Source organism: Homalodisca vitripennis, chromosome 3 (assembly GCF_021130785.1).
Source record: "Homalodisca vitripennis isolate AUS2020 chromosome 3, UT_GWSS_2.1, whole genome shotgun sequence".
NCBI classification, from domain to species: domain Eukaryota; kingdom Metazoa; phylum Arthropoda; class Insecta; order Hemiptera; family Cicadellidae; genus Homalodisca; species Homalodisca vitripennis.
In genome coordinates, this window is record NC_060209.1 from 52362772 (window position 1) to 52434860 (window position 72089).

Genomic DNA, 72089 nt, shown 5'->3' on the forward strand with positions numbered 1-72089 from the left:
GAAGTAATCACTTCTTTTGGCGGGCTATGGATGTATGTTTGTTACGGAGAAAAAGCTTTCGTTTCGCGTCAAGGAACGTCATGTATGTTTATGTTATTCACTTGCCTTCAAAGTAGAATGACAGCGTAAACGTAAATAAACCGTTATATAAACATCTGATCTGAACTAACATGCCATTTAAAGCATGTTTTACTGAAACTATCAGTCAACAACTAGGCGATGAGGATGGTATCTGTAATCAGCAGTGACGGAGCGCATATGTTATTATTATTTGCATTGACAAGTAGTAAATATTTGTTTATTTCTTTTTCAGCTAATAACTGTAATAGATTTCATCCACAAAACCAAATTAAAAACACCGTAGTGAAAGTGATACTGACCAAATTATAGAAACTGATATAAAGATAATAATGAAAATGTATAAATAATTTATACTTTAATATTTACAAGTCAATGACTATTTTAACATATAAAATGTAAAACATATTACAAAATTATTTATAAAACTAACAGAAAATATAAAACCTTTTTATGTTTGTAGAATTTAGTGTATCATATTATTTTAAAATATTTAAAAAAACAACTGATGATTAGCAAACTTATAAGTTCACAGCCCTTTATAAGAATGAGACACTTTTGTCGGTCAGTATCACAAAAGCCTTTTTTAATATAAATATGATTTTCTTACATTTTCTAAAATATAAATAATAATTGTATTTTACTTCAAGAATTTAAACATAAATCTCAATAAAGATATTATAGTATAGTTAACAACAAGTTATACTAATGATGTAAAGCTGAACTAATTAAGTATTTTAATTCAAATCTCTTTGCATTACCTTTTTGTAGTTAGTTCTGAGACGAAAACAAGACATTAAACAATCAAAGAACTTAAAAAGAATTCTTGTTTAGAGTTAAACAAAGAATGTGGTGGATAGTTTGTCTTTGATAAAAAGGAAGGTAAACTTCGTACAAAGGCGTCAGATCAATTCAGTGAAAAGAAACTGCTTTTGTAACAGCTGTTGGTAACTTTTCTAATATCAAAAACTTCTTTTTAAAGAACGGTAACATTCTTTCTGTGAGTGTGTTTTCATTGTAACATCACATTTTAATCTTCCGTTTCGTAGAATATTCGTACATTTGTCTTCATGGATAGTTTTTCAAATGTCTTATTTCTTGAAACAGTCTTGTTTATATCTATTTTCAAGCTCGTCACAATATTTACTTGAATAGATATTTACGTCGTACATCTATATAATATTATAAGAAATAAATTAACAATTGGTCGATATTTAGTAAAGTCTGTCACTCAAGATGATGAACAAATTTAATTTATTTCAATATGTCTCTGTCTATATATATTTATTTATTTATTTATACACATATATATATATATATATATATATATATATATATATATATATATATATATACATATATACACACACACACACACACACATCCACTTTTGCAAATTACTTTGTTTCTGTAATATAGGCATTATATTTGACAACTGGTATATTATATATATTATATTACACAATGTCACAATTACTTTGAATTTGCATCAGCTGATGGTGTGTGATACATACAGTAATGACAAATAGTATTATCTAAATTTATTACAATTATATTGTAAAACATATTATAATATTATAACTACAATATTATTATCGCTGCACTGGCGAATTTGAAATAATTATTTTATTTTGTATTTCACTTCGATTTGGTTTCCTTATACATTGTGGGGCGGCATATTTACAGTAGTAGAATAAACAAAAAAGGAAGGACTGGACATTAACATGATTCAACCAACCATTCGCTCTGTTACTACAATGTTAGGAAGGAACCGGCCGTAATGTGTGTTTAATTATAACAAGGGGAATCATAAAGCGAAGCACCAGACACTAAATAAAATTTATCCATTATTAAATGGTAGGATATACTATAATCATTAGGTATGTAAATATTGATATCATTTTTAGACTGTACCAAGGAAATATAATGATTGGGAATCAAGAACATATATTGTAATGTATTTTATTTACAGATGTTCATTTATGGAATTAAACTAATCCTACAAATTATTAGCATATCGGGACAGTTTAAAAACTTCACAATTTTTGTATATTTTTGTATGTTCAAGTAAGTTTGTCCATACATTATCTTGAAAGCCATTTGACGTAATGCGCTTCTCAGTCCAAAGTATGTACCTATAAATTGGAACCTGTATTTTCGAAACATTATGTTTGAAAAATTAAATGAATAATTATAAGTAAGAATAATTAATCACAGATTTTATATTGTTCAAAAAACTTCTACGACACCATTATCTGCGCATTGAATTTAACATAACGAAATTCATTTCTAAATTGCATCAACCTACGATTTTTTAATTTTTAAACCTAATTTAAGTAATGATAAATAAATTTGAAAAATTATAAAATCATACATCAGCTATTTTAAAACTTTTTGTAATCAGAAGGTCCAATTAAAATAGTATATGTACTTTTCTTGTATACATTTTATTTTTTAATCAAAGTATTCTTCTTACAGCTGATGGCATATTTGATGTTAATATCATTCTTTCCACTTGACCACTGAAATATTTAAACAATTTATGAGAATCCATTGAATTATTAAAATGATAAAAATTGTCATAAAAAGTGTCGAAATGTGTTAGTATCATTGATTCATCATGATTTTAGTTTGGATTTGTATTTTTAATAACAAAAATATAGATTTATAAACTTATTTTGGCTCCAACCTAATGAAATGTCACTAAAAAAGCTAAGGACAACGACTTTGGGTTCTTGAACATTGACCTAAACTGGTACAAGCGCTATTAAAATCGTGGGAGCTATTAAATCAAATACACGGAATGTTTTGCAGAAATTGCAGGCAAATCCGCTGGTAAGCACAAGTATACAGGTATAAGCAAATTCTAAGTCAGTTATGGTGGATGTGAATCCATGGAATTCAGTTAGAACATTTTTCTATCGGTCTTATGTCTAGCCTTGAAGGTATCAAGAAAGTCGTAGAATAAATAAATTTGTAAACAGTTTTATTATAGTTAACAGCTATATTTTGCTATCATTGTTATAAATGAATAAAACATTTTCCAATATAACTTTTATTTTTGCGCAAGGCATTTTGGAATTAACGATTCCATTATCAGGCTGATGATTCCTGATTATGGATTCATTTATACCTGTAACATAAACCTTTTTTCCAATGCTCCAAGATTCTACATAGTTAAAAGGTTTTAAATAGTAACATACAGTATATACAGGTAGCCTAATGAAATAAGGTATAGAACTTATATTTTGTGTGCAACCTTAAGGAAGCCACTTACGCGTAACGTCTGGCGTACTAACGTGTAGCTTGTAATAACACTTCCAGAGCACAATTTAAGCCTGCTGAATAATGTATTGCCTTTATGAGCAAAAGGTTCTATGTCCCAATCCTGTAGGTGAAGAAATATATTAGCGTCTAGATAATTTGAAAGTCATGGGAAAGCGTAGGGTCTTCTTACATACAAAATATATGTTTGGGTTACGTTTCAAGAAACAATCTGTTTAGAAGAATAAATGGAAAGATATATCTTTTAAAATCTGTGTAACTTTTTCAATATGAGCCATTTTTTTTTTTTAAATTTTAATCACAAAGGTAGGTAAGGCTCTTACTCCCTTATGAAGTTGTCATGAGTTCGATTCTTCAGGATGTCAATACAAATTCGTAAATGTGTATACACAGTCTTTCCTGAAAGATGTTTAATATCAACAATTAAAATGCCCTTAGCTAAAAAGACCGCCTTAAACGTAATGTTCTACTGTGAATATGTGTGCGTTTACTTTACGGATATATGGCCTCCATGAAGTTTGAGGACTGCTCGCAGTGAAAATATAATTTTACAACGATGTCTTTCCTCATAGGAAGGCAACGAAGCAGCGTCGTTAGAATGTATAGTGTATTTTCTTGATAGCTGGTGTGGAAGTGTAAAATTAAGATATGGTAGATGACAACTCGGTCATTAATAAATGTTTCAGTCAAAACCTGTTGGATACGATGTTCTTTTGGTTCTGAATAGTTAAAATGTGAGATTTAACGATATAATTGTACTTTAAAATGTGTATTATTTATATTATGGGCATTTAAAACTAATTTACATGCAGACAGAATTCCATGTGATCACTAAAATAACCACGATACTTAATGAATGGTACGTACTGCATAATACATTATTGTAATCAACAGAGTTACTCCACATTGTATTGAAATGTAGTAATAAATTACCCTCTTAGGGCCCACACTACATTAAAAGACATATTTTCATTATATTGTCATTAAACGTGCCCATATAAGCTACGTAAAATTAAATATAAATGTTATACTTTCTCCTTGCAAACTTTATTGTACTTTTAAATTAAAATTCCTTATTTAATTACTCTAGACTGTTGAAGAACACAATGAAAAAAAGGTTTTAAGATAGAGGTGTGATAAAAGTGCTATGGTTTATTTATTTTTGTACAAACATTTATTTGCAAATTACCATTAATAGGCTCTTAACAAAATGGCTCTTTGCCCTTATTGGAAGACAAACTTTTAATTGCTATTTTATCTTTCCACTTGAGGACACTCAATTTCTGGTCTTACGTAACTTTAAAATCTCCTGTTGCTTCGCACCTCTTTCTTCATGTATATGACATTGAAAAGTGAACTCCAAGCGAATTCTATTAAAGCGAAATAGAGCTTACCTTTTTTCAACACATGAATTTATTAGATTTTTCCAAAATAAGCTAATAAATACTATCATCTAAATACTGATCCACATACATACTTGTATCCCATCCTAGGGATTCTATTGAAAGTAATTGGATTATAGAATTATTTATATTCTGCGTAGCTGCACCAACTTCTCTGTCTTCTTAAGTTATATAAAATTAAAATAAAGGTTTAGGCTACACGCGTTACAAAATCTGGAAGCAATCATTTTAAAACATTTAAATGCAAAATTTTCTTAATTTTGCTAGCTAAATTAAACAATTTTATAAGTCGTTAAATACTCTTATTTTTTATTTAATCCTTAAAACTTGGCAGGTTATTTAAGCACACATACAGATATTTTATGTAAATTAAGGTATCAGTATTATGCTTTTCATAATACTAGGAATATCAGTGATAATTGATGATATGTTGAATACTAGTATGCATTTTTACTAATTTTAGGTATTTACAGTATTTTCATATCTTTTTGTACTAAAAGGTCTAAATTTTTTTAGAATTGTGCTTTTATTATATAGATAGTATTTCATATATGTTTATTTATAGAAAACTTTTCATTTCTACAAAAAAAAACTTTTTAAAGACAATATTTTGACAAGACAATCTTATAAATGTGTAAATAAGTTCATTTATTTATTCAACATGATTCAAGAACATTTTTTAATGTATAAGATAGGGAAATTTGATACATGTGGTTCATAAAACTATCTTAATTAACTTTTAAATCACATTTACATCGTTGAAAATATTTGTAACATTAATACAAACGTGTAACATTGAGTGAAAAATTTTTTTTTTTAACTTTACAATTACTGAACTTACATTACTTAGTTGATTCAACGTCAAGAATAGCTTTGGCTTGTTCTGGAGATAATTTAGTTGAGAGAAGAGCCAAATCGTGTTCAGCTAGATTTCAGGGATTGGAGCTAAGTCTGTTTGCATAGATGGACTCAACCAGCTCGGATAAGACGGTTCAATAGTATTATTCCAATTTAACAGCAGATACTTATTATAAATCACATTCAAAGTGATTGATATAATACTATATACAAATGCATCATTGAAAGTAAATTGAAATATTTTTGTTTTAATTAAAATTAAAGCTAAACTGAGAATCTCTGTTATAATTGATTTAACCGTTTTTAGCATAGCGTTTGTGCTTTAGACGAAGTTGGGCTAAAGTTACATCTGATTGAAAAATTGAGGTAATGTTCATAGACTTTGGAACTGTTCACGTACTGGACATAAGGTTTTTTTGTGTTATTGATCCTTCAGATAACATATTTTTATTTCCTAATGACAATTTTGACAATGTAGTCATAAAGTGCTGACGATATCTCTGTTGCTATAATCTTTGAAAACAACGTTTATTGTAGCAGCATAGTAAATATTAAAGTCTTTTTATTCTAATACTTTTGAAATTGCATGTGGACATCAGTATTCCTTGGCTCAGTTAAATAAGCATGTTCTAATTAAGTACAAAATTTAGCAGTGTAATTGCAAATCAACTGTGTATACCTTTTTGATAAATATTTGTAACAATTTTAGGATTTAATAAAATGTTAATTAAGCAAGTTCTTACCTGAGGCAAGAGTAGACGTCAGACGGGTACCTTTTTCCCACGGACTGGTGAACGTTCAGGTATATATCAACATTTGCAATCACAGCTCTGATCGATGAATACAGTCGCACCCTCCTACTCATCTACTCCATCTAAAAGCGACGAAGAAACTTCTTTTATAGTTGCAAAAGAAGTCTCACGTTTGTTCGAGTTCTTTTGTCAATTTGTGAATGAAAACTGTCATTGTATTCTCCACCTCGAAACATAAGACAGTCTTTTCAATACCAAAGATGCACTCGTTTCTTGTTCTTAAATATTGGCAAAGCTGTTAATCCGAAAGACTTTTCTTTAGATCCCAAGTTGTTTCCACATTAAAAAGGCATTTTTACTCCTTAGATAATTCATAATATTCACATATTATATAGTTCCTAAATCACCTGATTGTCTATAAACTACCTATGTATACCTATACTCTCTCTCTCTCTCTCTCTCTCTCTCTCTCTCTCCTCTCTCTCTCTCTCTCTCCTCTCTCTCTCTCTCTCTCTCTCTCTCTCTCTCTCTCTCTCTCTCTCTCTCTCTCTCTCTCTCCTCTCTCTCTCTCTCTCTCTCTCTCCTCTCTCTCTCTCTCTCTCTCTCTCTCTCTCTCTCTCTCTCTCTCTCTCTCTCTCTCTCTCTCTCTCTCTCTCTCTCTCTCTCTCTCTCTCTCTCTCTCTCTCTCTCTCTCTCTCTCTCTCTCTCTCTCTCTCCTCTCTCTCTCTCTCTCTCTCTCTCTCTCTCTCTCTCTCTCTCTCTCTCTCTCTCTCTCTCTCCTCTCTCTCTCTCTCTCTCTCTCTCTCTCTCTCTCTCTCTCTCTCTCTCTCTCTCTCTCTCTCTCTCTCTCTCTCCTCTCTCTCTCTCTCTCTCTCTCTCTCTCTCTCTCTCTCTCTCTCTCTCTCTCTCTCTCTCTCTCTCTCTCTCTCTCTCTCTCTCTCCTCTCTCTCTCTCTCTCTCTCTCTCTCTCATCTCTCGTCTCTCTCTCTCTCTCTCTCTCTCTCCTCTCTCTCTCTCTCTCTCTCTCTCTCTCTCTCTCTCTCTCTCTCTCTCTCTCTCTCTCCTCTCTCTTCTTCTCTCTCTCTCTCTCTCTCTCTCTCTCTCTCTCTCTCTCTCTCTCTCTCTCTCTCTCTCTCTCTCTCTCTCTCTCTCCTCTCTCTCTCTCTCTCTCTCTCTCTCTCCTCTCTCTCTCTCTCTCTCTCTCTCTCCTCTCTCTCTCTCTCTCTCTCTCTCTCTCTCTCCTCTCTCTCTCTCTCTCTCTCTCTCTCTCTCTCCTCTCTCTCTCTCTCTCTCTCTCTCTCTCTCTTCTCTCCTCTCTCTCTCTCTCTCTCTCTCTCTCTCTCTCCTCTCTCTCTCTCTCTCTCTCTCTCTCTCTCTCTCTCTCTCTCTCCTCTCTCTCTCTCTTCTCTCTCTCTCCTCTCTCTCTCTCTCTCTCTCTCTCTCTCTCTCTCTCCTCTCTCTCTCTCTCTCTCTCTCTCTCTCTCTCTCTCTCTCTCTCTCTCTCCTCTCTCTCTCTCTCTCTCTCTCACACACACACACACACACACACACACACACAAACATCGTTATAAAAATTTAGAATATGTTGAATAATAATATAATATTATATTCTTATTATTTTAAACCCATATGAAATAGTGCTATGTGATGCTATGAATATATTACGTTCAAATAATAAAATACGTTTCCATGTATTCTTTGTTTATAATAGTTTCTGTTTATTGGTTGTTATAAGACGTAATAAGACAATTCTCTGCAGCAGTAGGTATTTCAATTGTTCTAGTTACTCCTTTGGTAAAGACAACTGTCCAACTTATAACGACGCTTTAATGAACAAGTTGCTCAAGAAGGTGCTTTTATGTAGGTCTGGCACAAAAGGATAATAACACAGTGTAGAACGAGTAACCCAAGACAAAGCTACGGTACAGTAGTGTCAGCCTCGGGCACTTGAGTAAACCGAAGCTCAACTGATGTTGTACTGTCCTTTGGAACATATTGTAGACCCTTCACTTCACCTTTGAGTCTGGTGTTATCAAAGTCTGCTTGATTATTTCAAACGTACAATTTAGCTACCTGAATTCTCTATTACATCTAAAACAAACCCTACAAATGTTGGTTTAAAATAATGATTTCAACTAAATAAAAGCTGCAGAGTGCAAAAGCAAAAACTTTTAAAAAACTTATAATTCATTTAATATGGTCGTACAATATTTTCCTACAAAATATTCCGTTTCCATATATTTTTAATTTTTTTAATCTAATAAAACAAGTTTTACGCAACAGTGTGATGTACTTAGGTTGTGCTTGGAGAGCCTTCTAAGCAGTTTGTAATCTACGGAGGTGGCCAAGTGTAAAGATATGAAGCTACTACTCCCAACACACACTAACTTTACATTTGAGAAAGTCACAATCTGGCAACGACCTACCATCTATGTTATCAGCGAAAATTTCTGTGTCTCATTCTCAGAGTGAATCGACAACTACAAGTGTACAGTTTTATAGCCAGTTCCATTGTCTTCTAGTCGTGAATAAACACTTGATCTGTCTTGACTGTCAGTCTGAATTATCATCAAGTAATTGTTATGATTAGTTATCATTCAGTCTCATGAAACGGCTACTTAGAAAAACCATTTCAGAAAACTTGCTGGATATCAGATTAAACGTAATCAGCTAAACTACCCTACTGAATCCAGCTGTACTAGTAAATATAGTTTGTTCCGCTCAGTAGTATATTTAAGTTGATCATAAGTTGTATATAAGTTGTGGTCGAACGTCCACAATATTTTCCAAATATATATTTTACCAGTTTTAGTTTCGTGTAAAAGTACATTTTACTCCAAAATGTTTTGAAATTGTTTTCAGATAGGTATTTCTTTTAAATTTCGAGTCTCCGGAATTTCACCTCTCAATGAGAGCTATATTAACCTCCCCCCTGATCCCTTAGAGTGACTCTTTCCCAATACTAATCTGTTATAAACGCTAAATCTGCCTCTGGTTTCACTTGCACACGGAAGTCAGTTTGGTTGAAAAGATTAGCTAACTATTAGAGCTCGTCCCGCAAATTGCATTATCTCATAGTCCTACTCTGTATTTCTACATCCATACATTTTAATGAATATTAAATTTACCTTAAATTATATCTTATGTTTAATTAAAGTGCTATACAATAAATACCTAGCGGCTCTATCCTGCAGGATCTTCACTACTCACGAGCCACCGCGCCATATGGCGTTTGCTGCAGTTAACCTGTGGAGCCGATTTTATTGCTAACATCATTGAGTTTTTTTATTTGTTAACAGTGTTATTAACACACAATTTCAATGTCATTATATTTTTGACATTTTGTAGCTATGATTCTTTTCCGTAAAACGTACAATTCTTTACCATAAAAACAAACTTAAATTAATTAAAAAACTAATTGTGAATAAATGATAATGATATACAACAAGCCAATTATTACTCATTTTTTAGATTATACAAGACTCTTTCTTCTACTACAAAAAACGTGGTTAACAAACTGTTTAACATTATCCTCAAGGGACTAAAATGAAGATGCTTGTAAAGGCGACTCTTGATGTATCCAATAAGGAAACAGTAAAGGCGGCTTGCGTAACTACATTACACCATACACTTGTGTACTACACTATCGCTTGTGACGTGTTTTTGTTGTAAACGTCATCTCCTTTGATGTTCTTGCTCTATCGGTAAACATTTGTACATGTGCTGGATATATTGTAATAGTAAGAATAAGTTTCTATAATCGGGTAAGTTGTGTCTATAATAAGTGGATTAGGCCAACTTCACTGAATGAAGTATCATGCTTCTATATATTTAAATCATAAACACTTATCAAATTAAAATTTCCTTCCTCCTAGAATAACTTTCCAGTTTGAGGAAATAAGGCCAAAAATTAAAACAACCAAGCAATGTAGATCATAAATGAATTTTTAAAATTTTTTTTGTTTGACGACAGTATGTTAGTTGTTTGACCCCTGCAACACTTAATGATCTCAAAACAGCAATTAATTCCTTAAATGTGGGTACTTTCCTCTGGTCTTGATGGAATTTACACGTTATTGGTGAAGAAAAATGTCTAGTGTTTTACTTTTTCTTATAAATTTAAACTGTGAAACGGGAGAATTTCCGGAAAGGTTACTAGCTATGGTTATACTAATACATAAAAAAGATTCGAAGTTTTTTAGTAACTATAGACCAATATCCTTTACGTCTTCTTTTACTAAGGTGCATGAGGAAATTATTTTTTTTAAACGTTGGGATTCCTAAAGAGTATAAGATTTTTAGGGGAAATCAATATGACTTCAGACAGCGAATTGGCACCGAAACAGCGTTGTTGCAGTTCGTGAAAATATTAGCTAATGGATTGAATAGGAAAAAGTTATTAGCACTATTTTTAGACATTAAAAGTTTTTTGATATTGTTGATCAAAAAATACTTTTAAAAAATCAGTATGATTACCGAGTAAGAGGATTGTTTATAAATTGTTTAAAAGTTATTTAACAGAAATGAAGAAATGTGTAAAAGTGAGTGGGTACGTAAGCGAATTTTGATTACTAAAATACTAAGAAACTCAGGGGTATATATAGTGTGCAACTTTATTTTTAACATACATAGATAATCTTTGCAATGGAAAATGTTATAGTTCAAATTTTTTTTACGATAATTGTTTATGCTATATAGAAAAAACAGGAGAAGAAATTGAAGATAAAATAAATATTGACTTACAGCTTTGATGTGTTGGTTTATAGAAAAAATAACATGGCATTAAGTCCTGAAGGAATTAAATATATATATATATATATATATATATATATATATATATATATATATATATATATATATATATATTCTTTTTTCTTTAAAATATGCACCTCAAAAGTAAAAGAAAAATTACAAATGCTGAGACTATTTAAGTATTTATGGAGAATATTATGAGGATTGCAGGTTGGTAGAAGGCAATGTCACTCAAATACTTATTGCTGGGCAAAGGGTTAAATTGAAAAAAGCATATATTGAAATTAAAGACAAAATTGAATAATGTATGTACCTCGTATGAATGATATATTGTTCTTTAGTTAAAATTATATTAGAATATGCGATATTACGTTGGAAGAGGACATATATAACAAATTTGAAGATAGTAATTTCTACTCAGACAAATTTTGAAAGTATTATTATGAGAACAAAGTAGATTAAATTATCGTTTTTATTATTATTGTACATGACAGTTTGCATATACCTCTTACGTATGCATGTATATAAAATATTAAAAAATATTCTTTTGAGAAATAAGAATTATAAGTCTTTAAATAAGTTATAAGTTGATTTACATTTTTAATTATTTAAAGTAAGTAAATCCTTCCTATTCGTCTGTCTCTTGTCCGCAATTACATAAGATTGTCTACGGCTAAACTAAATCATCGTAAACATTAAACTTTTTTGCTAATGTTTAATAGACAGAATGATCAAGGGTTAACCATGATCGACTGATACCTTGTCTTTTTCGATTTGGAAGTGACTTGAACCGATTCGCGGTGCACAGATTTATCATATTTTATTTTTATTTTACCTATAGTTCAAACATGTTTTTAGCATGCAAAGCAATTACAGAGTCTTATATAGCACATTAAGGTTTTTAAGAATGTACTAAATAGTTTTTTAGTAATTACAACCTATAATCTTTTTGTCCAATTAGAATCTCCAATCGAAATTATTCTGAAAGTTTGAAACTTTTAGTATTTTCAGATATTACTGTTATAAATAATAATTAAATAGCGCGGCATATTTTAATAAAGTATCTTAACTTTTTGACGTAACAAAAATACTGGTAATTTTAAATATTTACTAAACAAAGGTAATATATTATCTAGAGCAATGGCATTTAAAAAATTCTTATGTAATAAATATCAGTAAATATAATTTTTTGTTAAAAATAATGCCTGTAAAAGGAGACGAAATACCTACAGAATGTAGAGAAATATAAACTGTTTTTATGTATGTGTTTTTATATGCATAGAGGCGGAACAAAAATTATTTACCATGCCAATGGGGCTAATATTATTACATGTGCTTCCTACTTGTAAGTGAAATTAAAATATAACGAAAGCGTGGCATAGTACTTGGATAACGTGTTACAACCTATTACAGAATTACAAGAAGTCTTGAGTTCAAATTCCAGGTGTGTATAAAAAGTTAATGTGTGTTTAAAATTTTCTGCCAGATATGATAACAGCAAAAGATAAAATTGTCTTAAACTAAATAAATAATTAAATAAAAACACTTCGATGTAAATATTTATGTGCTTCGGATTCCGTTTTAAAAATGAAATTATGACAGTTTTCAACTGCATGTACAAAACAAAGCTCTTAATTACCAACTACTTTTAAACATATTTTCTTATTCAAGAGCAGCTTCTTTAAGACCTCAAAGCAATTATGTTGTTCTCAAGCTCTTCTTGAGGAAATTGGTTCAGCTTTAATTAAATATTCTCTTAGGATTTTAAAGACGTAATTTGTGAAATGTATTCCCAAGTGTTTAACGGTGAGCTTCTTTCAGCGCTTCGCTGCACACTTCGGCATAATTATGAAATATTATTACTGAGGAAAATTTTGTGTTTTTACTTCGCCTTCAGATATGAACGAGCTTTACGCTTGAGATCATATATCATTATAATTTCTATGACAAAAATGAAATACGAGTCATAGTTTCGACTCGTATATTGTTTCGATAAATCGTTTATGCGTTGATCGTAATACGACATTGCATACCTGACAGTATTACTTGGAATGCTTATATGTTCTGTTAATGTATGCGTTTGCATTGTGTGGGAACCAATCTCACTACAAAAGGTAATTTACAGTACTAGAACTATTTACAGCAAAATATATGAGTCAATTTATTTAAGTTTACTGTATATTCATAAAAAAGCCATGGTAACATTAAGTGTACATTTTATTAACTTTTAAATATTAAGTTATACTTAAATACATAACGTCTAGTCACTGTATTTGTTTGAAAGGATAAGAGGATTTCGGTCATTTTTCATCGCTTTATCTTACAGCAGTATACCTTTCGTAACGTATAACGATGGCAAATGTCCAAAATCCTGTTATAATTTCAAACTTTCCATGGCCTATAAGAAACTTAAAAACAATGTAATGGTTAGTGTTCAAAATTTAAATTTAAATTAAACTAAACATGAAGTGTGTTAAGCGAACAAATGTAAAATTAATAAACAAATGAAAGACTAGACAAAAATTGTTATACTCTGATGGGTTAGATGATAAAAGTAAAGGCCTGAACGTGGTCTATTTTCAGGGATACTGGGCTACTAAAAATGCTGATTATGTTTTTGTAATACTCATTGCAAATTGTTTTCCGCAAACCAAAACACAATTTTTCAGTTCTAGTTTTAGGTAACTGTCGATTTGGCACAGAAATAGAGGTGCTACACTAGTATTTCAAGGACCGTTTCATTTATGAAAACTAATCACTTAGTGTTTACATGTTAACTGACAAACTTAGAAAAAAGTTTGTTTTGATCGCTTCTTTGTTAACAATGTTAGTATCACTTTTGGTATTAGAAGCCTATATGTTTTTCTTAAGTACCCTGACGGTCGCGTCAATGACAAGATGGATACCCGTCATACCTTTGTCCTTGTTTGTCAGTGCATATTCCATAGGGTGAGGCCAATTCTTAAGTCGTGGGAGAAATATTTCTCACTCAATTAAAAGGTCTCTCGATCTCTTATCTAATGTTGGGGTTAGGCTTGACTTCTTTTATATTTGTAAAACTGTTTCCCATCATTAAGACGCTGTTACAGCCGTATGGCTTACAGCGTGTTCTGTCTATTGTTCTCAATGTTCTTTTACTCATATCTGCCAGATTCCAAAGTTAAGATACAGAGTGAAATTTTTAATGTACTTTATAATTAAATAATATAAGTATTAATGAAATAGGAGTTTAAAAATAAACGAAATAGAGAGTTCAGTTGTTTATTTATACTGAACCTCATCTGCAACACAATGTATAGGTATAATGGTTATTATTTATGAGTGGTAAGTTTAATTCTGAATAAATATTTTCAAACTTTCTATACTGAGACGGTTTTGAGGGTTCAGGAGTATAGAAAACTAAATTGGGGTTGTGTTACTGGTCGAGCAGCTTAATAGGACGAAGCTTTAGTACGCTATAATTATAGATTATAAACAAGTTAATACACACTTCCAGTTAGCCATAGTTCTTTATTATATTAGTTAGAGAAGTATCGAGTAATATTAAGTATTAGAAAAAATAGATATGATACATGTAACTAACGACTTACATCGTTATAGTGATCCCTAACAGTGTAATGGGATGAAGCTTCAGTACGCTATAATTATAGATTACAAACAAGTTAATACACACTTCCAGTTAGCCATAGTTCTTTATTATATTAGTTAGAGAAGTAACGAGTAATATTAAGTATTAGAAAAAATAAATATGATAAATGTAACTAACGACTTACATCGTTATAGTAATCTCTAACAGTGTAATAGGATGAAGCTTCAGTACGCTATAATTATAGATTATAAACAAGTTAATACACACTTCCAGTTAGCCATAGTTCTTTATTATATTAGTTAGAGAAGTATCGAGTAATATTAAGTATTAGAAAAAATAAATATGATAAATGTAACTAACGACTTACATCGTTATAGTAATCTCTAACAGTGTAATAGGATGAAGCTTCAGTACGCTATAATTATAGATTATAAACAAGTTAATACACACTTCCAGTTAGCCATAGTTCTTTATTATATTAGTTAGAGAAGTAACGAGTAATATTAAGTATTAGAAAAAATAAATATGATAAATGTAACTAACGACTTACATCGTTATAGTAATCTCTAACAGTGTAATAGGATGAAGCTTCAGTACGCTATAATTATAGATTATAAACAAGTTAATGCACACTTCCAGTTAGCCATAGTTCTTTATTATATTAGTTAGAGAAGTATCGAGTAATATTAAGTATTAGAAAAAATAAATATGATAAATGTAACTAACGACTTACATCGTTATAGTAATCTCTAACAGTGTAATAGGATGAAGCTTCAGTACGCTATAATTATAGATTATAAACAAGTTAATACACACTTCCAGTTAGCCATAGTTCTTTATTATATTAGTTAGAGAAGTAACGAGTAATATTAAGTATTAGAAAAAATAAATATGATAAATGTAACTAACGACTTACATCGTTATAGTAATCTCTAACAGTGTAATAGGATGAAGCTTCAGTACGCTATAATTATAGATTATAAACAAGTTAATGCACACATCCAGTTAGCTGTAGTTCTTTATTATATTAGTTAGAGAAGTAACGAGTAATATTAAGTATTAGAAAAAATAAATATGATAAATATAACTAACGACTTACATCGTTATAGTAATCTCTAACAGTGTAATAGGATGAAGCTTCAGTACGCTATAATTATAGATTATAAACAAGTTAATGCACACATCCAGTTAGCTGTAGTTCTTTATTATATTATTTAGAGAAGTATCGAGTAATATTAAGTATTAGAAAAAATAAGTATGATAAATGTAACTAACGACTTACATCGTTATAGTAATCTATAACAGTGTAATAACACAGTTTGATTTTTCCTAAATAGTCCGATTCATACACACACACGTGTCGCAAACTCGTGTTGTGAGTGTATTCATTCAGTAAAGAATTGAGCCATGAGATAAATATTAGCCGAATTGATCGATTTGTATTCCTAATATCGTATCACCGAGCTGAGATGCTGTACCTCTGCAGTCTGCAGTTCAAGACATGTTCACACACTTCCTAGCAGCTTGTGTAGGTAAAAGAAAATCTTATAAAACATAAAAAATATTGTTTAGTTTTATTTTTATTATACATAACTTAGGATATTTTAGTACAAATACCTCAATTCATTAGCTTTTATGAGAAGCCTGAAATATTCTATGTTAAATTTTTAAATATCTAATTATAATACTCTTGCGAATATGTAATGGAATGCCATTTGTAAGCCATAAATGAATGAAGGTTCGCGTTGTGTAATGGACTTGAAGAGACGAGAGTAATTATATTAAAAGTGATTGAACTGTCACTACTTAGCAATCAGCAAACATAAGTCAGCTTCTAGTTTAATCAAACATCAGCTAATAAAATATGTCCACTATTCTTTTCATTCAACGAACAACATTTTCACTAAGAGACATCAATTTACAAATTTTACAAAAATTAAGAATACTTAGTTTTAAGTATACAATAATCTATATTAATATTTTTAACGTGTTTTAGATTTTCCAGTTTTTAGACATAAATGATTAACCGATGTTTAATAGACTGGAAGATATAACAATAATGGTAGTTAATGAGAGTAAAATGTACTAAAATGTATGATGTTATTGTGCTGTATTTTTGGGATGTCCATAACATATATTTTTGCCTTAAAAAAACTTAGGAATGTTGAACACTACATCGGGTACTTTAGTGTTCATGCTAATAACTGATTAAGAAACAAACTTAAAGATGGCAATAGACATATTGAAAGAATTTCAAACGTTGGTGGTAGTGAAATATAGGGGTTTATCGGCCACTGTAGTGAGTAAAAATGCCATTTTTAAAATAAGTGTTATTTTCCAGAAATATTGAAAAGCACATATTGACACAGTAGCTAGGATATAAGCTGGTATTTATAGTGTTTTTTATCTTCTAAAGTACACATGCGAACAAGAATAAAAGTCTGTTTTGTACTAATTCCAACAATACTATTTTTTGTATCGATAGTATCATTAAATAGTAGTGTTAAATTAAAGTACAGGTTAGATTCTATATAGAATTACTATTGGAATCAAACCTTTAGGTAAATTTAATCAAATGAAAAATTACTTTATTAAAGAGGCGGAGTTAGTGATGTCAAGGCCATCTCACTATCTCTCCACCATCCAACCTCAATGTTTCGCTCAATAAATAGAGGAAGTAATTATGAAAAATTGACGCATTATTTCTCATAGCTCCAACAAATAAGTATTATCTCTTCTGTATATTAGTATTGTACTTAGTGTTATACTCAACCTTTGGTATAGTACTCAGTTCATACATTAGCAAATTATTACATTATATAATCATTTAGTTAGTACTATACTATAATGAAATAATCTTCGAATATATTTTCTATTTTTTGGGAAGCTACCAAATGTGACAGTGTAGTAAAACAACATGATACAGAACTATATCAATTCATGTAGCTAAGTTAATGTGAAAAATATCAAAGCATCATCATAATAAATTTTGAAATTTATGTAGAAATTAATAACAAAATTTCAAATAGACGAAAGTATTTTAGTAAAATTATCTGTCATTTAAGACAAATATGTGCTTGAGTGTTATCTTACTCGCAAGTAGAACGATAAGAACATGTAAAGTTGTTTATTCACAATTGCATTATACAACTACAATATGTCTTAATATTTCATAAATCATTTTACGCTATACGACACTCAATGTGAAATGTGCTGTTTAATACTTTTACAAATAGTATGTTCATATTCCTTTTCTACGATCTACGAAAATTTTGTTTTTCTAAGATTATAAACCATACATGACTGATCCTTTTATTTAATTAATGACAAAGAGCACTAACATTGAATTTAGAAATGACGAGTTAAAGGTTGTGTTTGAAAATGTTAGGAAATATAATTGAGAGTTAAATAGAAATATAATTCACTGTTACAAGTCCACTTCTTGGATTTAGTAATAAATGTTTTAAAATGAGTATTTTGTCGTCTTTAGAAATGAATAAATCTATAATTGCACTAAACAAGATAAGAGTGTATTTTTATGCCAATACATAAATAAAGTTAAATATAAAATGATATGTTTAGTAATCAACTGCAATAATGACTTTTGCGTCATTATTGAGATATGAGCTGTCCCCATTGTGATTGATAAAGAGTGAGTCTCGCTCAACCAACACAATCAGAGCGCCAAGAGGCCTGCGGCTCTTCCACTAACTGTCCTTAGCTGCTCTGTCAATTCATCCTCCTCCCTTTTGTTGCCATTGCGAGTGATGGAGGGTGTCTCGTTTGATCAGCGCAACAGAACGCCACGAGGCCTGCGGCTCTTCAACTAACTGTCCTTAGCTGCTCCGTCAATTCATCCTCCTCCCCTTTGTTGCCATTGTGAGTGATGGTGGGTGTCTCGTTTGACCAACACAATCAGAGCGCCAAGAGGCCTGCGGCTCTTCCACTAACTGTCCTTAGCTGCTCCGTCAAATCATCCTCCTCCCCTCTGTTGCCATTGCGAGTGATGGAGGGTGTCTAGTTTGACCAACACAATCAGAGCGACAAGAGGCCTGCGGCTCTTCCACTAACTGTCCTTAGCTGCTCCGTCAATTCATCCTCCTCCCCTTTGTTGCCATTGCGAGTGATGGTGGGTGTCTCGTTTGACCAACACAATAAGAGCGCCAAGAGGCCTGCGGCTCTTCCACTATCTGTCCTTAGCTGCTCCGTCAATTCATCCTCCTCCCCTCTGTTGCCATTGCGAGTGATGGAGGGTGTCTAGTTTGACCAACACAATCAGAGCGCCAAGAGGCCTGCGGCTCTTCCACTAACTGTCCTTAGCTGCTCCGTCAAATCATCCTCCTCCCCTCTGTTGCCATTGCGAGTGATGGAGGGTGTCTCGTTTGACCAACACAATAAGAGCGCCAAGAGGCCTGCGGCTCTTCCAGTAACTGTCCTTAGCTGCTCCGTCAATTCATCCTCCTCCCCACTGTTGCCATTGCGAGTGATGGAGGGTGTCTAGTTTGACCAACACAACCAGAGCGCCAAGAGGCCTGCGGCTCTTCCACTAACTGTCCTTAGCTGCTCCGTCAATTCATCCTCCTCCCCTCTGTCACCATTATGTGATGCAGGGTGTCTCGCCTGACCAACACAATCAGAGCGCCACGAGGCCTTCGGCTCTTCCACTAACTGTTCTTAGCTGATCTGTCAATTCATCTTCCTCCTCTCAGTCATCATTGTGTGTGATGCAGAGTAAGGCTCGCTCAACCATCCTAACGCCACTATTCCTAATGCACATATGGTAACGCCTCCTTCATGTCAGGTGAATGGAGATGGATATGTGAAATGAGATTTTAAAGATACATAAGAAATGTACTAAGGTTAAGCACCTCTATGAGGGAAGACAACGTACATCCACCTAAACCTTGATTTCATGTAAGTTTAAGTGGAGTTCTTTTGTTGAAACTTTTGGGTTGGGTGGTTTGGGAGACACCATTATTATTCCGTGGAATTTTTAACCTTTTAGTTCAACATAATTAAATTGAATTCATAGTTCTAAACTTTCAACACCGAAGCATAATATCCCTCGAGTACTACGAACTACAAAGTTTGAAATGAAAGAGTCAATTTTCGTTACAAATATTGGATATGTTTAGATGCCCCAGTAGGGCATTACATAATTCTTTAGATCATATATGCGTGGAACTATGTGTAAAGAGTTCTTTTAACTCATTTGACATGATTATTGCATCGTGGACTTTTATTACAAGCATGCCTTAACTGTTAATGTACAATATGAGAAATTCGCACAGTATATATGAGTACATTATCCGCATCACACATTTTCTCTAATCAACTCTAATCACGTCGTACTTGTATATCCTCTCATGATGTCTGAACTCCCAAGTAGGTTGTGCATGTATATGTATAATTGGGAAGGTCTCCACCATTGTACAAGACGAGAAAGATTCCTGGAAGCCATCAGTAAAACTAGAGACATTATAAGATTTTACATTTTTACACTTTTTAATGATAAAAATTTAAGAATTAACTGAAATTTGAGTACAGCACATCGTCAATTTGAAATAAATTATTGATTACTACATAAAACGAGTGAATCTTATGAGACAATATGTTTCTTCTAGTAAAACATAGGAACTTTTTGTATTTTATACTTAACATATGATAAAGTAACTTCTATAAATAATAATAAATAAAACCTTATAACTTATATAAACATGTATATTAATGTCTGAACATTTTCTAGATCCCTGTATAATATTCATAATTATTCATTTAGATTAACACCAATACCATCAAAAAAGCTATAAGCAATAACAAATCAACAATAAAACAGCAAAACTAACAAGAATGAAGTATATTTTGCAATATTATAAGCAATTATTAAGAATACACGAAGATACGCTATGTAAGCTAATAATTACTAAATTAAAAAAAAAAAACTGTTGGCCTTACTTTTTAGAAACATTTTTAGTAAACAACTAATTTAAAACCGAACCTGTTAATACTTATGTCCGACTGTTTAAGTGAGTTTCGGAGTGAGGGGCAGCATCGTGATCAGGAAATAATCAACCCACGATCAACATAAGCATCAGTGATCAATACGGCATTTTATCGCAGGATGCCAGCTTTTATACGGCTTTACCCAATCATTTTAAATCAAGATATTTCTTTTTTTGATTATTTACAACCTGTCTCTATTATCCTTCCTTCCTGAGGTATTTTAGGAAGTATTTTTTTTTTTTCAAATAATATAGCATATTTGCCGTTCGATAGACCAATTTGTAGACAATTTACAACGGTTTATGAACTGCAAAACTTGTAAATGGATTTTAACACCAGCCTCATCATTCTAAGAACCAAAACAACTGGCACTGCCTGCACAATAGTAATAGACTGTAAAGGAAACTGGATTGTTTGCAAAGATTATTTAGTGGTCCAAAATATCAGTAACACTACATTTTGATTTCTGCAATCTGATCTGTTTATCAGATGAGTAACTAACACATTATCATACCAGAGCACAACCTCACTGTTGTATGTCAACTCCACTAACTAAAAAAGCTGCACCAATAAAAAAACTAAATACTAAAACTTATCTACGGTACAAAGATCACAATAGGTCGACATTTGCCGACCAAATTGCTAGGACTTATCCTATAGTAAATCATTGTAAGATAATATTAAATGATATTAAATTTAAAATAGGCCTATGTAGCCTACGTGTATCTGTTTTATTTATAAAGACAAAATAAGAGTGCATTCCTCTTATTAGTTATTATTATCTACTTTATAACAGTATAATAATTGTTAAATATTGACAAAACAGTTCAACACGTAAGTAAAAACAACACTCATAAAGATTTTATTGTTTGTGGAAAGATGTTCCGAATCAGTCTTCAGTGTATGTTTGGACATTGAAACTGTGTTTTACGGCAACAGCTGATTGAAAAAAGCATACTTAGGTATTGAAATATCGATAACTATCAAGAAAGAAATTGCATAACTTTATTTTGTGCTCATACAATGATGGTACATCAAACTTTATATGTTATATCAAACTTAAATTTACAGGCTCTTGATGATCTCATTGGCTCTTTTCTTTTTGTGTCTAGCACGTCTGATTATGAATTCTTGATCCTATTTTTCTTATAATTTATGGTTTAAAAACTAATTACTCCCAATTTCTAGATGCCTCTAGTTATTGATTTTACCCATTTCAAAGATCAGGAAACAAAATCTGATAAATGCACGTAACGATTAGTGACGTCGTGTTTGTGTCACATAGTAAAATAATCCAACACGTACACAAGGCTCAGACACTTGTCATAAGTACTCAATGATCAAGCCAGTTGAGATTATCAAGAACTGATTGATAAGTATCCTTATCACCAAGTTGAGGTGCTGTACCAGCTCAGTCTGCACTATGCCAGATCATGATCCCGAGACGGAGAGATGCCGGCGTACAGCCAAGGTTAGACAGTTCGTGGCGGCATTTGTGGGTAAATAAGTATTATAAGACTCTAATTGAATTATTATATTATTATACTTTAATTATTTACAGTAATTAAATTGTGAAATACTAAGGTGCGATGCCAGATACTGGTTGACTTATGTATTTCCTCCCGACCTGGCTTCGCATTCCGCTTACCTAAGCCCAGTCTATTTCTTTCTTTAGTCCGGTCACTTTAGACATTGACCCTTGCAAAAATTCCCAGAAATCTGAAAATTTGCATAGATGTTAGGAAAACCATTTTTATGAAATTGTGAAAAGTTCCCATCGATCCCATGTCTACAAATGTTTTTATTCAAGGTCAAATTTCCCAAAAATAGGTTTTTTGAGTTTTTCAGTAAAACGGTTAGTTTAATGAAAAAATATATCTAAAAAAATTGTAGATCATGCAATTATCTACAAAAATTCTCCTTATGCTTTTTTCATAACACTAATCATTTTTGAGAAAAATCAATTAAAAAAGTTTCTTATGCTGCATTGTTTATAATATACACACGTTTCCACGCCACCTATGGAGTAGTGTACCTAGCGCGATTTTTTGAATGTGGTTTCCCCGGTAGCCCTATTCCACAGTCTATGCCAGTAAAATTGAGTCTTTGGTTATTCTTCTTCTTTTCAGTCGTTGCACTCTTGTCAGTGTGGTCGTTGTCGATCAGGTACAGCTCGAGTGACAAGTCCCGTTATACTTGATTGTAAACATATTTTATTCATCATCATCGTCTTTAATTATTTCTCTCTCTCTCTCTCTCTCTCTCTCTCTCTCTCTCCTCTCCTCTCTCTCTCTCTCTCTCTCTCTCCTCTCTCTCTCTCTCTCTCTCTCTCTCTCTCTCTCTCTCTCTCTCCTCCTCTCTCTCTCTCTCTCTCTCTCTCCTCTCTCTCTCCTCTCTCCCTCTCTCCCTCTCTCCTCTCCCCTTCTCTCTCTCTCTCTCTCTCTCTCTCCCTCCCTCTCTCCCTCTCTCTCTCTCTCTCTATTTTTTTTTATTCTTACTCATCTTCTTGAGTAGACGTAAATTGTACTAACAGCGATACATAAGTTGTTTCGTCGTTCATGTAAAAACCTTCTTCTCTTGGAGATTCAACATTTGAAAACGATTGGCCTTGACAAGTTATGCACGCTAGTGAACAAAATAAGCCTACTTTTTTGCAGCCGTATCTTAAGTTACACCCCTTTTTGCAGTTCCAAAGAACAGAATTAAGGAGGTTTTCTGGTGCAGGTGGAAGAATCGTGTGGGTTGGTTCCAATGCATTATTGACATGCTTCCTACCCCATTGTTCTGGGTCTAGTTGATTACCAAGCCACACCTGAACCTAGTAATATACACGATAAAACTGTTGGTGAGCGAAAGCCGCGGTTGGAGGAAGGCAGGCTAATTGCACACGTTTTTTATTACGTGTTTGTTTTGAAAAATATAAGTAAAGTAATTTGTCTTTGCCTTTAGGTTTTTTTCACTCCAAGCTTGATTGATAACATCAAGATAATTAACAAGAAAACATAAAAGGTTAATTGTCCTAGTTTCTGAGTAATAATGATTATATTACCACAATTTAACTTCAATCGTAATTTTTCTGTTATCAACACTTACGTTGTTACAAATATTTTCTAATTCTTCTAAGGTAAACTGGCAGTCATCACTACTTTCAATATATGAAAATATTTCTCCCATGGCGAGATACAATGTTTCATCTTGATGAAGGCCGACTTAGCCTCGAGTGGTCGGCTTTAAAACTGATACAAAACAATCATTATATTACTTAGCTTCAGCAGCAACTAAATTTTGTTCAAACCCGATACTAGCAACAATAGTTTTTGTGGTGTCATCAGAACGAGACTAAGCTGCTTTCATAATTGAGTCTTTAAATGAAAAAGTTATAGCGTTACAAATTTTACGACGATATTTCTGTGCTTGTTTCTTTTTGTATTCCTCGCTCAACTTGTCGCCGAAAAATAAACAACAATTTTTAAAAGAAAAATATGACTCACTTACATGTGTTATAGTACGAGGAGGACTTTTTGAGATGTACTAGCTGATTCCTCTTCATGTTGCCGTTTTGCTGCTGCAATTGTACCCTTTTCTATTGTATTGTTTGCGACACTGCACATGATTTGTCGCTGAGTTTACATTCTTCAAGTAATCAGTAAATTGACTCCCCCCCTTGAATACTCGCGTTGAGTAACGTCTTCATACCGCGATCAACAATAACACATTCACTTGAAGATAAATATTTAGTGCAAATAAAACACTATTGCGACATATTTTCAACAAAAAGCGAATACAGCACAAACTTTAGAATATTTGAAATAACTACGTTTTTTCACTACGAAGGAATTTTAAAGACTAACGGTGATTTCGTGCGACCTCAGAAAAGCAGGTAGCCGGAACGGCCATTCGAACAATGGAATGACAGGCAGATATTGTTCAAAGGACACATGGTCCTTTAAAATTAGGAATTATCGGTCAATATGAATGTATTAGTCACGCAGACTTATAGTTTTACTTATATTACACGCCCAATGATATCATAGGCAGCTTAGTCGTTTTTATTATGGACAATACAGCGTAAGAAAGTTTATAATTGTTTTTTCTCAAAAATTGGTAGTGTTATGAAAAAAAGTACAAGGAGCATTTTTGTAGATAATTGCATGATCTGCAATTTTTGTTTCACATATTATTTCATAAAACAAACCGTTTCGCCGAAAAATTCAAAAAACCAATTTTTGTGAAATTAGAATAGAATAGAATATTTATTTATTTCCATTTTTACATACAATATATACATAAGAAATATCGGAACAAAAATAACCATCTAATCTCCAGTAGGCGATGGGTATGGAAATTAACAGACACATGTACTTATAAAATAAATTAATCTATGGGAAAAAACATTAACACTACAACTTAATTATTAGTCTTCCAAACATTACACTAGAACTGACGGCTTCAGCAGCGCGTGAACACATACTATTAACTTAAAACATTTCTTCAAAATAAAAATATCTAAAAATATAATAAAAAATATAATATAATAGCAGCAAAATATCAATGTGCAGTATACTCACTAACAAATTATGATTGAACCAAAAATTGTAAAATAAACAGGTGTCCATAATTATAATACACATATATATATATATATTTGGTTCAATCATAATTATATATATATATATATATATATATATATTTGGTTCAATCATAATTATATATATATATATATACATATATACATATAGAAAAGAAAATTTCAATTGTCAACACTATGAAGCCAATCTTTAATACTTTTTGCAAATAAATTGAAACTATTAATTTCTTTAATTTAATCAGGCAACAGGTTAAAAAATGTTGGCCCTAGATATTTTTTAAATGTTTTTAAAAAGAACGATTTATTTACCTTAGGTTTAATAAAAAGACGCCTTGATGTACTTCTGGTTTTATATTAAGTTTTCGGTTCCTCTGTTACCGCTCACTTTAAAAAATAACCGTAAAACTTGAAAACAAAAAGATTTTTAATTGGTAGTATTTTTAATTGCTTGAAAACATGTTCTGTGTGATCTCTTTGATTTTTGAATGAGATTATTCGGATGAAATATTTTTGGGTTACAAACAGTTTATTAATTAGAACGTCACGGGTACCCCCCCAAAATTGAATCCCATACTGTAATCTAATTAAGAGTTAATTAACGCAAAGTATAACGATCTTAAACACTGGGCATTGCAAATATTTCTTAGAAAGTAAAATGTTCTGATTGATTTCCTATCTTCTGAATGTAACTTATTTATGTGAGGTTTCCACGTAATTTTATTATCTAAAACAATTCCCAAATATTTAATCTCATTCACTTGTTCTATTTCATCGCAGTTACAGCGAGCTAAATCAGAGCAACTGTTCGCATGATATTTGAAAATATAGTTAAAATTGAAACCAATCAAATCAAAATTAATTATATTTGTTTTTGTCGCATTTACCACCATTGCATTTCTATCACACCACTTTCGCAATATTACACAAGTCATGATTGATTGATTCCCTAATACCATCCCACCCTTCAGAAGAGTAAACGAAGGCAATGTCACCTGCAAACTCTATTATTTCACCACAAAAGGGTTCCGATAGAAGGTCATTGATAAAGAGAGAAAAAAGATCTGCCGAAAGAACTGACTCTTGCGGGACTCCAAGACTAGTAAATCTTTCCTCACATAGGCAAGAATTTACGCGAACTTGTGTACGGTTTTCTAAAAAAGTTCTAAACCAATTAAGTATCGGGCCTCTGATTCCGGCAAATTTAAGTTTTGATAACAGAAAACCGTGACGAACCAAATCGAAAGGACTTTTAAAATCAATAAATAGTCCTGATACCTTCATGTTTGAATTTAAGTTGGAATAAATGTTGTGCATGAGTTTTTCGACAGCGTCCTCAGTGCTTGTACCTTTCTTAAAACCGAATTGATTATTTGAGAAAAATTTATTTGATTCAAGGAAGCTTAAAAAACTTAATCTAACAACCTTTTCAAAACTTTTTTAGAAAATAGAAAGGAGAGTAACTGGCGTATATTAATCAATCGACTCATTGTTCCCCCCCTTAAATATTGGCACAACTATTGATTGTTTTTAACATTTCGGGAAAACATTCCATGACAAAAGCTTATATTAATTATGTTTGCGAGACGTTCAGCAATAATATGAATTATGTTTTTTAATATAATTACATTGAAGTTGTCAAAACCAGTTGACTTTTTATTATGCATAGACTTTTTAATATTTTCAATCTCAATTTTATGAACAGGATTCATAAACATGGAATTATTCTGGTAATGTACATTTAATAGTTCTTAAGAATTGCCCAAGTTTCTATAAGTAAAAGCAGTACTCAAAAAGTAATTATTTAGTTCGTTAGCAATTTCCGCATCATTTTCTAATACTCTCCCACAATCCAACGAAATTTTCTTAATAATTTGTTTTATTTTTCCTAACAGATTATTTATCAACTTCCATTGATCTCCCTGTCTCCCTCCACAATTTTGGAAAAGCTGTACATAATATTAATTTTTCCGTTTATCGAGATCGTCTGAAAGTTTGGTTTTAAATACACTAAAATAATTCCTAAAACCAACATCATACGGACGTCCTTTCAGTTGTTTTTACAAATCCTGCCTCTTTTTAAGTCGGTTAAGTAATGATTCAGTCATCCACGGACTTGTTCTCCTAGCTGTTAGTAACTTTTTACTTTTAGAATTTGTTTTCGTACTAGCTATAAACAAGAAGTACTTGTATTATGATCATTATTAAATCTAACATTGGTGTCATTACATACCAGTAGTTGATTCCAGTCTACATTTTGAAGGTCCGTTCGTACCTTATCGAAGTCAATTGTCTGTTTTAGAGGTTAATCTGGAAAGGTTTTATTATTTTTGCTTGTCAGTCCATTATGACTTTTAAGTGAGAAAGTTAATCCAATGGCGTAGTGATCGGTTACGGCAAAATAAATAATCTTACCAAGATATGATCGATGCAGGTTTGAGATAATGTATGACTCGTGTAGCTGTATTTATAAGTGATTCAAAGCCATGATTATTCAATAAGTGGGAAGCGTTTTCAGATATGTCAATATTAATATCACCAATGATAATTGAGTTACAATTCAGTAAAGGTAGTAGTGAAGTAAATTCGTCTAAGAACTGTGTCACATTAAACGCCTGCAATCTGTAAACATCAGCGATCGAAAACGGAGTTTTGTTGACCATAAAATTGATAAGCGTACAATCAGCTGACTTGAGTCGACAGACGACGGGACCAGCTCTGACATCGTTGTGGACGTACAAGAGTGACCCCCCGCCCTGTACGTCTCGTTACAACAAGAATAGCCTGGAATATGATAAAACTTTAACTCCGCTTCAGTTATCCAAGTTTCGCTCATTGCAATAAAATTGATGCTACTTTGTTCAATTAAATTATTAATTAAACCCAAAAATAAGTTAAAGTTCTCCCTTAGACTACGTATGTTTACATGCACTAAGCGTATGTCATTTAAATCACAGTCAAAAAACTATTTTCTAAATTATCAAATACAGGATTATCATTCATTTGAAGAGAACTTTAAAAGCGTTTTAAATTCATACTGCCTGAAAAGTATGGTAGTGTCCTAATAAATAATACAAATTATAAATAAACATATACTTATACATACATAAAACGACCATTATTTAAGTTTTGCTTTTACAAATGGCATGATATTTCATTATTTATTTGTCCTTTTTCCAGGCAAATGTTGCAATGTGATAAATAGTGTATTTTACGCACAAACAAAATACGTCTCAGTAATACGAACATAATAAAATATAGAATACGTAAAGTCAAAACAACTGGAACAGTGTATTGATATAAGGAAGATCAGTTGCACTAAAGCTTAACCTTGGTCTCCAGAGCGTCCACTGTGACAGCTGCGCATTCTGAACCATGAACGCTTCATTTTCCCTTCGTATCTCCTTATACTGGGTTTGTATTTCGGCCATATCTTTATTGCTGTCGTCCAGCTTAGCCGATAAAAAGTCAAAGGCGGTTTTAAAGTCTTGGAATTGGGTAGAGTGGCTCTTCAGTTCGTCGAAAACCTCCTTTTTAAAGGCTTCAATTAAGCCGATCATAAATTCTTTAGTCAGCGTGGTAGCTTGCTCACCCGACTTGCTGCTGTTGATGCTAGATGTCCCCTTGGCCTTCCTGCATTCATCGCAGAACCACTTCCTCTTTGAGTCCCGGGTCTTCATGGAATCAGGAAACTTGGTCGCAACACAGTTTAAGTGGAACTCTCTTCTACACGAACCTGCACATTTAATTGAGTCAGTTGACTCACCACAAAGCGCGGAACACACGCAACAGTTATCCGACATAATTATTTGATCTAAATAATAATAATCAATAAATATAAAGTAGGCTAACCACGCACACACCGATACGACTCACTTGTTTTAACGTGCACGACAAGTAGCGATAAGCTCTTATCAGAGAACCGCTCAGTATGGCTGACTGAGGAAGACTGTACCTTGACTGTAAATTTGACCTTGAATAAAAAGTCTTGCAGACATGGGATCGATGAAGACTTTTGACAATTTCATAACAATGGTGTCCCTAACATCTATGCAAATTTTCAGCTTTCTGGGAATTAATGCAAAGTTACCCCTATTTTTTGGCTAAATTGTCGGGACTATCTTTGGATATTACAGCATAGTTATTTTAAACACTGCATAAGAATATAAAAAGATCACTCGTTGTAAGCAATTGTAAACATTTTATTAAAATAGCAAAAGTGTTTCTATCTTTTGCTGTCATTCAAAACTATTGTGTGATTAAGTGGTTTTGCCTTGCTCGCAACTAGAACGATAAGATAATTCAAGGTGGTCTAGTAAAAGCTAAATTAGATTGCCACAGTCAATAAATATTTCAAACTACTTTATGTAACACAAATACTTATGATAATATAAACTGTATAAACATCAAAAAGATACGTGACGATTAAAAAATTAAAACAAGTTTTTCGTGTACCATTCCCTAACTATAAACACATAAAGTCCAAATAAGCAATGTTTTTAATTGGCTGAGCGTAAGTATAGTCCTCCGCGATATCTATAGAATAAACTGACCTACAATTTTTAAATGTTTTATGAAGCTTCATTTCTATATACGATATATAGTGCATGTATGTATCTCCAAGAGATTTGGCTGACCGGTTGTAATCATTTTACTTTTGTCTTATGATTAACGTTGATGGCAACGAGAAAATAGCAGAATAAATAAGTTTGTAAACAAACGGAGTACAATTACATTTTAATATGTGAAATAGTAAACCATTATTATTTATAAAAAATAACAAAAAAATTTAATTTAAATTAAGTGGTAAATTAACTATTTCACCAACAAAGAACAATGGTAGAACTTAATTATTGATATTATCCACTTTAACATTTTTATATGTTTAAACTAATTTATTTAAGAGGAACTTGGATGTTTACTATTGTAAAAGTTTCCATTCATGGATGATGTCACTTTCTAATGTATTTTCACATAGTGAATGAAATAGCATTGCTAGTGTGTAACTATGTTAATTCATAAACATAAAGACGACGAATTCATTTTAGTTGTATTTATTGTTTTATAAATTTATGACATAATTTTCTAATTAAAAAAGGTCATTGAAAACACATCGGTTAGTAGAGTGAAACACCGCCTACCGCATCAGAATACGACGATGCAGTCAGAAATGGCAGCGCATAATGTACTTCACAATGTGTACCTAAACAACCCGCCATTTCTGATTGGATAAACCTTTTGAGATGCGGTTTGCTGCATTCAACTTTACTAAATGAGCTCTTTAAAATGAGGTATCACTCGACCCATGCTTTAATTTAAGATTTCCATGTTTTCCTCTGTGGGCCGTCCCCCCATGGTTGGCATGTCATGGTAATAGCAAGGAAAAATAGTTCACATAGCCATATGACACTGTGCAAAGTTTATAGATGTTATCTGCTATGTTTGTAAAATATTAAGCCGTACCCAGACTTTTCAAACACCTTGTATATGTTTTTCACTCTTTATTGTTAAGGATGGTAGTTTGTATTTGTAAAATGTTTTATTTTATTTTATTTTTTTTTTTTTACTTTGTTGGTTTTTATAGAGCTTTGCCACTTGTTAATCATTCTTTGTTTGTTTGCATTGTCACTTATTTAAGAATATTTTATTAACATTGCTGTTCATTTATATATTTCTTTTTTTGTACTTGTTATCCATTTATAGTTTTTTGCATTGTTACTTATTTACGGATAGTTTGATTTTGCATTTTTAAAATAGATGTAGATGGCTACTAGAAAAATGATTAGTTATAAAATATGTAATGCTCTTAAAAATTATTAATATAATAATAATTTTATTACAATAACCGTATAATAGTTCTCTTGAAATGTGGAAACCCTAAGCGACGTCGATGCACAACGCAGCGAATCTAGACTTTTCAGGACTCTTTGACAATGTGTACCATCTAGGAACAAAGGTTTGAACAATACTAATTTTTTATATACGAAGACAAATAAATATATTCCAACTCCTTACACAAACTCTGTGTTGCAGCGAGCTTATTGGGCTTCACTGGTGGATCGGTCTTGGGATGGACGTCACCCATGCAACCCTTGCTGATGTCTCCAGATCCACCTGTCGGTACCGACCCCATGACAGAGGACAACGTCGCTTGGCTCGGCTCCATAAACTTTGTTGGCACGTTCCTCGGGTCTTTCTTCTGGGGCATCGTAGCTGACAGCTGGGGCAGAAAGAAGACTGCGTGTTTAGTCGCCATACCCTTCATTCTGCACTGGATATTAACGATGGTTGCCAAGAATTTCTATTGGCTGATAATAGCGAGACTTATTGCCGGTATTGGGAACAATGGTGCTGTGGCATCTGTACCGGCATTCATTTCCGAAATGGCACAAGACGATCTCCGTGGCTTTTTTGGATCGTTTTATGTGATATTTATAAACATTGGAATGATGTATTCCTATGTTATAGGAACTTACTTTCATTATTATGGTTTGTCCATTGCATGTATTGTTATACCGTTAATTTTTTTGCTCAGCTTTATTTGGATACCTGAATCTCCGATATTCCTTTTCAATAATGGACAAACTGCTAATGCAGAAAAGTCACTTTTCTGGTATAAAGGAGGAGATGCAGTCGAAGCGGAGAAGGTTTTGTCAACTTACAAACACGAACCTAATAGTAAAAATAATAAATTGTCTGTTATGTCATTATTTGCTACTAGAGGAACCACAAAGGCTTTCATTCTTGGATTAGCTCTGATGATTTCCTTACAAATCTGTGGAATCACGGCAATTATGAGCTTCGCTGTCAGTATATTTGAGATGTGTGGTACATCTCTAACTCCTTACCATTCTGCTTTGTTACTGGGTTCAATGCAAGTTGTGTTTACTTGTTCTTCTTCATTTCTAGTCGATAGATTAGGAAGAAAGTTTTTGTTGGTGACTTCTATGATGGTCATGGCCTTTTCCTTAGCGGTATTAGGAACTTATCTTTTCTTTTTACATGGCCAGTCTGTAGACTCGGTGTTCAGGTGGACACCTGTTGTTTCTCTGTCTGTGTGTGTAAGTGCTTTTGCGATCGGCGTGTCACCAGTTACTTTTATAATCATGGGAGAAATATTTCCTACCTACATAAAAAGTTATGCAATCGCCAAACTTCTAATGGTTTTAGGCACCACAGCCTTTATTTTCGTAAAGTGTTTCCCTATAATGAAATCTTTATTGAAGCCGCACGGGCTGTTCTGGTTGTACGCTGTTTCCTCTTTAGCATTTTCAATATTTTTCTATTACCATCTTCCTGAAACAAAAGGAAAGTCTTTAAGTGAAATTTTGAGAATATTAAATAATAAAGGGTTTGAAGACAATCTTACTGAAGAAAAGGGAACTACTGAACATATTCAACTACAATAGATTTCTTCTTTGTAGATTTTTATTCTTTCCTTTACAAATATTAATCTATTTGAAATTATAGAAAAAGGTTACCAAAATATTTTTAGTTGTTGACAGCGTACATTTGTTGTCAACTTTCGCATTCTTTATTATTTTTCCTAGATGCTATTAATACTGCTGTAATCCCTTACCAACCATTATGCTTGCTTCAATACATTATTTCTTGGCCTTATATTTAGGAGTTTTTAGCAGCGCCTTTTGAGACTCTATTGTATATAAAACTTATGGTTTCAATAGGCCTACTCTTTAACAAATCTATTTTAAAAAATTAACGAACTAAAAATTTGAAATTAAACATCAATAAATAATACTGCCTATAGTTAAAAGTAAAACACAGAGTGGGAGCCGTAAAACAATATGGCACTATGTCTTCCACTCTGTTTACCATCAATTTCAAAAGAGCTGAATTTGTTTAGTCCATTAGGACAAATTTATTTTGCATTAATACAGAAAGCCATATGCAGAGTTTTAGTAGATAAATTTCTATTTATTACCTTTAAATGGTTCCTGATTCAAAATTTATTCTTTTGGATGTTTATATGACTCAAATTATTTTAAGACGGGTCAATATTTCCCTTCTTCTCAAATTACATAATTTACTAATTCTTTTAAATTAGAGAAGAATATATACATATTGGTGGCCCCAAGCCATCAATAGCATACTCAAGTATGCAACCATTGTTGGGAAAAGGGATAGAGATTACTACTTTAGAGCGATCAAGGCCAGGCAGGGGAAATTCCTTTCTTAGATGGTTTGGGGGTTTCATGAGCTATTTGGACGTAAGTTACTGTATAATCACTTCTTCGGACTGATTGGTGGCAGGTTTATGTCTAGAATCTTTTATGATCACGACATATCAGTAGAATATATTCGTGTAAGAGTTCAGAAGAATCATTTTCAACGATAAATTCGTTTATTCTCCCCTATTTCTAAATCTGTAAACCAGTAATTAGATTTAGTACCATCTCAAACACTCTTAAGCAATAAGATTTCTTAGAATATAATTTTTCTAGTTAGGTTTTAAGTAGCGCAAAAGGAACATTTATACTGCTATATGATACATTCTTGGCTTGACTTGGTTTTAGGAATGCCTAATAGAGATTAATAGGTTGATATAGATCAAACATTACACGTTTGAGCATCAGGCCTTGTTTTAAGTAGATTTGCCAATTTATCAAGGTTATAGTTTTATAAATAGTTATAGATAAATCGTCCAATAGTACTGAAAACATTATTCCGTGCGAATAGACTCCACCATCGTGGAAAAAATAGCATGAAGCTTGCTTACATCATGGAATAAATGCATCATATTACAATCTCCACGGAAAACTTCTGCGGAATTTTCGTCTTCCAAAAGAATGTGTATTACAAGTATGTTTTATAGATATCTAGGTTTAACAGATCTAAGGAAAATTAAGTTTTTATTTCAAATCATTATATTTATTTGTAACTTATTTTTCTAATAATCGCTTGACAAGACTTGTATTGTATTACACAACATGAACAGCCGTACAGTAGAACGTTATTTCTATTTTCGTCTTCTAAAAGTATGTGTATCACAAGTATGTTTTATATACATCTAGGTTTAACAGATCTAAGTAAAGTTAAGTTTTGTTTAAAATTATTTTATTTATTGGTAACTTATTTTCTAATAATCGCTTGACAACACATGTAGTGTATTACATAACATGAACAGATTTACAGTAGAACAGTGTTTATTATTTACCATATAATAAAGTAAACATTTATATTAACCAATCAGAACACATTGGGATTTCTTATATTTAAATTACCTTTTGGGAAAAGTTGGATTACAATTTAACGAGGAAAAATCTGAAGGATGAAAAAGTTCACTGTATTTTCTTGTGCCATCGGAGGAAATGGTCCTGCTTCGGAAAATAATCCAAGATGATAAAAAGAATTTGGAAAATATATATTTATAAAGTACATCAGACTTATTGGTGAGTACTATAAAGATATTTCATAGATGTTATAGAAACACAATTAATGTACTTCATATCACCTTGTAGTTGGTAAAGATTTAATTTGTCTTTAATTTTTCGAAAAACCCTGAATTGCTGTGGTTTTTAATTTGCAAATTAGTGAACATATTTACTTTCGTAATTTTGACGTACCCTATAATTTAACCTCCTCTATGGCTATTTTGAGGACTCTTCCATCCTGTTTCTCGTGATCGTTTGGAAATATATCTTTCCCCCCGTTCATAAAAAGCTTTATACTAAACTGATGGAAACGGCAGGTGGATGATCATTTAGATTTTAAAATTTATATCAGTTGTTGCTAGATTTTTCAGCTTTCTTGTCATGACTTCTTATTAGATTACAAATGCACCTACTGTCTTGGGTGGTTCGAATTGATCGTAAAATGCTGGCGAACACATCACGTGTATAAATGAAAATGATCACCTTATCATGCAACTAACTCCCAGTCCAATTACTCTAGGTTCACATTTTTTATATCTTCTTGATAAAGCAGCACCGTGGACTCATGAAAGTGGAAAGCTCCTTGAGCGACCCTATCTTAAACAATGATCAGCTCTTGAAAATATTATGATGGACAGAAGATTTCATTACCTTGCAAAAATTTAATTTGAGTACAATTATCTTCTGTATACTCCATTTTTGGACACCACACGTTACGGGACGGTTATTGAGAACTCATTGACGAATTGACATAGTTAAGTTTGTTTTTTTCTTGGTATCTTTATAAGCATATACATATACGACCCCTTAAAAAAATTAAAATTTGTATTCTTTATAATAGTGCATGAAATTAAACTGTATTTACATACCGGACCATCTCACTACTACAATCTCTTTATAAACCTCAGAACAAATATATTAATTACTGATCCTAGGAGACTATAAGAAATGCATTTAGATCATGATAAAATATATTTGTTGAAATTCATACTGTAATGAATACCTAATTTAAACTCAGAAGAGGAAGAAAACATTATTTTACAATCTATCTATATTTTTCCTAGAATTGGCAAAGCCAACCTACATCAATCCATCTGTTTTAAGAATTGTCAGTTATCAATACAGAAAATGATTAAACAATATCCAATAAAAAATGTAAATAATATATTATTTTACCAGGTGAAGTTAGGGCTAAGAAGCCCTTTCTGGTACTTGTTCCGGGGACTTCCGATCACTGCTTGCAAGGACAGGATCGCTCAGTGGGACCCATCCAAACAGCAGATACACTCGAAGTTGCTTGACTCCATCATCACAACAGCCGCATCAATGCGCCCTTGCCTAACGATAAACGTTTTTATTAAAATAAAAAAAAATATTACGGATGATATGACATTCATATTTAACTTGTTTTACAATCCTTTTAAAAATATACATATACATAATATGTATATTTTATATATTTTATATATATATTATAATATATATAAAGATACATATTATATATCTTCAATAAGAACAGAAAAAATAGAAGAAAAGAACATAAAAACTCTCTATATTTCGTCTTAACCCTCCAAGTGATACTCATATTACTCTACAGTAATAGGCCTTTTTATGATGACGTGCAGTGTTTTTTGTTTTAATTCATAAAACATATACTATATACCTGAAATATAACATATTATATATTAAATGTTCACTATAATATGTACTAAATGGTAATGATAAAGAAAAACTTACAAAAAATTTTTTTTTCATTTTATTATTTACTAATGGCCTCGAAAAAAAAATTTGTCCAACAAAAATTATATTTTTGAGGCTATTTTTCACAATTTCCATAGTAACATATTTGAAATTCATTATATACAAACGATTCACAATTTACGTTTGAACACAAAGATGTATAACACTTGTAGTTTATATTTACATGAAAATTGATTTTGAATATGTTTTTCACCAGCATAAACAAATCAAAAACTGCCAAAAAATGTACTTTTCATCAACAAGTTCCATATAATGTTTATTTGTATCTGCTTGAAAATATACCACACAGAGTATCAAGTAAAGGAACTCTTTCTAAACCATTTAGTATAAAATATAGCTGAATTACGATACTAGTTATTATTTTACGTCGTTTTTCACGAACGGCTCGGACCGAGCCGTTATCGATTCAGACGGGGTCCCTAACGGCTCGGTCCGAGCCGCTATCACTTGGAGGGTATAAGAACAGAAAAAATAGAAGAAAAGAACATAAAAACTCTCTATATTTCGTCTTAAGACACTTTAAAGAGATATACAAAAGGTACATAAGTAAATATATCAACAAAAAATAATAAACAAAAGAAACATCATATGTTAATAAAACTATTTTTGAATTACGTACAAAGAGTAAATAATTTTGCTTAATACAAGGAATATAAAGCTATAAATTAAATTTGTAGTTAAATGTGTAATGTTATAAATTAAAATTGTAAAGTGTAATTTATACATACTGCTATCCATATCTTAAATTTAGACCATCCGGATGTTTAGTTTGTAGCACCCTCTGATGAGCTATTTCTAAATAATTAATTTTAAGTTTATGGGGGTTCTGAATTTTGTTAATACTTTTTAGAGAAAAGCATTCATCGAATTTTTTGTTATGCTCCATTGCATGGGCCGAAAAAGGATTTGATTTAATTTTAAGATTTGTATCGCTGCGATTTTTGTTCATTCTAATGTGCAATGGAGTTATGGTCTGACCAATGTAGTCCTTCGGACAGTCTTTACATGCCAATTAGTAAATGACATTGCTGGATTCACAAGTCATTTTACCAATTATCGGATAATTTCTTTTCGTTGTGCTGCTACAGAAATGTTTTGAATTTATTATTAAATTACATTTTTTGCAGCGAGGCTTAAAACAGGGTTCACAGCCAAAAGGTTTGTTTAAATTTTGAGTTAGCTCATCAGAGTGTAGTTTTGGTCTTACTAATATGTTTTTAAAATTTTGAGGCTTTTTAAAAATATTTTAGGTGGATTAGTAAATACATTTTTTATTACAGTTGAAGCTTGTAGAATATTGTGTGCAGTTTTTATTATACCATTAATTTTGTATAGCCCTGGATAATAGGTGGTAATACATTTTCCTTGGTTTTTATAGTTCCTAGGATTAGAGTTTTTTTTTTTGCATGTTATCGTTTACAATTTTGTTAGGATATCCTCTATTCTAAAAACATTTTTTAATTTTTCAGTGTGACAATCATAATCGTGTTTATTAGAGCAGAGTCCATTTGCTCTAATAGTTAGACTTTTCGGAATAGATTTTTTAACATAACCAGGATGGAAGCTTAAGTAATGTAAATATTGCATTGAATTTGTATCTTTGACATGGATTTTCGTTTTTAGGTGTCCCCGGTCTAAAAACACATCGACATCTAAAAACGTAACAGGATTTTTAGAAATATTTAAAGTGAATTTTAAAACAAAATGAATTTAATTGTTGAATAAAATGTGTTAAACTATCCATGCCATGTTGCCAAATAATAAAAATGTCGTCAATAAATCGGAACCAAAGTAACGGTTTTAAATTTTGAGATGTTAAAAAATTTTGTTCCAGAAGTCCCAAAAATAAATTTGCATATGAAGGTGCCATTCTGGTTCCCATTGCGGTTCCTTTCATTTGTAAGTAATTTAATTTTTGTTTTTAAATCTAAAATTATTCATGGTAAGTATAAAGGTTACTAGGGCAGATAAAAAAGAAATAGAAGGTTTTGAATTCCTAGGTCTTAAGTTTAAAAAATGTACAGTTCTTATTCCATCGTCATGAGGAATATTTGTGTACAATGATTCCACGTCAACTGTAGCCAAAATTAGTTCACCGTCCAGGGGCTGGGGTATTTCAGAAAGTCTGTCAATGAAGTGATTGGTGTCCTTTATGTGTGACTATAAAGATTTGGCTAAAGTTTGCAGATGAGCGTCAACGAAGCTTGAAATTCTTTCAAGGTTTATTCATGCTATGAATCTTTTGCATTACTATCCGCCTCATGGCAAAATCTGTTTGCTGATAAGCCTTACCAGCTGTATGCTTGTATTTTATTATTAAATGTGCTAAAACACGTGCTTGAAGACAGCCACCTTATCAGTTCATTATTACTTTGTTACATAGAATATTACTTCACCTTTATCTTAATTACTTTTAACAAGTTATATATAGTGGTGATTCAGTTCCTGGAATAATTAGATTTTGTATAATGTTAGTATCAGTATTTATGTATTTATCATATTCAGTACCTTTAACATACATTTAAATTTTGGTAGTTAACATTTTACATCACTATATTTATAGCACTAGGGTTCTTTTTAAGTAATTATGGTTTTTTTCAGTGCAATCAGTTTCAACATCTGATATGCAACAAATGTATAACAGTATCACTAACAGCTACCAATACAGTATTATTTTGAGGAATGAAAAGAAAACTGGTAACTTATACAAAAAACTTTATTTCTAGAAGGACGCTGACAAAGAACTAACTGCATTAAAATACGTATACATTCTGATAATGATTCCATATACTGTTTGGGTTAAGATGATGAGGAAACCCCCTGAGAACTCTGTTTATGGCTATTAACTCACATAACTGGGTATAACTTATAACATGAACTGCCAGAGCCAATCTATTTACATTTTATTCACAATGGAGAATTTATGAACTAAGATAGAAACCATTATTTATAACATAATTAATAAATTCAGGTGATGTAGATGGAAAATCAAGTCCAACAAGGTCATAGTTTCTCATCCAAACAACCGGTTGACATTTTCAGGTAGTTGTGTGATGTCATTACGTTACGGTAGCTCTATTGTAATCGATGTTCCACTGACTTTATCACGAGTACCTAAAACATCTACTGACATGGGTAGTTGTTTTTACAATCTTTCTTGAGAGATGTAATATTAATCTAACTTTAAGAATTCCACTACAATGCTGGACTAGCCAAACTTTAACCCATTAGCTGTAAGCAGACTACAATTGAGAATGAACAGAATATAGAAACATTCACTAAAAACGTCATCTAAACGGAAAATGAAAACAAATAATACACACTCAACCTGTCCACTACATTAATACGCTTAGTATTAATAGAATAATTCATGCGTAGAAAATCTTACCCAGATTCGATCTACGGAAACGTTTTTTCCCCAACAGGAATTACGGATGAAGTATCAGACCCTGCAAGGTCGTAGGTTCTAATCTAAAACCCGTTGACCTTTACAGTCAGTTTTGTGATGCAATTCTAATTGAAGATTCAGCTATTCGAATTAACCTTTGTGCCGAAAACTGGCATAAATTATGTAAGTTTCAAACATTATGTGATACTGTTATTACATCCTTTTCCGTGTAATATTGAGGTTGGGATGTTACGAAATTGCGTAACCTAACGATATAGGACGAAAATTTTAATTATTATAAAACATGTTTTAATAGAACTTGGTTATTTCTCATAGTCTTAAAATAAAATTCGTGGAATAACATTCGCTCAGAGATCCCGTAAAAGGAAATTTTATAAAATTGCTTCACTTTAGTTTATGTTTGCAGCTGATATTTATGGTTCTAATTTATTTGTCAAGAGCGCCGAGATGTGTCTGAAAAGTACTAAACTTTGTAAGATAAAACGTAAAATATATGTTTTCTACATTTGATAAAGTGTAATGTTGACAGATGAAGTGGCCACTACCAGCAGAACATTAGAGAACTTTGAACACAAACTTGGCAGACAGACTGGGTTTGTGGCACATATTGGAATGGATTGTTTTGGGTTAAATAAACTTGTTTCTTGTACGCTGAATATCAAACACAAAAGACAATAATCTATTATTACATCATTATTGTGACAATAATCTAGTAACATGTAAATGTTTTAAGCTGTACGTAAACCTACACTTTGTTTTAATACCACGTTTAAAAGAGTCTGCGCGTGTTCGGATATGGAGTTTGCACTCCGTAAAAATAAAACAGAGAAATAACATATAAACTTCTTTTATATCATTATAAAGGCCGTGAATTTTGGTTTTGACTTTCTGGAATTATCCTATTGAAGTCAAAAATACAAAACACTTCACAAAAACTCTCAACTACATCGTAATTTTAATTTTCTATCTTGACTAGAGATCTGCAGGAAGATATATGGTTTTAATCCATTTGCCTTAAAAAAGCCATCTTAAAGATGGAAATATTGCTAATAACGTGTGAAATTTATTAAGGATAGTGATTTCAATTGATTTCCCTACAGCTTATAATCTACAATAAACTATTGGACAGGATAGCAGGATGTCGGATGTGTAATACCGTTATATGTTAAAACAAACTTTACAACTTTGTTTTTGAGAACTAATATCTGCTTTCCTCTTCACTTATTAAAAAAGAGAAAGGAATTAAAAAAATATGCACGAATTTTGACAAATCACTAAAATTTGGTAATGAATGCCAAATTCATACTCTACATTAACATTTTAACACAATCAAATTAAATACTTACCTAAAATACTGCTGCAAAATCAGAAGAAACTACAAATAATTTTTTCCCATTCTCGTGGACTAGAAACAGAGGAAACCTCTATTGTACTCAATCCTAAAATGTCTTTTACATGGTTTCAGAATGACAAGCTTTCATAATAGGTCAGGAGACCTTCTAAATTATTCTATTTAATATTATAATTTTTTTGTATATTCTTTTATGTAGGTTAAAACCAATTGAATGAGTGCAGATGATAACATCTTTAATATGTAAGATACACAAGTATAAGGCGAAGGAAAATATGTTTACTACTAGAAGAAATCACTTTAAAAACATTATAATGAGATGAAAGCCACAAGTAAAATATGTAATAATAACAAATGATAATAATAAACATTAGAACCCCTCAAAATTATTAAACATCCGGCAACGTGTTATTTACTAAAGGTAAATACCAACAACAAATTCATGGCCGTTATTGCATTAATGACTACTACATCATGAAGTTCGGCGATAATGAATGGGCCATTAGAAACATTACGTTGCACCCAGCCATTTGAAGTCTACATGCCGCTGCTCCCATCACAAACTCGTGTCCTGTTTTAGATTCGGCGACGCGATTGGAAGTCCTTGAATGAGGTCATATATTAGTAAACATTGAAACCTCTTCTCATTTTGCACATTAGAGTAGACTCTTACTAATCCGGCAGGTATCAGACCAGATTGTGTATCGCCAGATTAGTGAAAACGCCGTATCATTGGAAAACTATCAATAAAAATGCTTAAAATGTGTGTTTTATTACACAGAACACTATTCAAAATTACTATTCCAGTCCAGTGTACTAGATTTAAATGAAAGGCATTAAAGGTATTTAAACTTTCTTCTTCTTCTTCTTCTTCAGTAACGTGTCTCAACTTGATCCCCCCACTCCACGCCCGTCAAAATACACCGGATTGCTGAATTGCTGGCACAGCGCACTGGCACTGGCACAGCGCCGGATTATAGAAGGTATGCGGTCGCAGAACAACAGATGTTTTGCCACTGAGAACTATTTATTATCGAATTGTTCTAAATAATGGGAAGCCAAAGGTCAGTGATGACACGTTATCATAGTCATCGGTTTGAGGACTGTGAACAATCATGTGATGAAAATGGTAAGAATATTTGGACATTTATAAGAATTAAGTTATCATTGATGATAGGTTTTTATCATCACTTATTTGAGGACAATGGACAATCATCTAATGAAATTGGAGACTACTAAAGTGTTCAATTGGACATTGAATGGACATTGAATTGGACGTTGATGAGAAGTCAATTGTCAGTAATAAGATATCAAGTATAAGTCATTATACGTTGTCATCATCATTGATTTGAGGGCAATGGAAAATCACGTAATGAATATTGTTCTTTGGTTAATAAAAATTATTTATTATTTTTTTTATATTACATATAAGTATAATTAAGGATGTGATACTAATTTGCAGCAAAATTGTTCTGAGGTGGCACAATACACAATAAACTGTATATCTAACGAATGCACAAACATAGACTTAGGACACACTAAACTACCTTTACCATTACAAGCTGTGCACCGAGCATTAGTAAGGTGGGACATAAGTTACTATAATGTCCCTTAGTTCACCGTACACTACCAACGCGGATATTGCCTGGCCTGCTACAGTAACTTTGTGCTATTTCATAACTCCTAATTTCTTTCTCTTTAAGGATAAGCAAAAATGCATTCGTTACTTCTTTTGTGTTTTTATCTCTGTTACATTTTTTGATTAAAACTTCAGCTAATGATATGAGATACTATACGAATATTATGTATTATAATGTAACAAACCATTCCAATCGATGAAAACCACTATTATGAAAATGAACCTAACGTATGACTTATTATATACGAAGTATGTTTTTTTTTAATATTTCAGTTTCAGTAACAACTGTATTTTATATGTGAATGTTAAATTTAGCTCCAGTTCACTTTCCTCTTACGTGCAGTATCTGAAATTTGATGCTGTTGCAGACTAGACTCCTGAAATCTGGAGTTACGTTCGTCTGAAGGGATCAAAAAATAGTCGATGATGAAGAATGAAGACGCTCAAAACGGAACGTCCCCCCCCCCGCATAGTTTCGGCATCAGAGACACCCAGACTACAAAAATTACTGCAATTTAGTTGAACAAGTATTCTCATTGTCTCCTTAGGTGCACAATTGAGCGCAATGCGATATTAACTGACACAATCTCAAAGCACGGTGGAGCAACCGAATATTCTACACAGAAAGCAGTTATGGTGGAAAGGGCTGATTCGATGTGAATGTTGAGTTTAGCTCCAGTTTACCTTTCTCTTACATGTACCATCTCAAATCTGATACTTTTGCATCTTGAAATCTGGAGTCATTTTCGTCTGAAGGGATCCAAAAATTGTCTGACTATTGTATGTGTATTTTATATAATCCAAAACTTTTTGAAAATTACATTAAATAAAATTTACGTAGAAGTAGCTGTTACCCGCGGCTTTGCACGCAATCTTTAGAACCGGAGTCCTTATATTAATTTGTTAAAGCAATTATTATGTAATATGATGGAAGTCCTATAAAGATTTTAAAACAGGAGTAGGCATACATCAAGAAGATATTATTTAAGTTCATGGTAAATAGTATCAGAGTTTAACTTAATTATTATATCATGTTTTGCACGTTTAGTAGCATTTCTGGTTCTAATAAATTATATACATAACGTCACAGCTGAATTTGCCTTGTCATCCCGATCAAGAAAACACAAATCTCGGATCACACAGGTCTCGGAAACTTACTTCGGTCAAAAAGAGTATATTTCCAGTCCTTGTCATATATTTCAGATCTAAGATATTTCCAGTACCATAGTAGAGTTTTCCTTGTTGTTCTGCCGAAGAAAAAATATTTATACTTACGTAGGACCGAGATGCCTACTTCGGTTAAAAAGTGCCTACTTAAGACCGTTTAAATTCACTTACCTACTATGTAACAGTTTAGCTTGCCATATTGCCTCAATCAAAATACTATAGTCGTACGATTATCTAGTTCTCTGAAATCTATTTTGGTCAAAATCGAGTTGACATAGTTGAGTTTGCCTTGTTCTGATGAAGAAAATACATACGTAAGTAGCACTGAAAAGACTATTACGACCTAGGGGGAAGTCCTACCTACTTCTTATGTACTTTCGGTATAAGAGAAAAATCCTTATTAAGGTTATACAACATTCCAAAATAATCGTTATTAAAGTTTTGCGTTACAGTTGTTTTTTGGACTGTAGCCAGGGAAAGACTGAATCGTTGAGGCATGTTAGTATTCATTTCTCTGTTATGCCATAAGCCATTATTAAAATGTAATATCATAATGTCACGGAAGCCCACCAGTTTAAAGTAACTTATGTGACAACATTCATAACTTTGTTCATTAAGGTTAGTTTCATAATACTGTTTAATGCATTAGATGATTTTAATTCGTCACTGCCGCAATCTAGAATAAAATTGATATATTAATGTTTTATTTACTATCTGCATTACACTACCGATCAAGAACTGTTTACTTATTTTTGATAGAATTTAAATGTAAACAGATGTTTCAGAAAGTTTGACGAACTATAGCGAAGGTGTCAACAGCTGTTTAGTGCCAGTTTAATTTGAATTACGAAACGTAAAAACTAAAACTTTTCCTGAATTCCAAAATATTCCAGGTAACTTTTCTTAACCTTTTCTTCATAAAAACCTTCCTCGGATTTCAATGGAAATTTTTCAAAAAGAACTAACCAAACTTTACAAAAATAATTAACCGAAGTGGTCCAGCCGTTCTCGAGATTTGCGCTTAGCAACACATTTTGTGATTCATTTTTATTTATAAGAAGATTAACATACAATATATTGGCTTATTAAATCCATTACTAAAATCTGATTGTTTTAAAAAATTTGTTTAAATAAATTGTATTTGAAAACCAATGTAATAAATTCTGTAATGTAATAAAAACATGTTATTATTACATCAACAGTTTTTATAATACAAAATTAAAATGGTGAAGAGTAAAGTGGCGATATTAATTTGCTACAGAAAATCAAACAATTGTATTCTGAATCATTTAACAAAAGTATATAGACTGAGGTGGTTATTAAAGCTGTAATTTACGTCACAGTGTATTCTATAGGGATTTCCACTTTTAATTTTCCTCTCCGTCAAATATTGGATGTAATAAAGGTCCGGTGATTGAATGGGGCTTCCATCGATAAAAGTGGTTATCAAAATCGTATCAGTTCAATAAATAACCAGCTTGGCTCTCGATTCGTGATGTATGTTTGGTTCATAATTGTTTCACCTGATCTCGCAGGGTCATGTAGACAGATCCTTTCCGTCATGTGTATTCAACATATTGATGTGTGTGACTATAATGATGGAAATTGCTTTTAAAATTACGGAATAAAGTTTATTAATTTACAACGTCAAGTAACTTTAGAATATAATATTGATTTTATATTTTGCATTAAAACGTATGAATTCACTCCTGTATGATTGTTTAATATGTTTAATGTTTATTTCTATAAAACATGTTTAATGTTTATGTCCATAAAACATGTTTAATGTTTTATGTTCTAAATATAGGCTATATATTTAGAATCTAAATTATAATTTCTAAATTAATAATATTACAATTATGCATATAAATGTTTGATTGTATGTTCTTCTTAGAATCGTGAACCAATTGACCGATCAGAATGAAAATTTGTATGTAAATGTATTTTTCCACGGAGAAGGTTTGTTTGCTATGCCCATTGATGTAACTCACCATCAAGCAACGGCACAAAATAAATGTTTTATATGTGCCTGCACATTATAAACTGCAATTACGAGACAGTTACGTATATTAAGTTGCCAAACACTATTTGAAGGCGATAAGTTATGGTGTATATTTGTCTTTAAAATAAATTTCTCGTTGAAATAAAAGCTGTTTTAGGCCACTTTATAATAAAGTACATGTTCGTGTACTATGGCTTTAAACATACACTTTTGACAGATTTTTTTGATCGTGGTAACAAGGCAAAGTGCCATCCGCATTGGAAATATTATTCACTTGAACCAAAAGTACTCATACACGGGTAAATTTTACAAAAAGTGTGCGAAGCCGTGGGAAACAGATAATAATATTATAAATGCGAAAATGATTTTGTTTGTTTGTTTTGATTTCACGTGTAAACCGATTGTACTGAAATTTTATATGGACATTCTTACGTTGCTTGGGATGAATTTACCCCGATTCTTATTTCGAAAATCCCTGGTCTCTGAAGTTGCAAAAAATCTCATCTTGGTCTCTAGAGTTGTGTAATATTAATTTAAAAATCCTGTCATAATACGTAATCATCTTTTCTGTGTAAAAATTGTTTATTATTTTCTATTTGTTTACATTTATACGGGTGGAGCGCGGTAATTTGCTTTTTTGCACTGCAGGCTGTGGCGGTACTGTTGGTCGAAGAGAGGGGAAAGTGGGCGTGGCTTATAGTGGCTGACTGGAGATTTGTATTCCTCCGCGTTTCAGTTGCCATCATGCAGTGGACACGATAGGAGAGGTCGTTTTGTGTTGAAGCGTATTTTTCAAATGCCCACTCGATCATTGCAGTGCAGCGTGCTTTTCGTTTACGATTCGCTGTTCCCCCACGCGGACGTGTTCCTGGTCGGCAATCAATTGTAAATTGGGTAACTGCATTCAGAACAGCAGGGAATGTGTCATGTGTACGAAGGGGACCTCAGAGAAGGATTACAAAACCGGAAAACATCGATAGAGTTAGAGCAGCAGTACTGCAATCTCCAAAACGCTCTGCTCGGAAGCAATCACTTGCTCTTGGCATTTCAAGACGTTCTCTCCACCGGATTCTTCATGATGAACTGAGATTTCACCCGTATAAAATGTGCGTGGTCCATCAATTGTCAGCACGAGACTATTTGACACGGCGTACTTCTTGTGAAGACACGCTTGCAACTATACCGCGTGACGCAATTGTATTCTTTTCTGATGAGGCACATTTTCACCTCAGTGGGTGTGTCAACAAGCAAAACATGCGCTACTGGAGTGAAACAAACCCCAGAGAAGTCCACCAGAGACCTCTGCATTCGGACCGCGTCACTGTGTGGTGCGTCATATCACGAGTAGGCATCATTGGCCCTTACTTTTTTCAGGGTAACCGTCGTGCCATAACTGTGAACTCCGAACGGTACTTGACTATGATACAGGATTTTTTCAGCCGGATCTTGAGGCAATGCAATTAGAGGATACGTGGTTTCCAACAGGATGGTGCCACTGCACACACAGCGAGGGTTACCATGAATTGTTTGAGGCAAATGTTTCCTGGACGGCTTATCTCTTAGAGGGGTGATTTGAACTGGCTCACGAGACTTATTCCTTTGGGGTTACCTGAAGTCGAAGGTGTATATCAACCGCCCCAACACTTTGGAAGACCTAAGGAACAATATTGAGGCTGAAATTGGCAGAATACCAGTCGACATGCTTGTTAGAGTTAATGAAAACTTCAGAAAACGTATGCAGCAGTGTGTGGATGCCGAAGGTCGACATTTGCCAGATACATTATTTAAAACCATGTAATTTAAAAATTCCCTTACTGTTCAATATAATTAAAATAAAAAACAATTTTTTGTAAGGTTCATAATTTTTTTATTTCATTTCCAAATCAGCAAATTACCGCGCTCCACTCTGTAGTAAGTAAATTGTCTAAAAGTAACCACAATTTTTCAACAAAACAAATACGAACTATGAAACAAAGCCTACTAAGGACGGAGTAAATTATAATGGCTATAATTATAAATTGTTTTGTGTTTATTTTGATGATAGTAACAAGGCAAACTCAAGATTGGTGTCGGAAATATAATTCACTTAAACCAGCAGTGGTCGCAAACGTGCAACGCCTAATAAATTGCATGCAAAGCAGCTAGCAATGTAGATAAAAGAGGCAATGTAGTCTGACTTTTACTACACATTTAAAAACTGATACGAAACCTATTTAAGTTGTCTTTTGAAAAAAGTTGGCTTCTCAGAGATATGTAAGTACGTCTATTTTCTTGATCAGGAGAGATTCAAAATCAGCTTTGGAACAAAAAAATGCTGAGACCGGAAAAAATTAAAATGACCATAAATATACACTTTCAAAATATTTTCTTGGCTGCAGAAAGAAGGCAAACTCAATATTGACGTCGGAAATATAATTCACTCGAACTAGTATTGTTCATACAGGTGCAAACCCTTCGGAATTGCATGCGACGCAGCGGGTAACTGCATATCTACCTTTTAACATTTTTATTGGAATAAAATTTAAGTAAAAGTTAGTACACACATCTATTTTTAAAATTATCAGCACACCAATCCTCTATATTTAGATTTAATTAATCTGTACTGAACGCTCGTATGGTAAAGTTAAAGCAGTTTCTGTAAATTCTGAACGAGAGTTAAAATTATATAAAAGAAGGAAGTAGTCAAATATCTTACCTACATGAACATATCAGATTAATTTTAAAACAAATTTGTTTAAGGAGGATATTTTAGTACGATTAAGTGAAATGAATATTTGTCTTAATACTTGTGAATAGCACGTTGTATATTGCTGAGAGATTATCTCGTTTGGTTATCTGACTGACGATATTTTTGTACATTTTGTAGAAATTAATGTATCTTTTTACTAATTTAAATTTTATTTACAATTACAGCCTTTTAATATGTTTGACAAACAAGTTTTGTTTTTGAAAAAGTAGTAATTAAGCCATAAATCTGTAAAAACAGTCAAAATTCATTCAATTATTTTTTTGCATGCCTGTGTCTTCACAATAGTTTTGTTCAACTTGTAACAAATAATAAAAATACGCATATTGTTAAGGCTAACATAAATAAAAATGTTTATTAGTTAAGCAAACTTTGCAATGTAACTTTTCAAGAAAAGTGACTTAATTGCAAAAACATACTGTTAGCAAACAAATCTCTAACCAAACAACATAGATGTACATGTATTTAGATCTATAAATGTACATGAAGGGTTTGGAAAATTGAATACTAGAACTTTGGATTGCAAAAAAGTAGCGTCATTTTGTGTATTGCATTAGGAAACGGTATCTTGAAAACAAATTTCTAACAGTTGCGTATTAAAATATGATATATAAAAACTCTCGCTTTATAAACAGAAACTCGTTACAGCGATAAACCCTTTACAACTTACACTCTTTATCTTAAATCTTAAAAATAATAATAATTAAAATAGAAACCTTCTGCATTTTATCGATACCAGAGTAAGTGTTAGCATCTCTTGTCCTTTCCTTGGCAGCAAATTTAGTCAAACTGAAAATCCTAATAAATTATTCAACATAAACATTTCAATGCTTTTGCGTCACTAAGTCTTGAAAGCTTTTAACTGCATTGTAAGACCTAGCAACTTAAGCCCGTAAATTCTACACAAATTAAACATAACAGTATTCAGTAAATTAGCGAACTCTATTAAATATCTCAGTGTTTCTGGAAAAAATATAAAACCCCTATTATTTTAGACGCCCAAAATTACTTAGACGAGGTATACCGTCTGTAAAATTATAGTAATAGTTTACGGTAAATAAATAACATAAATAAACATGTTATGGTTCTTATTTTTTGAATATTGTAAACTACAGATAAGCATGGTGAGAACAATAGTGATTCTTGATATTCAGTAACTACAGTTAAATTGTATACAAATAGAATCTGCATAATCAGACGAACAGTGTTCTGGTTACACCATAGTTCCATGCCATACCACTAGGAACTATAGTAAATGAAAGCACTCCCAGATCTCCATATAGTAGGCTATGTGATCTCCATTTGAAGACGCGTGGACCTGTCCTATTTGCTATATAAATGTTTGAGTAGACTGCAATCTAGAGTCACAATATTCAGTGAGTACAAAATGTACCAAAATTTGAACCTGATCTAAAAGGCCGTGACATCCTTATTGAGAAGGCCTTCCATTAACCGTCTTTGATATAAATAAAAATACACACTTAACATGATATATTTAAGTGTGTTTATATATTTTAAAATATAGTTGGATATGAATTTCAATTTGAAGAATATTAGTATTATTGTAAATGTTTTGCACGGCCTAGGAATTGCGATAATGAAGATATAAAGTTCAATGACATATACCATATTAATAAGACGAAAAGGAAAATGTGTATTAATTATGGAAACTTTAATCGAATGATTTATGGGATACTTTAGTTTGTTGTATAGTTATAGGATAATGGCTCAACATTTAATTATATAAGCAATGATTTATCCTTCCATATTACAAAACTACATTTAAATCAACGTTTCAAAACGAATTTTAAAAGTGTCCAATCACTATTTAAAATTGAAACTAAATGTTTATCAAATTTATCCAAAACTAAAATATATTTTAAAGTACAATCAAGCCTATTTGGAATCAATTCCCATAAGATGGAACAATCAAAAAAGTTAGTTGAAGACATTTGTTATATAGAACATATATAACATTGCCAACGATTATATACTTGCAAGGAATTCAGTGTTAATTGAATTCAAATATATATTGGACTTATTTCTGAATTATTAAATTATTGCTTTAATAATACTGTACATTTTAAATATAAGTTCCTCTCCTATGTAATTTCACTCATAAAAACACATTTCATTTCAATGATATATTAAAAACTTTTATGAATTAATAAAATAAAATACTTCTAACCTTTCTAATGAGATTACTAAACTTGCTACTGCAGCCTCAGATACTGAAATATTTTATTTTAGAGATTTTTTCCAAGTATTTTATAAATATTCCTGTTTGTATGTGATTTTATTTTTATGTAAGAAACAGTTTTTTCAGTAAGAGTTGTAGTAGTTGTGTGGATATTGATCTTTAGTTTTCCCAGATTTATATATTTTAATTTCATTCTCCTGTTTAATTTACATTAATAAATTGTTAAAATATTTCAACTTTCGCAATAAATGAATATACTGTTTCATTGCGGTGTTGACAGAATAGTTTAAAATAAAAAAATAAGTACAAAATTAGATTGGTTTTATGATTTAACAACAAGTGACACAGAATAAAAAACAAAAATAAGTTTTATTAAAAATAATTTTAAGAAGCAACTAATTTCTACATCGAGTACAATTTTCGTGTTTTCTATAAAGTTGTTCAATAATATGACTGCTCGGAATATAAAGCAAACATTGGAAAAAACAAATAAACTGAAGTGCGAGTCACCTGTTCGTGACGTGTTGACTCTCAATGATGAGTGTCCTGTGTTTGGTTTTGCACTCGGTCTCAATCCAGCGACCGAACTTCCACTACTTGTCACGCCAATCTATTGCAAATTGTTTCATTGAGCAAATGTTTTAAAAATATTTCTATAAAGCTTTATGAGTAAAGACCTATTTTTTTCTCTCTCTCTCTTAGGACAAGAAGCTTATAAATTGCACTTAGTCCTGTAAGAACCTTTAGAACCTTTGCGCTGCTTCCGGAGTGATAGGATATTCAGGATGGGTAAGGTTAGGGAGTAGGGACCGCCTCCTATCGAGATCCATGAGGAAGAATTAGGGCACTACATCTCAAAGTCATCCCAGAAGAAGGGGAGGCCAGCTCTGAACCAGCCTCTCCAGTCAAAGTAGGCAGGGGTGGCACACCCTTGTTGAGGTTAACAAGAGCCTCTGAGGTAAGGGAACAAACCCCACCAACTCCAACAGTCATCTTCCACAGTAGACTAGACCTTTCGGATTGCCCATGAACCCCAGAATCTCAACATTTGCAGTTAGTGATGTGCCGCTACTGGACATCCATAAGGTTGCCCAGATTGAAGTGGCACATCGGTTTTTGCTGTGCCCAGTGGTGGGTTCAACTGGTAGGTATAAACCAGCCAGAAGTGATCCCTGATGGGCTGTAAAGACCTATTACGTCAACTTAACTTAACTTCTTTTGCGGCCTGCTTTCTCTTACTTTCCCTTAATTTTCCTAGAATAATGTATTTCTTCAGTATCTTGGGAGAATGTTGTATAAAGGAGATTTAACATTACATTAATTATTAAATTTTATATCGACATCAAAAACAAAGTGATTTAACCGAAAACTCCTACCCACCAGAATCAAGGTTTTGTCAAAAATTAACTGTTCTTTGCTCATGAAGGTGCATACTAGCACCGGAAATAATTACCTCTCAATAGCCTCAGTTCAGTATTTGAACAGTTCTCGTAGCAACCGCACATTTACAGTGCAAAAGTGGAATTAGGAATAACCTGCTTTATCGCGATATTCGAATGTTGGAAACTTTGAAGCTTGTATTATTGTGTGAATTAAAAGTTTGCTTGCTAAACAGTAACCATCTGATGTAAAAATGTCAATATATAATTATAATTCCATTGCACCTCGAAGTACCACCATTAGTCTCATGGTTGCATTGGGAGTACACTGCATTGCATGAAACTAACATATATTGACAATATATATTTTCCCAATATCCAAAAAGATATTAAAACTATAAATGTTTGTAATAGATGTTTATAGTACTATACATTTATATTTATACAAGAATATGAATACGCCACGCCACGTTTCGCGTAAAAAAGTTTTTTCGCTGAAATTTTATGCAACATGTCACGCCTATAATTCATTTCATTCTTGAAATGTCTTCAGTACCGACAGATAGACAAACAGTCATACAGAAAAAATGTTTACATCCTCTGGCAGAGAAATAGAAACTATGTCCCCCAAACTAGTGATGTGCTTCAATGATAAACAGTAAAATTACATGGTTGGACAAACATCAACATAGAACTCAATCTTGTCTTTGTACAAAGAAGTTACCTGCAAAGTTTAAAGACTACGGATGAACTGTGTTCAGATATATTGTCACGTAATAATTTCCCATTTGGGCTTTTTAGTATAAAATAAAAAAGTCTTCATACCTATTCACCAAGTGATGGTGTTATATGTGTTGGGATACTTAGGCTGCGTGTGTTACTATTTCAATCATGATTGTATTCACTTTGCTTAGAATAATTTCTATTTATTCAGCGATTTTTTGGTTGCCATCACCATTGTTGAAACCAATGTAAAAGTAACTCTAAGTATTAGTAAAATGTTGTGTGGATATCTGCACCATCATCGAACTCAGTGTTGCCTATATAGAAATGAATCTTCAAGCAATATTTCTATATCTATGGGTCAGTTAAATCTCGATGTGTTGTGGGGAAAGACAGAAAATTAGATATAAATGAAAGTTTTGCAGTCCCTCAAACGATAATGAGAAAATGATACTTTTTAAGCTTACTAAGATCTTATATTAAATAATGGGATGTTTCAATACCAAACCATCACGAATATTTATTCATTCGAGTAATATCTTTATATAAAGAACATGGAATTTAAAGCATATGGAGATATTTCACCATCCTTGCAATATCCTCAATGGTCACGATCCTGAAGCGAGTCGCCTCCAGAGGAAACAGCTGATCTCGACACATCTTGCTGTTACGTGATCAGTGACTTACGCCGTGTTTGGGAATCACAGTGACTTGGCTATGGTTCACCATAGCAAGGAAATGTTCAAAGGCACTCAATTCTCCCTCAATCAGGTCGAAATCAATCCTTATCTATGATTTTAAATTATTATTGAGTTTACACATTTAAGTATTTTTCAGGAATGTGAATAACATTTGGACCTGCGATATGTCTAAAGAGAATGCACCAAACACCATACAGCTCAGTTCGCACGTGCCAGTGTATTCGCAAGCACATCTATATATTATATAGAAGCACAAGCATTTTATTGCTTGCTGTTAAGTATAAATTGACACGATATTTTGGAGAAATTAAATAGATTCTTTTTATCTTTTGAAATGTTGTAAGTTTGTCAGCTGCTAAAAAGATATTATTTCTGATAAATAAGTAGTGATTCAGTATTTTATTACCGGACTCGTGATGAAATGTTTACAGGAAAGCGTCAAGAGATGTGCACTAGAGGGAACACGTGTTGGGTTTATATCCATAATTGGGCAGCAAAAACTTCAATGAGATGTTTATTTAGTTAACAAGAGGAGAGATATTCAGGGCAGATCATTTATATAGCCTAACATGTTCAACATTTTTTTACCTATTCATATGGTGTATGAACAATTTCAATAGCACACTTATGTTATAAAATATACTATAATGTCTTATAGTATATCTGATCTAGTATAATATATAAAAATAACTTATATCAAATGCCCTTGTGTAGCAATTTGGCAGCAAGCGGAATAGATCATATAACCTAATTATGTCAAATTATTCATTTACTTACGTCTCCGCAAGTAAAATTAATACTATCGATAGGAAGACATTTTTTTGTGTTAGCTAAAATTTAATAAATATTTTCTTGCACCTTTCTTACTAAAGAATAATTATTTTATGTAAAGACTGCACTATATCAAATATCCAATACTATTGAAAGCTGTACGTTGTTTTACATTTATATTATTCACATAAATATTACATGCATTAATAATTTCTAGAAGTTATTATTCTAGATCTTTTTATGACAATTTTAGTTACCTAAAACCATAATTTTATATCATAATCAGAATCAGAATCAGAAAGACTGTATTTGTTAATCAATCACGCATTACAAAATGAATAAAGAGCCACATGGGACGAATCCTGTGCGTGGCTCTGAGATATTATACACCATATATACATTTTGTATCAATATAAAGTTCTAACACTCCAGGTTTACCTTTGTGTGGATTTTAAATACATCCTACTATAGGGACCTGCGCCACGGGAATTTATATTTATTTCGTTAATCTTATGACAGTATCATTGTGTAGTTTGATACAGTTACTTTTACTCATGTTGCTCAGGCATTTCAACTCAGTTGATTGTTTATAATATCCAATAACCAACGTAATGTTATCTGATGATAAACGTTATCTATGTATTTATATACATTATTTTACAGTATTAAAAACCTCAGAGTTTATGTGAGTTGATACTTCACAAGTAAATACCGGATGTATAGTACAGCCACCGATTGTCTATTGATTGCTGTCGAATGTCTTGCCGGTGTTAACATCTTCTCCGCATTGGTAGCTCGGAAACCAGGCGGAAGTTATCTCGTTTAAAAAAAACATTTAGATTAAAAAACATCAACCACTGTAAAAATGTTTGTGTTATCCTACAGCATTACTTGCTTGAAATAAATCTTCATTTTGCAATTATTCGTTGCAGTTATTCGTTAGCAAACAGTAATTCATTAGAATAGCAAACACTTTTATTTGTTTTAATTTTAAAAAGGAGGAAGGACGTTGAATGTTTGTCTTTCAAGCGGAAGTTCATCAAACAGATTATACTTGTTATTGGTGGTAATGATGTTTCTGAAAAATCAACCAACAATCGGCACGTTCTATTAAGTGTTTGCTGTTTGCTTGGGGCGTAACAAACAGTGCTGGACAAACAGCCAGACAAACAAGGAATGTATGACGTCAACTCCGGCCACAGTTCAATGTGTGTGCATGGGTTTTTTTTAGCAGCTGTCAATCCCGCTCCGATACTACCGCCACGATATGTTACTCTGTAAAACTTACGTAATGTATCATTATTTATAAGCTTACCTAATACTTAGGACATATCGTTTTATAAACGTTACATATTTGTTAACGGCGAAAATATATATTAGTATTTGAAATTTTCAGTTTATTTGAACACTTTTACACACATACTAAACACATAATTACTTTTTATTTTCATAAAAATATTTGTAATCATTTGATGAAAAAGATACTTGAGGCATAATTTATTCTTTGGCTTTTATAACCTGTTATAAGCAAGTTATTTAAAACCAATGGTTTCTATAGCATTGAACCTATGTAAACTTTTCCAGGCATTAATCGTTTATTTTATCGTCTGTGACGAATAACGAATTTATATAAACAACGAAACTAAATACGCTTAACTTTTTTTAATTTTTTAGAACATTTTAAAATGCGTTTTAAAAGTTACTAATCTCAAACTTTATCTTTTCATTGATAGGTATGTGCTTCTTTCTCTTATTTTATCACTTATATTTCATAAGCCAACTGTTCATTATGCTTCCGAGCACTCTTGCTCTGTTGGTTAAACTATAAAAATAGCAATATTATATTTCATATACAATACTACAAAATAACGGCAAGTATCCACACAGATATGTTTGAAAGCAATCACCAAACACTCATCACGGCCAATTCTTTACTAAAACGATACAATGTTGATAACCACTTAAAAAACTGTTACATAATCATCAAAGTATTATTACTTTAAATATTCTAGGCCCAGGTATTTTAAAAGTGGAAACCCTCCGATGATACTTTGTTGCATCAATTAGAATGTTACTAGAAGCTATATTGTTCCTAATAGCAAATGTATTAGGACTTCCGAGGCGAAATTAAAAATATTTGTGAGCTTTTGTGTACAATTTTTTTAACCCATCCAAAATATGTTTTTATTTTACGATCGGTACGCCTCCCGAATTTTTAGTTGTATTAACACGTTTTCACTATGATATTTTGAAAAACTAAACTCTGATCTTGTTGTAGAGATTCTGAAATTCCAGGACTCGCTTTTCTGTAAAAAAACTTTTCCAGGCTTATTGAATGACATTAAAACGACTACATTGAATAATTTAGTAGTATTTTCACCATTGCATTACTAAATTATACATTCCAAAGTATTAAGTATTTAATCAGTCATGAAAAATGTTCTCATATTTGACAGCTACAAAGGCATTAGCCATTTTCAGTCCTCACTTGCCTGACGCAAGGTTGACTTTATCGTTTATCAACCAGTGCCAAATGTGCTCAATCTTGCCAGGCAAAACAATGAGTTAACTTGCATTGCTCATTGCTTGATAATTGCCTCAAGCAGCATATCATTATATATGACATAATGTATCCGCTATGCCAATATTTCTCAGATTCACAAGCCTCAAATTCGTAACGAGAGATGACGTTTTTGCAGTCAAGAAAGTAACCTTACAATTAATACCTAATTAACTTTATCAATAGATAATCGGCTTATTAGATTCAAAATGTCAAAAGGCGTAGATAGGCATTCAGAACTCATCAGGCACTCACAGGCAGATGAAATTCTTATCAGAAATAAGCATAAACCCCCTTTATCAGTAGCTGCCAAGTTAAACATGCACATATGGCAGAAGATATTCACCGGCTTTATTTAGAGATGGAGATTGTTAGCTCCGAAATGGAATTAGCCATTTTAACTAGTTTAACTATAAATATACTAATTTCAATCACAAAAACAGAGGACATAACATTTGTAAGTAATAGGGAATTAACAAATGAATTTACACAATCAAGTTGAGGACTAGGGCAATAATTTTCGCTGCTTGTTTGATTTAGAAGGCAGTTTTTATTGATGGAAGCTGAATTCAATTACAGAGCCGTTATTACAGCAAACTTTGGAAGTGGGCACTAATAAAAATGGAAATCTCCCGACACTCAGTGTGACTTCAATCAAATCTTTGATAAAGTTAGGGCAATTAGTCTACTCTTGATTAAAGAAAATCTATCTTGTGAGTTTTAACTGACTGCTACTTATTATTAGCCCTGATCCTTGTATTTAGAATTTCAGCTTTTGGGAATATAACGTTTCATTTATTAATTTTTATCCCTTCAAAAACTCATAACAAATTTAATGACTCACACAGATTATTGTATTTTAATGTTTTCGTATTTGATTATATTATTTTATGCATGAACTTATATCATTTTATATACGATATCGTAAATCAGAAAAACAGCAATGTATGAGGCATATGGCTGTGTTGTTTATTTCTTTCCCAGAGTACAACAATAATCTTTAATAACTTTTATGGGCTAAGTACAAAGGTATAACCCTTTCATACTATTTTTATTGTTAAATATTTTATAGAAGACTTTAGAAACACAAAATGCGATAAAATCATAGTTTATCATGTTTTATTAATTCAGCCACATAATTAAACTGTAGGTAGTAATCATCAAGCTTTCAATTTAATTTGCGTTTTAAGCCCTTCTTAGAGAGTGACTCCATGGTCACTAAAAATAATTAATAAAAAGTGTTTCAATACGTAAAAATAATAACTAAAAATGAGACTACTCCCATAATTCTACGATTAAATATAAGGTCAGAAAAGTACACGATATTTAACATTTATATTATGGAGTTATAATCAAGATGGCCACTGGTACAACCGGTTCTTAAGGAGGCGCTTCATCCAGCAAATATTTCGTTGTCGACTGATAGTTGCGGCGAGTATTGGTACTACGTACAGGAGACGAAAGCTAAAGATTATATATTTTATTTTTAGAATGGTATACGGAAGAGATCTTCAGTAGTTTCGCACCTGTCAATGCCCCGTTGTCCCAATTATTACGAGGCACCAATATCAACAAACACCCTCGGTCGGGTCTGGCCAGGCTTCCTCGTTGAGATTCTATCAGTAGGCATCGCTTCAGTAAACCAGATTGTGTCTCCACGGTGTAATTTCTTTGAAATTAAATTATAATTATTATTTCATATTAATATATAGTATATTTATAGTTGTATCACATTTATACTTTCTTCTATGTATTATTTGAAGTATATATAAAATTTTAATATATATATATATATAATTTATATATATATATATATATTTATTAAATATATATAATTTTCATGTATATACATCATACATTTTAAAATTTATTGAGTGTATATTTTAAGTATCTTAATTTTAATGCATAATACTACCCATCTCAATACAATTATACTATTTTCTAATGGGTTTAAAAATGTTCTACAATTAAATAGAAAAAATTAAATAACTGAATAAAAATTACAAATAGTTTAACTAGACATCTGTATATTCCTTTCAAATAATACTTAGAAGAAACTATAAATGTGATACAACTATAAATATACTATATATTAATATTAAATAATAATTGTAATTTAATTTCAAATTAATAATATTATGTATGATATAATAAAACGAAACAAAAATTAAAAACAAGTAACCCATATGGTAAGATAAATGTATTTATCTATAAAAAAATGTATGTGTAAATGTATAATGTATATTTATGTATTTATTTCAGAGAGCAGCCCGGCTGAAACAATTGAACTTTTATCTGGACGCAGATAAGATACTTGTAATTTAAGTACTCGCTCTGGCCACACTACTTGTAAAAGTGGTCAGTCTTTCCAAAGATTGTATTTTGTTAATGACTGTACATATTTGCTGTTGGAAATAAATTCAATTCTTGAATTTACATTATGCAATAAATATACCATTCATTACAAATATTAACTGGCGGGCTCTATTATATTTATTTAATGTAAAGCAACATGAACGATCAGAATAATCATTTAAGTTAAATATTGTTTTTATAATTTCAACGAACTAGTGACTTACAAAAGCTATCTAAATGCAGAGAAAACCCCTTAGGGTATCTTACTTTGTTTAAAGCTTATTATTAAAAATGTTTAGTTCACAAAATGTGTAACCATCAAAATGTGGGAATTAAAAATATTATGATTGGTTGATTTAAAAATATTTATTTTGATTAGCACTGGACTTTCGCGTTTATAATATTAAAAGGATTTTCTATTAGGATTACCACTGACTTTATTGAAACTAGGGGTGTTCTTCTGCAGTCGATGTGGACTGGAAAGTCAACATTACTTAATATGTTGGTTTTAATTTATTTCTATCATGTCATCGATTCTAAACTGCGAGATAAATTGTGTAGTTGTAGCCACGTTTGATCTATATATTATGCTTTTATACTTATCCCTAGTCAAACTGAATTGTGGATAATTTCTCTACGAATATTAATTACTCCTTTGATAACTATACACAATGTTAATTTTAGCTATATAAATGTCGTCCAATACCAGGATGAATCGCAGTTATCTAAAAACAAAATTTTCCAAAAGCACAGCAAATTATTTAATCCCACTAAGTATTGTAAAACTAGATAAAAATACTGGTTAAATATATTTTATATTAATTGGTCCTTTAATGATGATTACTACTATTGGAATAAAACTGTATTTGCTTTCAATGGATAACTCACACTCGCGTTTATCCTAGTCAGAGCTATAAAGCAACAAAAAAAGGAACCATTTTATGTAGCTGTACGGTGCTCTTCGTCTGCATGTTGGTTTTACAACAACAAAAATAAATTTCTACAACACCGTGTTTTGTTCTCGTACATTTATAAAACCAATACTCATAGTTGTAACTGTTCTGAGTAACATGCTTAAATCTCCTATATGCAGTGGATGTATATGTTATGTCAAGCAACTCTCTCAATATTAATTAAATCCTCAGTCTACTCATTGAAGTTTAGTTTGCCTAATTGATGTAAGCGCAGCACGTGCTCCCCTCTTGAGTGTGTCGCCTCAATAATGAGGCAGTCTCCAGCACACTTGCCGCTCGAGACGGGATAACAACATAGGGAATACTGAATGAACATTGGAAGTATTAAATGATTCTATTAGGTTCCTGTAATTTTACCTAAAAATTATAACATATTTGCAGGGATAGTACCGCATAGTTCTAATTTAAAGTAGGTTAAAGTAATATTTGCGTTGATTTTGTTCAAGTTCCAACTAGTTATTGCTAGCTGCTACTATTTGTAGTTTTTTATTTATTTCTGGTTGTATTACATTGTTTATCAGTACACTCGTACCCACTTTTGTTCAATTGTCTAAAATTACGTTTAATACTCAGGCTATATTTGTTGGGTTTTTTGTTTCAGAGTAAAAAAACGAAGGTAAATATATGAACTTATAACGTCGTAAGAAAGTGTTAGGACAGCGTATGGGACAAACTACAAGATAATACTATTATAAAATTCACATTACAAGGTAATTTAATTGCTGATAAGATACTCGTACACGATTTTGACAATGTCTGCCTAGGAGCTCTTCAGTATCCTGTTCTAAAAATATAATATATAATCTTTAGCTTTCGTCTCCTGTAAGTAGTACCAATAGTCGCCGCACCTATGGAGCGGGTCAGTCGACAACGAAATCATTGCTGGATGGAGCGCCTCCTTAGGAACCGGCTGTACTAGTGGCCATCTTGATTATAACTCCATAATATAAATTAGATGTAAATCATGCACTTTTATGACCTTATATTTAATCTTAGAATTATGGAAGAAGTCTCATTTTAAGTTATATTTTTTACGCATTCAAACATATTTTTATTAACTTTTGATGTTTTCATTATTTATTAAGAAAACCATAAGTGATATTTGAATTTCATCATTTAAATAATAAAAAGAGTGAACTTTACAAGAAGAAGTTATTTAAAATTACAAATCTACCACAGCACCACGATCTAATAACCACAATGTTTAGATTAGGTTATGTTAGGTAAGAGCGTAAAAATGCATGTGGTTTTACATTGTTCTTATGGGGAAATACTTAAGGTCGTTTAGTATTCCGATAAATACTCCATTTCCGACCTAACGTACAGTTGGAGGAATTCAGCTGTGCTCGTGGAGAGCTGTGTGAAGCTGGCGGCACCCATTAACCAAAATACACCCAAAACTAGTGGAATCGTTTTGTTTAGCGTTTGTTTAGGTTTGTTTAGCTGTTTTTAGCGTTTGTTTGGCATTAATGCGCGAAATAACCAAAAAAAACAGTGGGTGCCGCTAGCTTAACTTAACTTTATTACGTTTGATATAAGGAATAATTAATTTAACGTTTTTTTAATCCAACATAATTTTAATGAATATTATTATACACTGTAAGATTTGCATAAGATATATATATATATATATAATAATTATATATATATATATATATATATATATATATATATAATAAAACAATGAAAAGTAACAAAATATTGAATTGTATCATACTGTACGGTTATAAAGTATCATGTGTTTTTGCATCCAACACAATTTTAATTAATATTTCATAATATTACTATACACAGTATGATTTTCATTATAAAGAATACAACTAAGGGACAAATGAATGAATCTTATCATACTGTACCATAATAAATTATACAAAAGAATCCAACCATTAATGGAATATTGATGATATAAAGTTTAAACATATAGTTGTAGGGAAAATGATCCCACTATATTATTTTATCAATCATACTTGTTTTTAATATCCAATTTTAGTAAAAAGGACAATAATGATGAAAAGTGTTCAAAATTACAGCTTTATTGTTTAATTATAAATATTTTTTGAAGATTTACTACATTATGATACATGGTACCAATTTTAAGAAACAAATCTAATATAGTAAAAACGATAACATTTTTTACCTTATCGATATATAACGTAAAAAATGTTTCTTAAAAATATAAAACGTAAACAAATATAAACATATAAAATATTGTGAAACATTTGGCACATATATAACATTATAAACATACGAGATTGTTACCTTGATTAAATATAGATAATAATATATTAAATTTATAGACAAAATGGCAAAACATACAGTTACAAATATTTTAAACATTAAATCATAACTTAGACATTGCAAAGCGAACAATTTGCGGCACCCACTGTTTTCTTTGCATATTTCGCATATTAATGCCAAACAAACGCTAAAAATAGCTAAAAAAACCTAAAGAAACGCTAAATAAACGATTCCACTAGTTTTTTGGCGTATTTTCGTTAATGGGTGACGCTGGTGTGAAGCTAGCGGCACCCACTGTTTTTTGCATATTTCGCATATTAATGCAAAACAAACGCTAAAAATAGCTAAACAAACCTAAACAAACGCTAAACAAACGATTCCACTAGTTTTTGGCTTATTTTCGTTAATGGGTGCCGCTGGTGTGAAGCTAGCGGCACCCACTTTGTTTTTTGCATATTTCGCACATTAATGCCAAACAAACGCTAAAAATAGCTAAACAAACCTAAACAAATGCTAAACAAACGATTCCACTAGTTTTGTGTGTATTTTGGTTAATGGGTGCCACCAGCTTCACACAGCTCTCGTGGAGCCCAACGAACACTATCTGTGTGGCGGGTTGCGTTTACGTGCTAGCCGCTGAGATGAAGGCGCAACAATCTCTTGAACGACTTTAACCTCACGACTTCGATTTGCCGACTAGTATTGACTAATACGTTATTTTCAAAAACACGTTAAACAACACTATAACAACAGGAAAACAGGGATAATTCATATTATTGCTATTACTTGGCATTCTCTTATTATTTTATGTACAATAAATTCACAAATATTTAGTTAATTAAAATGCTAGAATAAATATAATTTTCAAATAACAATGTTATTTGCAATTATTGCTTTTTTATTGGAGTTCTTCAATCCCACTCAAATTGTCCTCCTCTTCTAGGTCACTGTCACTGCTGTCTGTATCCGAACCAACTGATATAATAAGGGATTCTATAATATTGCCAATCTGGGGTTCTGCGGCTGCACAGTCTTTTTCGATTTTCTCTACGTGCTTGCACTTTACTGACCACTATTCTGCGCTCATACTTGATATCTTGTCTTCACATAGAGTTTTAGCTTGAGACATTGTACCATAGTTCAAATTCATTTATGCTGAATCGCGGTAGGAAGTAGGCTCTTATTAACTAGACGCGGTGCGGGGACATTGTTTGTTCAGTTGGACCGGCAATCAGCTGATCGGTCAGTGACGTATCGGGTGATGCGTTCCTCCCGGCTCGCTGGAGGTTCAGTCTAGTCTTGGCGATTGAGGAGTACGTGTAGCGGTCGAGTTAGTAGCTGAAGTTCTTTCTCTAACCCAATAGTTGGGATTTAGAGTAATTTATTTTTCGTGGGTAAAGTCAATTTGAAGTATTTAAAATTTTTAGTGCGTTTTAAGATCCGATCTGCCTCCGTAATCTTCAAAGTAGTAAGTCCCGTACCAGCGTATAGTTAATATCTTTTATTTTATAATACTGTATTACAAATTTCTAAAGTTTCCCATCTTTCAGAGTCTGAAAAATTTAATTCAAATTTTTGAAGTTTTGTAAATTAAATTTTGGTGATAAAGTAAATATCAAGTTTTGTGTTATATTAATTTTGAGTATTTTGAGAAGAGAACTTTTATTTTGTTTTGTTAATTTAAACCATTTTTGGAGAAGTATACATTTTTAGTTTAATTTTAATTTCAGTACCTTTTGATCAGACTCTTAATTAGATTTGATTGATTGAGTGATTTTTGAATAAAATTGAATCAAAAGTTTGTAAACTTTGTAAACTTTTGGGTGAACTTGAATTTCGGAATAAACCAAGTATTTCCGAAAAGTTGTTTAATTTATAAAGTATTTGCTCCATATAAATTTAAAATATGTGCTATAAAAACGGTACAACATAGTAAAATATGTATTTCTCATAGCCATATAACTTTTGACTTTGGCCCAAATTAACACCATATATAACATTTTAATTCATTTCCTATACTTAGTATTATGATACTTAAATGATTAAAATTTAAGATTAATGTTAATAAATTCAATCACTGTTCAAATTCATTTGCTAAAACTGTTATGCATTTGTTAAATTTGTTTAAAAAAAAAGTCCAAAATAAAAAATTCCTCGATGCATATGAAACGATTTGTATAAAGAAAAACCAAAATAATATAGTAAACAACGAACCTGAGCTTTTTCAAAATACACCATTACTTTATTTGATTTAACTAAATATCAACTTTATTTTTTATACATACATAGACATACTGTCCCGTCATAGAATATTATCTCCTTGTATTTTTAATGACATACGCTTTTATTTATTAAAAAAATGTTTATGTTATTACCACTTTTATTCAGTTATGTGGGTATTATGATGAGCTCATTGAGTATGAAAGGCCTCACAGAAATAAAAACCTACATTATTGGAGGGTTTGTTTTATATTAATAACTAATTTCCAATAAGAAGAGAGCTTCAAGCTTGTATATGAAACAGATATATTACTTCATGGAGAAGTAATAGGATTATTTCCTTACAATTTCATTCCTGACGTGGAACACTAAATATATCGCTGCGTTTCAAGATTTGTAATCTGATCTCTTTCTCGGGTTTAGCGCCTACTACGCAAAATTTTAGAAGATGAATTAAGCTCATTGTATCAGTAAAGAGATGAATGAGCAGAATATTTCAACTACCACATTGAGATAAGTTTTTTTATTTTCATTTAACTGATATTGCACTGGTTCATCTTCTGCTTGCCTTTCAATAACTTATGTTTTAATGTTCATTGTAAAATATTTTTCTGTTCTCCTATTATTAGTTCCTAATATAAATATTTCACTTAAAAAATAAAAAATTGTTGTTATTATTTATAATGTGTACGAGTATTTTATGTATTGAATCGTTTGTTATAGCAATAATAGCATTTAGCAGTAATAGCATCGTCAGTAATAGCATTTTTATAAAAATATATTGAAAAGTATAGCATCAGTTTACTAGAATAATAATCCGTAAAATGGTTGTAACACTAGCTACAAACATGACTACTTAACCGTAGAAGTGGCATTATCTTTACAGGTGTGCCCTATTTTTAATGTAACGAATTTCACTAATAATAATCTAAATGAAGGAGATCGTACAGTAAGTTAATCTATCCTCAGTCAATTAAACAACACTATAATAGGAATAAACCAGGGTTTCCATGAAAAAAATATTTATAAAAAACAAACGTAAAGGAAAAGGTACGTAGCAGCTAGTTAGTAATGGGTATAGAACTTTTTTTGATATTTTGCGTACTTTCATTTAGAAGAGCGGAAACCATCTTCAAGTTTGATAAGTCGCGTAAGGTACGGCTCAACAACTACAACTTACGTTTTTAGTTGTCTAGCGTATGGGTATAACTGTACGCTATACAACTACAGAAAGAGAGTTGCCCATAGTGAAACCTATTCCAAGTAATAAACTGTTACTGAAGATGAACATAGTGACACATTATTTTGTATAAAAACATTTTCTGAGATATATAATGAAAAAGATAAAAATACCTGATTTACAATTTCACTCACTGTTCATTGTGGAACTGAACATGTTGGGATATGACATACTGAGCAGATCCAAGATGTGAAAAGGGACTCACAGAATGGGGACAATAAGGGCCTCGCTGCCAGGGGGAAAGAAGGCGCCTTCTGACGGAGATAACGATGAGATGTAAAGTGCAGAGACGCTGAAGGGTTGAGAAGAGTAGAATCATTGAAGGTGTGGGGTTAAAATTAAAAATGCTATTCCACATTACAAATAAATTAAACTTTTCAATTGCGGAAATGAGTAACACTTAAATTAATAAGGGAAATTAAAATTAATCACGAGGCATTATTCTTATGCCTTATTTAATATCTAATACAAATCAAAATCACATTAAATTTAATGGTTTCATATTTACAATAGAAATATGTTGTTGCATGCTGACATGTTTTGGAACTTGAAATTTGTAAATATTTTAAAGGTTGCATTGAAAATTTGTATATTGGTGAGCGTTAAAGGTGAAATGCACAAACGAGAATAAGAATGGGAACGGGTAAAAGTCACGTGAAATTAAAAATCCAAAGCTTCCCTGCCTCCGGTCTTCCATACTTAAATTTACCAATAGGGAAGAGTTCACTATTGCAGGCTATTGGGAGAGAACGGTCTATTTACAATGTCCGACAGGCAATTAATAATATGATCAAATGATTGTGTTGAAATTATTAGAACAGGCATTTAAATTGTTTTACAAAACATAAATAGAACCGAATATTGTTATTAAAAATATTTATGCTAATGGCCATTATTTCAAATTCCTATAAAAAACCCTCGATGATAAAACAAAATATAAGTATTTTATACATTAAATAAAGATTATGAGTCATTAAATCACAGCAGTAGTAAAGTTAAGGACTTACTCAACATCTGATCTCAGACAAGAAGTTTATACACTTAACAGTTTGAGACTATTTAGAGAGCAATGTCTATGCAAAACATGACAGCGGAAATGGGCCGCTACTAAACTTTTACCTCTTTAAAATATAGCCTGCTTAATTTATCCCAGTGTAACGAATTTAATTCATGGAACATAACTATTCTTCCATTAAGTAAAAGTAGTTAAACAACATAATTGATAAGTGAATGAATTACTATACTAAATACACGTTAGGTTTATTAACAGTTATTTTCTTATAATTATTTCTTTATAACCGAAGCGCAGAATTAACACGGCATTCAACGATGAATATAGAAGCAGACACTCGGGGATCAACTGTCTATAATCATAGTAATATATTGTTTTAATACAACGATCATAACTAAATATAATCAATATTATCACGTTCTCGTCAACCAGGAAAATTACTCGTATTTTATAGATCCCATTAATGTTCCTTATGTGAGTTATATTCCTGAATATTAATATAACGAACCTTAACATAGTTCAAAATATCGAAATAGTTCGTCAAGAAAGCGTATGTTCAAAAAGCATATTCATGTATTTAATAATTTATTTGTTTGGTTACTTTAAATATAACCAGCTGATCTTGAATTATTTATTTACCACATATTTGAGAATTTATTGTCCCCTGGACCCAATATCTTCTATCAATACACACAGCATAAACAATAACTTGATAACACAATAGCCGTCCCATCAACTGGCATGGTTTATTGCTGGATCTTCCGGTATACTGTAATGTATAATCTGGTCTAATGTATAATACATCTTCGTATACATTGTTCATAAAATAATTTATTTTAATTTTATTAATTACGTTTGTTTCATATAGGCTATTGAATTGGCTGGCTTTTTATTCCTTATGTTCCATATTTTCCTATTTATATAAACCTTAGGCGTAAGAAATGGATAGCTATTCACTAAAAATGCACTAGTAAGTCATTTTCATCTACTAAGTTTACAATTATGTATTTTTAATCTGAATTAATTTATTAGTCTATTTAAATGTGGTATAAAAATAGTTTATTTTTTTACAAAAGCTGTTCCACAGAATCTTTATTCATTAATTTAATAATGTTTTGCTTTTTTTTCATTGCGGTAAAATTTGGAATAAAAGTTTTATATTAGTAATATATTAACTAATGGTTATTACTTAAGTTAAAATGTTCCATCTGCCATGAACCCAACCAATGCAACAAAGTAAGAACATAACATGTTTTGGTAACTAACTAGATTATGTCATATCATTAATTTTTACAGTATTATTAGTTTGCTTAATATTCATTTAATCGGCGTTTTTGTCGGTGGGATCATGGGTATCCATAAGACAAGGGTAAAAATTTTACTTTGATTTTTACTTACAAATGAACAATATATATTTATGTATGTATGTTGCAAATTTTCGATCTCTATCTGCAGTGGTTCCAGAGAAACGAACATGGGTGGAGATATGGAGGTCCCCTTCCATACCTACTTTCTCCAAAACTTGAACGGACTGTGTATAAACAATATTAGTGTAGAGCGTAGGGCGGTATTCAATTTTCCATGTTTATATTTCACGTGAATGAGCTCCGCTCTTTATAAATATAACTGTGAACAACGCTGTAACACCAGACACCTAGAAAGATCAATTCACTTTTTAAATATTAGTGTTATCTTTAGTAAAAGAATGAAAGTGAATTTTACAAACATAATATTGTTTTGGTTGAGTAGTGCGACTATATTAACTGTCATAACGTATAAATAGTAGCGAAAACAATATTTATGTGTTGAATAAGAATTTGTATTTACTTAAAAAGCTGGCCTTTAAATTTTGTCCTTGTAATTTGAGAAATATAAATTTAAAAAATTATGCCACCCTTTATAACAAATAACATTCATCACTTATTATTATGTGACCTAAAAATTCATTAAATAAAGTGTTCAGTAGCTATATTATATTTTGAATTACCAAACTTGGAATTAACATACCAATTAATACGACCCTTTTAATTGATTAAACACATTTAAAAGCGAAGCCTGAAATTAAACGTGCCAAACTTTCAGATCATTAATGGATCTCAGAAAAATACTTCTTGTTAAAGCAACTAAGTTATATTGGCAGGCCAGGAATCTGAACTTTAAGTTCAGGCATCTGTCAGTGTAAAAAATTAATAGTTTCTGACCAGTGCTGTGCCTATGAATTGTATACTTAAGTACATATTGAAACAAAATCAATCGAATCAATATATCTCTAATTAAGAATATATCGAGAAATCTAGTATGATGAAATTATTTTAAGACTTGTTATACTAGTGCTAAATTATATTAGTTAAAAAAAGAAACCTGCAAATCTTGACATGTTTACACAAGTTATTATTTTAAAGCTAGATCTGAGTAACTAATTTGAATCACTCAGACAGTTCCACGCCAGGTTTTCGTTTTTATTCATGCATTTTGCTTAAACCTCGGAGCCCACAATAAATCACCTATAATACCAATAAACTTAAAATGCATTTTTTCTAAAAATTACATAATTAATCAAATTAAATTTTGACTATATATGAAAGTTTTTATTATAATTTTAGATGATTTCAACTTTTCGTTAGACCCCTTGGAAATTCCTATACAATTATAAAAAAGTATTCACAATTCCATCCATATTTTAATTAGTATGATATGTAATGGTTCTCTTGAGCTTTGAGTGATTCTAAAGTTCCACTTGTAAAAATTTGGAAATGCCTAACACATACTTAATTAATGTCAGTATGTTTAAGTATATTTTATAATATCTGTAGTGTCGTCTATAGTACTTTATTAATTTTTACATATTTTATACTTTTTGCCTTTATTTTAAATTCTACGGCTTTATTCGCTTTTAACGCATCTCACACAAGACCAAACTAAGTAAGAGCATATCGTTGCTTAGTAGAAAGCTACGGGCGATTCTTTCATTCGAGCAATCGATTCAAACGCACCATCTCAGCTTATATGGACAGTCAAAGTGAACCCTGAGTGTTTGATTATCTCGATAGTTCCCTACCTGTGCAGCGCATAAAGCTCTCACCGCTATGCATGTACCGCATGAATGGTCAATGTACCATTCGTGTCGAACAACTAATCCTATCGAATGCCCAGAGACGCTCGTATATAGCTGTATCATACAAACCGCACACACACATTGGCGTGCAATGCGATCACTATTACTACAGAGCACCTTGATCCACGTGATTAGCACGTAAAGCACACCAAATATTTTTGTACGATCTGTAATGTCTGAAGAGACAAAACACAAATCCAACTGATAAATTTAATGATGAATTGACCTTATTTTCAAAAGCAGATGGTGGAAAAATAAAACATAATCTTCCATAATGGAAATATGAATGCCCAAATCCAAAGACACTCTACATTTGGCGTACTCGTATTTCCCGTCCAGTCCTTGTCCTTCACTCCATCCAGGGTTGTCCAGAAAATAAGAGAAATTTTGATAATACTGACTGGAAAATTAGGAAATATGGACTGGAAATTGGGAAACACGAATACTGATAGTTATGATAGCATTTTTTTATCCTACCTTATATAATAAATGAAACAATAAATTCTTTTTGGCCACGAATTTTATTGATTTAAGTTAAAGCTAAACAAAATTGAAGTGAATAGACAGTATTTTAATATTGAAGAAACCAGCTCAGTTCATTTCGTAGCTGAAGAGTAAAAGAACAGAAAACTTTAATTAACTCCAGCTATTAAAGTTTGCACTGCTATCTCATTTTCTAGAGCTTTCAGACTACAATTGCATAAAATGTAAGAGTAAGCCTTGAAATTCCTAACAATGTAAAACTCTAACTGCCAATTTCATATTTTTCTATTAGAGCTACAAAAACCCTCAAATACTTTGCACTTGTTTAGCTGTGCGTCAGGGAGGCTGGAAACATTCCTTTTCTGTGTGTCTTTACACACGATATCTATAAAGCGAGCTAACCTATATTTTGCATGAATTCTCATTTCTATATAAGCGAAACGGAGTTAATGATGTTTCTTTTGACTCCATGGAATTTGGCTGAGCGCTATCAAGCTTGTCATAAAATTACTGTAATAGCAATTATACAATATCAGAATAATTAAATTTGTTAAAAATCTAAGTATGTAATATGTAGTATATGTCATATGATATACAAATTTGAGATATTATTTCTCGTAGCTTATTACATAATAAAATGAACAAATACTAGGGTGGAAGTCAATGTTAAAAGGCGGTGAACAGATTTGATTTCTAGCGTTGCGATATCCTCTCCAGCTCACTGGAACTTTTATTATTTAATGAATGTAACAATAACTTTCTAGCTATAATACACATCGTTAAACGCTACTGGCAAACCTAACACAATGAACAACATTTTAATGTATCATGAGGTAAGAAAGATCGCATCTGAAGACGTTCATTGTTTTTACGAAACTTCATTTTTACATAGAAAAGAGTAAGTTGTATTCCCTATTATGTTAAGTAGTTTTTGTTGCACAAGAGTTGTACATTGAGTGAGTAAGTTGTTAGATGTCCAAACATGAAGATTGGTTTAGCCTATCACTCAGTTGTCTGACACAATTTTCTTTTGTCTGCAAGGGAAGGGGTGTAAAAATTGATTTTCTGTATGATTACCAAGCTGTCGACTTGTTCGCAGGACATCTCTAGAATGAAATGAGCTATAAACTTGACATTTTGCATGAAACATCAGCGAAGCCCGTTATGCGTGTAGCTTACTGTTACGCGAATTATATCAAGATTGTTTTGTTTTTTTTTTAAGTATTCTTGAGATATTTTATTGGAAAATTAATTTTGATTTTAATTGTAGCTCGAAATGGGTTTTGGATAAATTTTCTTTTAATCGAGATTAAAACATTTAGGGGGGACATTTAGCATGTGGCATA

The 72089-nt window shown here is 31.8% G+C and overlaps 1 protein-coding gene across 3 annotated transcripts; it reads left to right on the forward strand.

Moving 5' to 3' along the window:
• The first annotated feature begins 22111 nt into the window (after nucleotides 1-22111).
• Nucleotides 22112-36082, forward strand: LOC124356874 (facilitated trehalose transporter Tret1-like). 3 transcript variants are annotated; one of them, XR_006921903.1, is made up of 3 exons: nucleotides 22127-22219; nucleotides 31339-34715; nucleotides 35877-36082. XR_006921903.1 is itself a non-coding variant. In XM_046808147.1 (2 exons), exons 1-2 carry the CDS (start codon nucleotides 22173-22175, stop codon nucleotides 32712-32714), a joined length of 1395 nt encoding a protein of 464 aa, XP_046664103.1. In that variant the 5' UTR covers nucleotides 22112-22172; the 3' UTR covers nucleotides 32715-36082. The 3 variants fall into 3 exon arrangements, 2 of the variants coding, with proteins under 2 accessions (XP_046664103.1, XP_046664102.1); XM_046808147.1 differs by having other exon boundaries at nucleotides 22112-22191; nucleotides 31339-36082; XM_046808146.1 differs by having other exon boundaries at nucleotides 31339-36082.
• Nucleotides 36083-72089: the final 36007 nt, after the last annotated feature.

Coding starts and splice junctions, on each gene's coding strand:
- LOC124356874 (XM_046808146.1), top strand. CDS start 22,144: ATGCCAGATCATGATCCCGAGACGGAGAGATGCCGGCGTACAGCCAAG. Junction 22,220..31,338: donor GTTCGTGGCGGCATTTGTGG/GTAAATAAGTAT, acceptor TCTGTGTTGCAG/CGAGCTTATTGGGCTTCACT.